General features: G+C 56.5%; 3 protein-coding genes across 3 annotated transcripts; all 3 read left to right on the top strand.

Annotated features, from left to right (window-relative positions):
• Positions 1-9288: 9288 nt before the first annotated feature.
• On the top strand, positions 9289-12304 carry DUSP2 (dual specificity phosphatase 2). Its single transcript, XM_052648334.1, has 4 exons — positions 9289-9676; positions 9790-9908; positions 11104-11323; positions 11454-12304. Exons 1-4 carry the CDS (start codon positions 9289-9291, stop codon positions 11666-11668), a joined length of 942 nt encoding a protein of 313 aa, XP_052504294.1. The 3' UTR covers positions 11669-12304.
• A 4628-nt stretch (positions 12305-16932) lies between these two features.
• ASTL (astacin like metalloendopeptidase) lies at positions 16933-41197 on the top strand. Its single transcript, XM_052648221.1, has 13 exons — positions 16933-16984; positions 17835-17960; positions 20030-20091; positions 21485-21575; positions 22542-22659; positions 23387-23568; positions 26174-26255; positions 26345-26499; positions 30685-30935; positions 31686-31743; positions 37645-37767; positions 39992-40109; positions 40909-41197. Exons 1-13 carry the CDS (start codon positions 16933-16935, stop codon positions 41195-41197), a joined length of 1707 nt encoding a protein of 568 aa, XP_052504181.1.
• On the top strand, positions 40979-44620 carry ADRA2B (adrenoceptor alpha 2B). Its single transcript, XM_052648328.1, has 2 exons — positions 40979-42721; positions 43698-44620. Coding segments are annotated over exons 1-2 (1341 nt in total). The 5' UTR covers positions 40979-41381; the 3' UTR covers positions 43699-44620.
• Positions 44621-60948: the final 16328 nt, after the last annotated feature.

Below are 60948 nucleotides of genomic sequence, written 5' to 3'. Positions count from 1 at the left end.
GACCAGACCCCAAAGGCTGCTGCACTCTGTCTTTCCTGCCATCTGCCCACCGCCGGGGAAAGTGTGAAAGTGTTGGTCGTCAGTTGTGTCCGACTCTCTGCAACGCCATGGTCTGTAGCCTGCCAGGCTCCTCTGTTCGTTTCCCAGGCAAGAATACTGGAATGGGTTGTCACTTCCTTCTCCAAGGGATCTTCCCAGAGATTAAACTCAGGTCTCCATCATTGCAGGCAGATTCTCCACCACCAAGGAAGACCTGCCACTCTTTTCTTTTTCTTTAACTTTGCATCCATACGAGATGATGGATAGTACCAACCTTTTTGTGGTCATCATTTCATGATGTACGTAAGTCAAGTCATAATGCTGTACATCAAAAACAGCAGCAACTCTGGAGGCTGCTAGCTTGTTCCACCCTAGGACCACTGTCCCTTCCCTCTCTCCCTACTCCCACTCGCTGACTTGGACTGATCTTCCTTGCCCCCTGCTCTGGCCAGCCCCTTCTCATCCCTGAAGTTATAGCTGCGAGGGCACTCTTCCCAGAGGCCTGCCCCAGCTCTCTCTCATTTCCCTCTGGGGTGTCATCCACAGAGCCTACCCTCGTATGACATCATCTCATTTTTTTCTTCCAGTGTTACAGTAAGGTAACTGACACGCAGCACTGTATACATTTACCGTACTCAGCATCATGATTTAACTTACATTCTTCATGAAACGATGATCACAACAAGTTTAGTGACCACCCATCATCTCATGTAGATACAAAGTTAAAGAAATAGAAAAAAGTGTTTTTCTTTGTGCTAAGAGCTTGGCATGTACTCTCTTAGCAACTTTGCACATATAACATGCAGCAGTGTTAATTATATTTATCATGTTGGACCTTGTAACCTTAGTACTTATTTATCTGTCTTATAACTGCAAGTTTGTACTTACAAAAAAAAAATTTTTTTTTTTCAAGCCACACAGCATGTGGGATCTCAGTTCCTTACCAGGAATTGAACCGCATTCTCTGCAGTGGAAGCACAGAGTTTTAACCACTGGGCCACCAGGGAAGTCCCAGGAAAGTTGTGCTTGTTGACTGCCTGCATCCAATCCCCTTCCAACTCCCCACGTTTGGTTAACCCCAAATCTGCTCTCCTCTCTGAGTCTGTTTATGTGTTTGTTTTGGAAATATAACTGACCTCCAGCACTGTGTTGGTTCCTGTTACACAACGTGGCTCTTCCTTATTTCCAGGCGTTTCGAAATGATCGCCGCAGACAGTGTGGCTGCGCCATGTCACCCGACACGGGTGTTACAGAAATCCTGACCGTGTTCCCCACACTGCACGTCTCACCCCCATGACCCAGCTATTCTGCAATGGAAAATGTGTGTCTCTTCGTCTCCCTCACCTGTATTTCTCTTCCCCATCCCCATCCCTGTTATCTCATTTTAAACTCATCCAGGTTTTGTTTCCCCGCTGGAAGGTTGGCCCTATGAAGGCAGGAAACTTGTCTGTCCTGTTTGTGGTCTGGCCCCAGCATCCAGAACGCAGCCTGGCTCTAGGTCCCCAGTGAGTGTTTGGATGCTAGCACCTGAGGAAAGCTGGGGGCCTGCTGTGAGCCCAGGGCCTCCCAGCTGTGCTGGCAGAGCTTGATTTTTTTTAGTGAAGAATGTCTCTTATTTATTTATTTTTTATTGAAGTTTAGTTGATTTTTTTTTGGGGGGGGCATGCTTTTTGGTATGTGGGATATTAGCTCCCCAACCAGGGACTGAACCCATGCCCCTCCAGTGGAAGTGTGGAGTCTTAACCCTGGACCACCAGGGAAATGCCTGAAGTAGAATGTCGCTTTAATTACTGCTATACTGCAAAGGGGCTCCGTCATACATATATGTGTACGTTCTTGTTTATATTCTTTTCCAGGACGGTTTGTCACGGGATGTTGAATCTGTGCTGTGCGCTAGGACCGTGTTGTTTATCCATCCTGCGTATGCCAGGCTGCACCCAATAGTCCCCAGCTCCAATGCAGTCCTCTCTTGACCCTGCTTCCTTCTCATGTGACGGAGCTCGTCCCTGAACCCAGGACATCTAGCTCCCCTCACGGGTTGCAGGGGGTTGGCCACTCCCACGCTGGCGTCTTTACGTCTAGACCCATCATCCTCTGCTCTGGGAACCTCAGGTCACCTCTTCTGCCCTGGAGCAGGGCAAGGGGGCGGGCGAGGGGTGCCGCAGGGCTCCATGCCAACGCTGACCTTTGTCCAGTGACAAGGGCTTTCACCTTCCTCTGCAGTCAGCTTCCTGCTTGAGGACTGGCTGGGGGTCACAGGGACAAGTCACCGCATCTGTGGAGATGCATCATGGGGCTCCCAGCGTGAGCTGTGCGTCATGCGTCCCCAAGGAGCTGAGCTGAGGAGACAGCGTCTATGGTCCTAAAAACAGCAAGGTCTCGCAAGAGCAGCCTGGGCGGCCTGAGCCTCGCACAGAGATAGGAGGCGGATGGGAAGAGTCTGAGCAGGTTGGGAGGACACAGAACCCAGAGGAAGGAGGGGCACATCCCCGCGAGTTCAGCCCCCGGCGCCACCACCTACTAACTGTGACAGTCTGGGTCAGCCAGTTACCTCTTGCTACCTTAGTGTCCCCACTTGTTGTGGGGGTGTCAGTCATTCCCCTCCCTTGGGGTATTTGCAGTTTAAGCGCAATAACTCCTGTCAAGGTCTCAGTATAAGGCCAGGCACAGGGCAAGCCTGTGTTTGCTGCGTGGTTGTCATGATTTAGGGAGATGAGAGCTGGCAGGAGGTGTGCCCTGGTGGGAGGGTGGAGGCAGACACAAGTGGGTTGGAGGCAGACACAAGTGGGTTGGAGGCAGACACAAGTGGGTTGGAGGCAGCGCGGTCTAGTGGTTGAAGCCCAGGTTCCGATCCCAGAGCTCCTGTTGACGGTTTGTGTGGCCTACGTTCAAGCCACATAACCCCTTTAGGCTCAGTTTTCCTGTCTGCAAAGTGAGGGAAATGATGCTGCCCCCAAGCCCTAAGCTTGAAAAGTGAAAGTGTTAGTTGCTCAGTTGTGTCTGATTCTTTGAGACCCCATGGACTGTAGCCCACCAGGCTGCTCTGTCCATGCAATTCTCCAGGCAAGAAGACTGGAGTGGATTACCATTTCCTTCTCCAGGGGACCTTCCCGACCCAGGAATCGAACCTGGGTCTCCCTCATTGAAGACAGATTCTTTACCATCTGCGCCACCAGCGAAGCGCAAGCTTTAAGCATAGACGCAGCAATGCTTAGAAGATGCCGAGCACGGTGCTGGGTGTCGCTGCTGTTTAAAGTGGGTGCAGCGAGGTTGCAAGCAGCCCAGCTGTGCTGGCGCCAAGGCTCCCCGATGGGTGCCCCTGCTGCCACTGTTCAACCACTGTTCCTGGTATTGCTGGTCTTCAAGGGAGAGGCCCAGCCTGGTGTTCGGTGGCAGTTGAGGTGTCAGGGGGAAAGGAAAAAGGAGTAGTCTCTGGGTCCTCTGGGCCTCAAAGGCCCTTTGCCACCCCTCAGCCCGCATCCACCCCTGGCTTCGGGGCAGCCCCGGGAGCTCTCTTGCCACAGGCCCTGTGACCGCAGTGTGGCCACATTTCTGAGAATCCCTCACCACTTGCCCAATAGTAACTACTAGTGACAGAGCTCTTCCCTAGCAACCTCCCATCCCCGCTTGGCGACCTGGGCCCAAGCCAGGAGCATCTCTGGCCAATAGGTGGGAACGGGACCCATTTAATCACTGGTGGCCATGGGTTGGGGGCCAAGAGTGTGTTGGGAGTGGGTGAGTGCCAGGGGAAGAGACAGGGGAAGACAGTCTCCTCTGACTCCAAGCCCAGGCACATCCCGGGCTGCAGCTAAACCCAGGTCCCCTTGATGAACACGCCCATGGAGCAAGAAGGGACCCTAAGCGATGGGGCCAGCTCTGACCTTGGCAGTGGGTTTGGCTTTTCCAGATTCTCTTCTTCAGGGCCTGGCCACCTCTTCCCTTCGTGCCTCAGGCTCCTCTGGACGGGAGACCCTGGCGGGGGGAGAAGCAGCCCCCACAGAAGTGCGCCATGCCAGAGCTGGAAGCGGCCACAAAGATGCTTTCCTTGGCAAAGACCCTGGCCCCTCCCCCCTGCATCACACTTTCTAACATCCTTGGGTACCATCTGTGTGCTTCCCAGGTGGTGCTAGTGGTAAAGAAGCTGCCTGCCAGTGCAGGAGACACGAGAGATGCAATTCTGATTCCTGGATTGGGAAGATCCCCGGGAGGAGGGCATGGCAACCCACTCTAGTATTCTTGCCTGGAGAATTCTATGGACAGAGGAGCCTGGCGGGCTACAGTTCATGGGGTCAAAAATGAGTTGGACACAGCTGAAGCAACTTAGCACGCATGGGTACCATCTGTACCATTCAACTCCATTTTTACAAACCTAAAATTTATTTTTAAAGGAAACCATATCATTACTCTATCATCATTATTCATGGAGTATAACCATGAATACAACATAGTCACAAAAATTAATGTTATTCAAACAATGAGGTCAGCTCCCTGGAGGCAGTGGTTTGTGACTTATTGCTATATCCCTAGCACCCAAAACAGTACCTGACGTGTAACAGGTACCCAACATATATTTTCTGAGTGAGGGACTGGTAAATGAATAAACATGGAAAAGAATGCGTGACCTGGACGTGGATGCTTAGAGAAGCTCTAGAGCCTTTGTTAAAATGAGAAAAGCAAATATTTGAGAGGCATAAGAGGCACACCAGCCCCAAATGGCAACTTTCTTCTTTTCTGAAAAGTTTTATTTTACTGAAGTACAGTGACTTCCCAGGTGACTCAGTGGTAAAGAATCCACTTGCCAATACAGGAGACTCGGGTTTAATCCCTGGGTCGGGAAGATCCCCTGGAGAAGGAAATGGCAACCCACTCCAGCACTCTTGCCTGGAGAATCCCATGGAGAGGGGAGCCTGGTGGACTACCGTCCTTGGGGCTGCAAAGAGTCAGACACGACTGAATAGACTTAGCACTTAGCACGGGTCTTAGTTTCAGCATGCAGGCTCTTTGAGAGGCATGTGGGACCTGGTTCCCTGACCAGGGATTGAACATGGTCCCCTGCACTGGGAGTGCGGCATCTTATCCGCTGGACCAGCGGGGAAGTCCCTCCATCACAGGTTATTACCAGATATCGAACATAGTTCCCTGTGCGGTACAGCTGGTGCTTCTGAACTGTGGTGCTGGAGAAGACTTGAGAGTCCCTTGGACTGCAAGGAAATCCAACCAGTCCATCCTAAAGGAGACCAGCCCTGAATATTCATTGAAAGGACTGATGCTGAAGCTGAAACTCCAGTACTTTGGGCACCTGATGTGAAAAACTGACCCATTGGAAAAGACCCTGATGCTGGGAAAGATTGAAGGCAGGAAGAGAAGAGGCCGACAGAGGATGAGATGGTTGGATGGCGTCACCGACTCAACGGACATGAGTTTGAGCAAGCTCAGGGAATCGGTGATGGTCAGGGAGGCCTGGCATGCTGCAGTCCATGGGGTCGCAGAGTCAGACACGACTGAGCAACTGAACTGACTGTGCTGTATAGGAGGACCTTGCGGTTTATCTATCCTATGTATACCAGTTTGCATGTGCTAGCCCCAAACTCCCCATCGATCCCTCCTCCCTCCCCGTCCCCCTTGGCAGCCACAAGCCTGTTCTCTAGGAGACTTTCTTCTTGATGCATCCATAGCATCCACTGCCAGGACACATGCAGGGGGCCAGACGCCAGCCCCCTCGGCCACCTGCTGGCCACTTCTGAGTCGGCCTTGCTGAGGGCTGGCTGCCCGCGGGCACTCTTTCCTCACCGGCCCCTCCTTGCCCTCCCCACTGCGCTAGACAGGGCCGTCTTCACAGAGCGGGGAGCCACGGTCCTCGCCAGGCAGGAGCCTGTGGGGGTGGCCCCCACGCCGCTCAGGCAGGGGCCTGGCACCGGAAGCCTGACGTCACCGTGACTCAGGCTCGCTCTGGCGTGCTGGGGGTGGCTGTCACTCGTCACTCTCACCTTCTTACCTGCCCTGGCCTAAGGGGTGTAGTCACACCATTCATTTCTTCCTCTCTCCCCAGGCGCACCTACTGGGGGTGTGGGTTTGGCAGGACGAAGGCAAACACCACCAGCACAAAACGCACAACACAATGCAGACACGGGGCTTTGTGCGCCTATGGAAGGGAACCTCTCTGCATAGGAGGGGTGGGGGCGGGGGAGCTAGGTCCATGTGCTGGCCTGGGCAGGGGAAGACGGGGAACCCCAAAGGCAGGAGGCTAGTGACACATAAAGAGCCGTCAAAATAGATGGTTACAAACAAGAATGACACAGGATCATCACTTGTTCCAGTTGGGGATTTTAGTCAAAGAGAAGCTGAGTCTCAAACCTCCTTGATAGTGTCTGCTCTGTAACAGCCAGGCCAGGAAAACAGCCCCCCCAAAACCTCTGGGTATGGCACCTCCCGTACCCCACATCCCTGGCCCCTGCTGTCCCCTTACCACCTAGTGGAGAGGGCCGGGGCCTTCCCTCCAGGACCTGTGGTCTGTGGGGGCCCAGTGTGGCCGAGACCCCTCTTCACACTGTTCTCCACCCACGCGTCCAGAGCCCCGCCTCCTCTCTGCCAGGCATGGTGGTCCTTGAGGGGGTGGCAGATGGGGGAGAGCCATCCGGGGGCCATGACTCACCCAGGGTGGGGGGATCTTGAGTCAGAGCAGAAGTGGGGGTGGGACGTGGGTTCCATCCTCTTCCTGATCTCTTCCCGCCCTGAGCTCGGGCTGTCACCCCTATTGGGGTGGGGGTTTCCCTAGTTTGGGACTAGAAGAAAGGGGCCGAGGCGAGCCCTTCCTTTGTGGCTAAGTCAGGCCTACTTGAATCTGTGTTCCAGAGCTGAAAAGGGGACAGCCCCAAAGACAGAGGCATTGGGGATGGGAACATGCGTGTAGTTACCTCGGGCAGAAGTCACTGGTTCTGACCAGAGGGCTGGGCAGGGCCCCGCAAAGCTTCACTAACAGGCTTCCACTCCCGAGCCCACGTGGGGCCTCCCAGCATGGCTGGCGCCCTGGCGGGGAGGATGCTCAGCCTGGCACAGGAGTCCTGGAGCCCCTGTGTGGCTGGCCTGAATCTCACTTCTGAGCCAGAAGCCCAGCTGGCCAGTCCCGTCAGCTTCTTCCCCTGGAGCTGGAAGTCTGTGGCTCCCAGCAGAGCAGGTGACGCCAGCCCACGGGTCAGCAAGATGGGGCCTGACTACCCTTCTATGTGCTCTGTAATTTGCCCCCAGAGTCAGCCATTAAGTCATTCGCCGGGCTGATGCCAAGGATAAGCGCCCATATCAGCTGCTGGGATCTGTGGCCCAGACTCCTTGGCTCTGTTGTGGGCTTTGCCACCTCAGCCTCTGGACTGGCCTGGGAGGGAGGGACGGAGCACTGAGGGTGTCCGGGCCATGGCACAGCCTCGGAGCCTTTGGACCAGTGTGGGTGAGCAGTCGGTCTATTATAAGCTCCCATTTTACAGGTGGGAACACTGAGGCCTGAGAAGGTGACCTGCCCCAGGAATCTTTGGAGTCCTTGAGGCTCCTCTCCGCTGCATCCCCCTGCCTCGCAGCACACAAGCTACCAGTTTTGTCTCCAGCATCGCAAAACACATGTGATGAACGCACAGGCACGTCAACACACCACTGGGAAGAGTTGAGTTAACCAGCCAAGTGGAGGGCTTGGGGGAACACAATGGGGCCAGGCAGCAGTCCTCCAAGACAGTTTAGACCTAGGGGTCTCCAGCAGGATTGGAAGGCTCTTACATAGGCCCTGAGTGGGAGCCTGGTGAGTGGGTTCAGAAATCCCATGCAGCTGGGTTGGGGGTAGGGGTAGCTCCCACTCCAGAGCACTGTCCCCACACACTTAAATGTCTCTTCTTCTGCGGAGTTCAGCTGCCAACATTGCTGGCCCCAGTCCAGGGGCCCAGACCCCCACGCACACCTGAGGCTCACCACATCCACCCAAGGGCTGGCAGATGAGGTGGGGGTGGGCAGGACGTGGACTACAGGGCTCCCCAGTCTTACTGCTCCCGGCCCTGCTCAAGTCCAGTGCTGGGTCCCTGCTGCCGGCCTCTGGAGGGCTCTGAGGGGGAGTGATGGGGCGGGGGAGGCAGATTCAGGTAGCTCTTCTCCCTCTTCCCCTTGGAGAGGCTCCTGAAATTCCCACAAGGCCCAGGGACAGCCCAGCAGCGTCAGCTGAGTTCCCCTTCAGGGCCTGCCTGCGACTTGGGGAAGTGCTTCACCCTGGGCCCTGGGGTTTCCCTGAGTTCCACGGGAGAAAACCTCACTCCACTAATAACTGGAAGGTCATCACAGGTCCCCTGCCTGCCCCATGCCAGAGCTCAGGGGTCCTCCTCAGGCCTGTGCACTGGGTCTTGGGCTCAGAGGATGACCTTCTGGCCTCGCTTGGCCTCTGAGCAGCAGCAGTGCTGGTCTCAGCCATGAAATGGGTGGGGGTATGGGGGTGGGGGTATAAAGCTCCTCCTGCAAAGGGTCTCTATGAAGAAGAGACAAGGTGCAACAAAGCATGGCTCCCCAGCCACCAATGTGGAAACCATCCTCGGTAACAGCGTGCTCAGTGCCTCAGCAGTGACCCCATGGACTGCAGCCCGCCAGGCTCCTCTGTCCATACCATTTTCCAGGCAAGAATACTAGAGTGGGTTGCCATTCCCTTCTCCAGGGGATCTTCCTGACCCAGGGACTGAACCCGTGTCTCTTGTGTCTCCTGCATTGCTTCTGTACCCGCTGAGCCATCACAGAAGTCAGTTTTTGAAGTAACAGATTCCTAGGAGTGGGGAGGCTCTGGGAAGGAAAGGGAACAGGGAGATGGGAGAGGAAGCCAGTCAAGGGGCATCAAGGCCCTGAGTGAGGTCCAGGGCTGGGAGCTCTCAGAAAGAGCCCTGGGGCGCCAAGGTGGGAGGGGGTATTTGGGCAAACGCCTTCCCTGCAGAGCTGGTCCCCGGCTTCCTCTACCAGCGCATCCCTCCCCCGAGCCTGCCCCAGTCCCGGGCCCGCCCCGCCTGCGCACCCCGTGAGACCGCGGGGGCGGCACCGGCGCCTTCCTGCTTTGCCCTTGTTTGGCGACCCGGGAGGCCGGCCCACGGCTATTTAAACCGCGGCGCTGGAGAGGGTGCCAGGAACAGACGGCTGGGGCAGTGCGGCCGCCGCGAGAGCCCGGGGAGCGCGCGCAGGGAGAGGGGGAAGGAGAGAAGAGGAGCGGGAAGAGGGGAAAGGAGGCTTGCAAGGGCCAACATGGGGCTGGAGGCGGCGCGAGAGCTGGACTGCGCGGCGCTGGGCGCGCTGCTGCGGGAGCCCCGGGAGGCTGAGCGCACGCTGGTGCTCGACTGCCGCCCCTTCCTGGCCTTCTGCCGCCGCCACGTGCGCGCCGCGCGCCCTGTCCCCTGGAACGCGCTGCTGCGCCGCCGCTCGCGGGGCCCGCCCGCCGCCGCCCTCGCCTGCCTGCTGCCAGACCGCGCGCTGCGGGCGCGCCTGGCCCGCGGGGAGCTGGCGCGGGCCGTGGTGCTGGACGAGGGCAGCGCGTCGGTGGCGGACCTCCCGCCTGACGGCCCGGCCCACGCGCTTCTCGCCGCGCTCCTGCACGAGACCCGCGCGGGACCCGCCGCCGTGTGCTTCCTGCCAGGTGAGCGCGGGCCTGGCGCCCGCATCCCCCGCTCGCGTCCCCTGCCCGCGGACGTCAGGCGTCCGGCCCCAGGCAGGCCTTCCCGGCTAACCGTGTCTTGGTCCTCCCTGCAGGAGGCTTCGATCGCTTTCAAGCCTGCTGCCCCGATCTGTGCTCTGAGTCCCCGGTCCCCGCGATGACGCCTGACAACGACAACAGCCGCTCCGACTCCAGGGCTCCCTCTTATGACCAGGTGAGTTAAGATAAGGGCCGGTTGCCAGTGTCCCCCCACCCCACGGTGCAGGGCAGTCTGCCATTTGTGGACGCAGGAGTGTGCCCATGTCCACAGTCACCTAGTCGCCAGTCCACACAGTCACCAGTCCACACACAGTCACCAGTGTGTGTGTGTCTTTGGCCTCAAATGTCCACATCCACAGTCCCGTAGGGTGTGTGTGTGTGTGTGTGTGTGTGTGTATGTATGTGTGTATGTGTGTGTGTCTTCGGCCTCAAATGTCCACGTCCACAGTCCCGTAGGGTGTGTGTGTGTGTGATTGTGTGTATGTATGTATATATGTGTGTATGTCTTTGGCCTCAAATGTCCATGTCCACAGTCCGGTGGGGGTGTGTGTGTGTGTGTGTGTGTGTCTTTGCTCTCAAATGTCCACGTCCACAGTCCCGTAGGTGGTGTGTGTGTGTGTGTGTGTGTGTGTGTGTATGTATGTATGTACGTGTGTGTGTCTTTGCTCTCAAATGTCCACGTCCACAGTCCCGTGGGGGTGTGTGTGTGTGTGTGTGTGTTTGTGTGTATGTATGTATGTACGTGTGTATGTCTTCGGCCTCAAATGTCCACGTCCACAGTCCTGTAGGGTGTGTGTGTGTGTGTTTGTGTGTGTGTATGTATGTATGTATGTATGTGTATGTCTTTGGCCTCAAATGTCGACATCTACAGTCCCGTAGGGGGTGTGTGTGTGTGTTTGTGTGTATGTATGTATGTGTGTGTGTGTTTGTCTTTGGCCTCAAATGTCCTTGTCCACAGTCCGTCGCGTAGGGGCTGTGTGTGTGTGTGTGTGTGTATGTATGTATGTGTGTGTGTGTGTCTTCGGCCTCAAATGTCCATGTCCACAGTCCGTCACGTAGGGGCTGTGTGTGTGTGTGTGTGTCTCCGCTCTCAAATGGTACCACGACTTTGGTGTGCCTGGGCGGGGGTTGCTGGTGTGCACTGCTGTGAGTCTGTGTATGTCCTGTGAGCAGTGTAATTGGGGGGTTTGGGGGGAAGAGTGTATCTGTGGGTGTGTGTCTCTGTGTTCTGAGTCTGACCCCTGACCAGTGATCCCTAGCTAAGAGCTCCTGTGGCCCAGGCCAGTCTGCCCTATCTCTGTCCATCCAGAAGGCTTGAAGCCCCGTGGGCCAGGGCTGAGACCTCACCACCGTCTCTCTTTCTTCCCCAGGGCGGCCCCGTGGAGATCTTGCCCTACCTATACCTGGGCAGCTGCAGCCACTCGTCAGACCTGCAGGGGCTGCGGGCTTGCGGCATCACCGCCGTGCTCAACGTCTCAGCCAGCTGCCCCAACCACTTTGAGGGCCTCCTGCGCTACAAGAGCATCCCCGTGGAGGACAATCAGATGGTGGAGATCAGCGCCTGGTTCCCGGAGGCCATTGGCTTCATTGGTAAGAGGCGGGCCACAGCCCCAGGGCTGTGGGGGCTCCAGGGGAGGAGGCAGGGCACCTGCCTCCTTCTCTGCCCACCTTCCCGTCATCGTCTGACCTTGCTTCTCCCCTCTCCCCATTTCCCTTGCAGACTCAGTGAAGAACAGTGGGGGTCGCGTGCTGGTGCACTGCCAGGCAGGCATCTCGCGCTCCGCCACCATCTGCCTGGCGTACCTGATACAGAGTCGCCGCGTGCGGCTGGATGAGGCCTTTGACTTTGTGAAGCAACGCCGGGGAGTCATTTCCCCCAACTTCAGTTTTATGGGGCAGCTGCTGCAGTTTGAGACTCAGGTGCTCTGTCACTGAGGCCGGGCCCCACCATGCTGACTCCACTAGGGCGGAGGTGCAGAAAGCTGTCTGATTCCTGGGGACAACTGGGGCCCCAGTTCCCCACTGAGCCTCCCACCTCAGGGACAGCTGCCCCTTTGGAGTTTGAGAAGCCTCCAGGTGGGGGCACTGGAAACACGGGGATGCTGGACTTTCTCACCTGGTGCTCTTCTGCTAGAGGGTTGAGGGCCAGCCCTCATCCTCATCCTGGAAGGAGATTGGAGGGCGTGTCTGCCTCCCTCCTCCCTCGTCCTCTGGCAGAAACTAACTGGACTCTACACCCTCGACTCCCACTGGTCCCACCACCCCGTTGGAGCTCTTGGCAGCCTGAGGGCTTTAAGGAACAAGCTGTGACAACCAGGGCCCCTTTCTAGGGGGTGGTCCACCCCGGGGCCTGGAGCCTGAGCCCTGTGCCGGGGCGCAGGGAAGTGACGCCGATGCTGTGTCTAAACTTCTTGCTTGCGTGTGTGCACAGGAGCGTTTCACGCCTGTGTTGACGCTGGAAAGTTATTTGTGTTCAACTGACATTTAACACTCCCTCCTCCACTTCCTCCCAGCCCTGTGGGCAGCGGGGAGGGTGTGGGGGGTTTGGAAACTTAGCACTTTATATTTATACGGAACATTGAGGATGCGTCAATAAAATATTGTTTTGTTTAAGAAACGACTTAAGCGTCTGGTCTCAAGTCAACAGCTGGGGAAGTGTTAAAAGCTGTTTATTAGGCAGACCTCACCTTCCGTTGTGTGGCTGAGTCTGGGAAATGGAAGGAGGAAGGTGCAGGGGTGACCTCACCTCCCGGCCCGGTCCTCGCCCTGTTGGTGCTCTTTTCCAGGCAGAGCTGAAAGCGGGGATTTCTGGAAGGCTGGCTCCAGCCTTATTCCAGTTATCAGCGTTGATCTTGGGAGAAGACTGTGTACCATTGAGAGCTGGACCCAGCTCTGCCCTGGTCAGACCCCACTTCCTTTTGGAAGCGTGTGTGTGTGCAGCCATGTGTGTGGTTCTCCCTATGGACGCGGCTGTCTGTTGGTGGCCTGCAGGCCTGGCGGCGTGTGTCTGTGTGTGCCTGTCGTGGGCCCCCTGGGCCATGTGCGACATGTGCCTGTACCGGGGCGGTGCTGCCCTCACTCCCTTCTTTTATTTTAGTTCATCAAATTGCATACTTCAGAAAATCATAACTTTATTTGACTGTGCAGGGTCCCAGCTGTGGCGCTTGGGACCACGGACCCCTACTGAGTTATGTGGGATCCCTAGTGCGGCATGCGTGCGTGCGTGCATCGTAAGTCGCCTCAGACCCCATGGGCTGTAGCCTGCCAGGCTCCTCTGTCCATGGGATTCTTCAGGCAAGAATGCTGGAGCGGGAGGCCATGCCCTCCTCCAGGGGATCTTCCCGACCCAGGGACAGAACCCACGTCTCTTGCGTCCCCTGCACTGGGAGGTGGTCCCTTTCACTACTAGGGCCACCTCGGGAGCTCCGGTTGTGACATGTGAGATCTTAAGTTGCAGCTTGTGAACTCACAGTTGTGGCATGATGGAACCTGGGCCCCCTGCATTGGGATCGCGGAGTCTTAGCCTCTGGGCCACCAGGGAAGTCCCTCAGCTCTTATTCCACATCCCTGGGCTGGGTTCCCCGGCCTCAGAATGCCTGTAGTGACCAGGGCTTGCTCCTGTCCCCGGAAAGCATGTGGCCTGATGTCTGGGGGGAGGACAGGTGGCCTGGGGTGGGCTTTGCTGCTCTCCACACCGGCCAACTAGCATGTCTTCACTGAGCGTGAGTTGTGTGCCCAGAGTGGACTGCGTGTCTGGGGAGACATGAGACCTGGGCCCAGCCAGCAGCAGAGGGTGCTGGAAAGGGGGTGCCGTGGTTTTCTAGAGAGCAGGGGTGCTGAGGCCCTGGGGGACAGCTCAGTGAGCAGCGGTCCTGTGTCAGCCTCCAAGCTGATCCTCCAAGGCCTCAGAGTGTCATCTGGCTAACTCTACTTTGTCCTTCCAAACTCAGCCCAGGGCCAGCTCTGCAGCATGCTGGGTCTTACTGCGGGCGTTCTGACTGTCCAGCAGGATACACCCGAGGAGGGCAGTGTAGTTTGACAGTTAGGGGCCCGATATGGCTTACCTCTCTGTAGTTTAGTTTCCTGGTCTGTAAAATGGGGTTTTGTCATTGGCCCCTGCTGAGTAGGGTGGTACTGAGAATTAGTGAGTCAATTCAAGTAAAGGCTTAGCTCAGCACCTGTACACAGTAGGTGCTCAGGAAATGTTAGCTTCTGAAGACCAGGGAAGGGAAGGTGTTCAGGTGTGTAGCTGTGCACCTCAGCCAGCCTGGATGCTCAGGAGGGCAGGGCCTGCGGTCTGCTCAGCCCTGTGCTCAGACCGAATGAACACTGCCCCCCAACCGCCCCCCTGCCGCCCCCCAACCCGCCGTGCCCCCCCACCCCGGGGGCCCCCCCCGGGGGCACTGTGCCCTCTGCTCTAGGGATGGGGGAGATGCTCCCCAGTGAGGACTGAGCAGAGCTGGGGGTTGTTCTCAGGGACTTTGCAGGCCCTGAGCGGGTCTGTTTGGTTCTGTCTACACAACCCCCACTCCCAGCTCGGGGTGGATGGGGGGCATCTGGGGCAGCAGGAGAGGGGGCTGAGGCCCCTGCTTACCCTGCTGTCACCCAGCTCCATCCCACCCTCTCTCCACCTCACCCCCCACCCCCCTCCACCCTCCTCTCCCGGTTCTTAAGTCTGCCTTTCAAGCAAACGGCATTTCTTTCCCTTCTTTTCTTTTATTTGAAGGGACTTTGCAGATAAGGATCTTTTAAAAAGTATTTATTGTGTTTGGCTGTGCCGAGTCTTCATTGCCGTGCAGGCTTCTCTTCCGCTGCAGCAAGCGGGGGTCTCCCCAGTTGCGGTGTGTGGGCTTCTCGTTGTGGTGGCTTCTCTTGCTGAGCAGCACAGGCTCAAGGGTGAGCGGGCTCCAGTAGCTGCGGCAGGTGGGCTCGGGCGTTGTGGCTCCCGGGCTCTCTCGACAGGTTTAGTTGCTCAGCAGCAGGTGGGATCTTCCCGGACCAGGGATCGAATGTGTGTCTCCTGCAGGCGGATTCTTTACCGCTGAGCCATTGGAGAAGCCTCTCCCTTCCTTCCTTTTCCTTCTTTTCTCCCTCCCTTCCTTCCTTTAATTTGTGAAAAAATGGTCAATCGTGGTAAAAATATGTAACAAAATGTACCATCTTTACTATTTTTAAGTGCGCACTTTAATTATGTTAAGAGTGTTCATTCACATTATTATGAAACAGATGTCCAGGACTTTTTCGTCTTGCAAGACTGAAGCGCTGTACCCATTAAACAATTCCCCGTTCCCTGCTCCTTCAGCTCCTGGCAACCACCGTCCCACCATCTGCCTCTGAGTCTGACTCCTCCAGAAACACCCTGTAAGGGGAACCATGCACCATTTGTCCTGTTGTGAGCGGCTTATTTCACTTAGCACAATGCCCTCAAGGCAAGCTGCATTTTCTTAAACTACGAATCTGTTTCTTTTACGGTTATGGTTATTTTACCAAGCACTCATCCGAAGCAGTCCGCTCCATTCCTGCGCTGTTAGCCACGGACAGAGGAGCCTGGCGGGCTGCAGTCCATAAGGTCGCACAGAGTCAGACATGACTGAAGCGACGTCCCATGGACGCACAATGGTAACACCCTGCCTGGGCAGTTGGGGTGCCTGTCTTCATCATGTTCTCCCCGTGACTTCTTTTTAAAGATTTTTTTGATGTGGACCACTTTTAAAGCCTTTCCTGAATTTGTTACAATACTGCTTCTGTTTCACGTTTTATTTCTTTGGACAGGAGGCATGTGAGATCTTAGTTCCTTGACCAGGGCTTGAACCCACAACCTCCGCATTGGAAGATGACGTCTTAACCACCGGACTGCCACAGAAGTCCCTCTGCCCATAATTCTGACTCCTATTTTCTGAGAAGCGCTGGATTCCAGGCAGGGCAGGATGCCGAGCCGCCTCGGCTCTGTCACTCGGTTTACTGGGCGTTGTGGGGAGGATGTCCCCAAACCCTTCACCTCCAGGATTTAAATCCAGGCTGTCCCTCAGTGAGCAAGCTCTGAGGATGAGGCTTCTGAGAGGCCAGGGGGGTATGGAGGAGGGGAATATGGGGAAGGAGCTTTAGTTCTTGAACCCACGAAATGGGGATAAATGCTGATGTGCGAGGCTATTGTGAGGGTGACAGGCAGCGTCCTTGTGAGGGCCTAGCTATCCAGAAGTTCCACTTCACAAATTAGGCTCCTCTGGGGGCGCTGTTGACCCCCGTGTTCAGTCTGTGAGTTTCATTTCTCCCTGCTTGTGTGCTTGTTTACTATTCTGCACGTCTATGGGATTTCCCAGGCAAGAATACTGGAGAGGGTTGCTGTTGCCTTCTCCAGGGAATTCTTCCCAACTCAGGGATCAAACCCAGGTCTCTTGAATTGGCAGGCGGATTCTTTACAGTCTGAGCCGCCATAAGAAAAGCTTATAGAAACATAGTGATTCTTCCTCCTTCCATAGTCAGACTGGGGTGCCTCAGGGTCTCAGGTAGTGCTCCCCATGTCTGAGCACAGGGCAGGGGCAGGAAAGGGGTCGGCCCAGACTGGAGGGTGAAGCTCCGCCCTGTGCTGGCTGCCCTCACCTTTCTGCAGTGTTTCTCTGCCCCCTGGTGGTGGGAGGGAACCTGAGACGAGGTACACCCCCAGTGGGACACCTGCAGGCTGCCTCGTGCCCGCTTCTTCCGGTGGTCCCCGGCCTTTCTGGCTCAGAGACCCATTTCGTGGAAGACAACTTTCCCATGGATGGGGGTGGGGGGGCAGTTTCGCGATGATTCAAGCACGTGACGTTCATTGTGCACTTTATTATTGTCCCATCAGCACCACCTCAGATCTTCGGGCTTCAGAACCCAGAGGCTGGGGACCCCTGCTAGCCCGTTTAGCCAGGCCAGGGTCCAGAAGGCGCGGGCCTGGGCTGGGAGGGGGAGTGCAAGTAGGAGAGGACAGGGCTGCAGCTGGGAGCTGTTGGGCGGGGCTCCAGGTGGAACTGGCTGGGGAGGGCCTGCAGGTGGGAGCTGTTGGGCGGGGCTCCAGGTGGAACTGGCTGGGGAGGGCCTGCAGGTGGGGGCTGGCGAAGATGCTATTTAAGGAAGGCGGTGGTCCTAAACCTGCGATCAGGCTGCTTCATCTTGCGGGAATCGGAGCCCTTGCCAGCTGAGGGGCCGGGGGGCCCACTGCAGGCAGCATGAGTATGGAAGGCCTCTGGCCATGGGCCCTGACTCTGGTCTGTCTGCCTGGTAAGTGGGTTGCCTCACTCTCCTGCCCCCTCACTTTGGCTCCAGCCTGTGGAGCCAGTGTGGGAAGTGGCCAGAGGGCGTAGCTGCAGCTTGCAGGGATGCAAGCTGACCAGCATGGCTCAGAGAATGGGCTTCCAGGGATGCTCCTAGAAGTCAGGTCCCAGGGGGACCTCCCGAAGATGCTGGGGGGCAGAGGCCCTGCCTGGCAGGAGACAGCAGGACTGACACTTCCCGAGGCCTGGGCTGAGGAGGCGGCTGGGGGCAGGGTCTGAAGCTAAGCCACACCATGGCCTCAGTGTTGGAGGCTGAGGCCCCTCCCTGCTCTCTCCTTATCCCTCCCTCCCCTGCCTCATACTTGCCCAGACACTCGGAGCCCAGGGCTGCCTTTCGAAGCCCAGTCTTGGTCCTCCTAGTGGGTCACCATTTCCTCCTCCAGGGGATCTTCCTGGCCCAGGGATGGAACTCAAGTCTCCCGCATTGCTGGATTCTTTACTGTCTGGGCTTCTCCAGTGGCTCAGGCAGTAAAGAATCTGCCCACAACGTAGGAGACCCAGGTTCGATCCCTGGGCCAGGAAGATCCTTTGGTGATGCCTGGAGAATCCCATGGACATGTAGCCTGGCAGGCTATACGACTAAGCATCTAACACTTGTCCCCCTAGGGAAGTTCCTTCTGCAAGGTTGTCCAGGCCTCAGGGCCAGGTGGGCTCCCAGGACTGACTCCTCCTGGAGGCCTGCCTCCCCCAGGCCTGCCTGAAGGGCCTGGGTCCTGAGGTCTGACAGCCCACTACCCTCACCCCACGTCCTGTTATCCTGCGTAACCATTGTGCATACGTACCTGTGTCTGGGCCAGGCTTCATCCTAGGAGCGCCCTCAGCCTCTCACTGCGTTGGAGCCCGTGGGACCAGATTCTCAGAAGACCTCACCCCTGAGGAGACCCAGACATCTTGGGACAAGGACATCCCTGCAATAAACCAGGGTGAGGACACTGTCTTCTCGTGGAGTGAGGGGTATGAAGTTGTCCATGTAGCCTATGAAAACCAAGCTGAACACTCAGATGCGTAGAAAAAGCTGCGAGGGGATGCCAGCTTGCTAAGTGGGCTGTGGGAAACTTCTTAAGTCTATTTTTCTGTGTCTTCTCTACTGGGGTGTTACCTTTATGAGAAGGGGGAAAAGCAGAGGTTTTAAAATATGACGAGCCCCTTCCCTGGTGGCTCAGATGGTAAAGAATCCGCCTGCAAGGCAGGAGACCCTGGTTCAATCCCTGGGTCAGGAAGATCCCCTGGAGAAGGGCAACCCACTCCAGTATTCTTGCCTGAATACCAAAGAGGCTGGCAGGCTACAGTCCCTGGAGTCGCAGAGAGTGGGGTGTGACTGAGCAATTGACTGCACACGCTTGGCTTTTATCAGGCCGAGTCTGGTGTGAGTGGAATTATTAGCGGCTGTTAGGAAACATGCCTTCCACCTGGTGTGGGATGATCTGCAGGTGTGAGACGCTGCGGGTCTCAGGAAGTGTGCGTCTCGGGCCTCCCCACCTGGGGATTTCTGCTGAAGAATGAGGACACACAGAAAACCTGGGGCAAAGTGCTTAGAAATAAAGACGGGGATTTCAGAGAACAGCGGGAGGGGGTCGGAGGGAGAGCTTGTCCTGGGAGCTGTGAACCTCCTGGATGTGGCTCGCCCCCTCCTGCTCTGTGAGAAGCTGGAGCAGGGTGGCTCACCACCTTGGGGTCACTAATTGGAGCTGGCCAACTCCAGAGCAGCCCGAGGCTGCGCTGGCACTGTTTCTCAGCGGCTGCAGAGGACACTGCTAGGGCTGCTGGTGGCCCGAGGACTCCCTGTGAGCCTAGCCTAGTGACAGTCGGGAGGCCCTTTACCGGGAGGCACACCCCATCCCCAGCTGCTGGGGATGCCCCTCAGACCTCGTTGTAGCCTGAGGCCCTCGTCCAGGGATGCGGGGAAAGTGCTTCCTCCCTCGCCTGGGGCGGCCCTCCCACAGGGACATCGACAGGCAGGTGTCCGGCCCCCTGCCTCAAGGCAGGATAAGCCTTGGGGTCCGAAGGTCCTGTGAGGTCAGCCTGGGTGGCCCTCCTGCTGAACCCAGCCCTCCCCCGGGTGCTCCAGCTTCAGTCACCTGCAGATGGCCCCCTGGTTCAGGCTCTGCTCTGGGGAGCCCAGCTTCTAGGATGCACAGGGGCCTGAGCAAACCCAGGGAGACAGTGAAGGACTTGGAAACCTGGCTGCTGCAGTCCGTGGGGCTGCAGTTGGACATGACTGAGCGACTGACCAAAACAGCCTAACCTTCAGGATGCAAGGCACTCTTCTAAGCCTCCTGTTGGGGCTGGTGTCCTAGAAGGGAGGCTGTGCAGGGAGGGGCTGCCCACTGTGCAGGGGCCTGGCGGGGTGGGGGGGTGGGCACTGTGGGAGGGGAGGGCGGAGCCGTAGCCCCCTTGCCGTGATGGCGAGGGCTGGACTTTTGTTGACTTGCCACCGTGAGGGTCTGGAGTGCCGCACGGATGGGTCGGGGGTGAGTGGAGCAGGAGGGCCAGGGCGTGTGCTGGAAGCATGGCTTGGGCTGGAGCGGAGGGTGGAGATAGCTGGAAGAGATGGCAACTTCTGGGAGCAGAGGGTGTCAGATGCAGGAGGCAGGAGCTGGGGCTGGGTTTTTTTTCTCTTGGCTGTGCTGCATGGCATTCAGGGTCTTAGTTTCCTAACCAGGGATTGAACCCGTGTCCCCTGCGGTGGAGGTGCGCGGTCCAGCCACTACACTGCCAGAGAATTCCCTGGGATTGGGTAGTGTGCATGTGTGGTCCCAGGAGAAACGCACTGTCTGAGCGGGAAGGGTGTGATCAGGCTGAGAAGTGCTGCTCGTGCTTGTAGATGGGGACTCAGAGGGGCTGTGTGACTTGCCTGGGGTCACACAGCCTCAGGGCCCAGGGAAGGGTGGGCCCTGGGGTTGCTTGGCTGGAGGTCTCTGCTGGGCATGTCCTAGAGTCTGTTGTGGGGGTGGGGGCATGGACCCACGCACGTGTGTCCCTTCCTTTTCAGGGCTGATTCCAAAGGAGTCCCCAGAGAGCAGCTTCCTCCTTGAGGGGGACATCCTCCGGCCGGTGAGTGTGAGCGTGTACACACACACACACACACACACACACAAGTACACACACACACATGTACAATAACCTCACAGCAGTGTCAGAGACCTGTGAGCCCATCCCTAGGCGTCATGGGGGTGTGACTTGTGAGCCATTCATCTTTCCTACTCATAGCTCTTATCAAAGTCAGCGCGAATGTTGTTAGGAATAAGCCAGCCTGGCGGAGGGTGTGACATCTGGAATGGTAGCAGTCAGTCTGGGAGGGCTTCCTGCAGGAGGGGTTTTGGAATGTCAAGCCCCAGCTTGCTACCCTTCCCCGGGGAGGTGCTCAGGGAGTACTGGGACGAAGGAAGAGGCGAGCTCAGGTTGGCAGAGTGGCTGGTGGGGATATGGGGAGGTGTCTGTGGTGAACTTTGGGGGCGGCAGTGGTGGTCTGAGGAAGACAGAATGAAGACTAACACGCAAACCATCCTGCCTAGGGATGAGGGGCGGGGTCAGAAAGGGAGAAGGCTGGATGGGATCAGGGCCTTCTTTCAGGAGGCTGGGGATGGCAGAAGGCTCTTGAATAGGACAGTGACTTGGCGAGAGCAAGACTATGGTGCTGGTCTGAGGTTGTCCACTGATGGCTCAGCTTGAGCTGGGCAGCAGAGCCGAAGGCCAGCCCAGGCCAGGGCAGGAACCCCTAGGGCAGGGCAGGGCCCCCGTTCCCAGTCACCTAGTGAATACACAGGGTAAAAGCAGGATCCAGTAAAACCTTTGGTAGCCTCTGCAGGAAATATTTTGTCTGGGTTTCTTTAAAAAAAAAAAAAAATTATTTTTAAATGAAACAAAGATGAAAATGATAAAAGGTACAACTCACAAAAAAGATAGACATCATAAACCATTAGATACCTTAACAAACAAAGAAACAAAGATATATAAAGCAAAAGTCAGAAGAAATATGAGGGAAAAAGAACAATATATGATCATAGTGAGACATATTAACATTTCTGAGAATATTTTATCAAGTGCAGAAAAAATTAGGATCTTGAATGATACCATTAATCATTTAAATATAATAGATTTATATTTAATTTTATTAATCATACCCTACACAAATTGTTTAAAATTTTGTATCTCATATGTTGTTGTCAGATGTCCACAGGATATTTAGAAAAACTGGCAAAAAGATAAACATTACTGCGTTTCATGGGTTTCTCTCCCTGATAGAGTAAGTGGCAACTTCTTTCTCTAGAACAAAGGGTTGTGCTGTGCGTCACACAGCTGGCCACCGACCTCCTGGTTTCTGTCCCTTCTCTGATGAGCAGCCACCCTCACTGCGCACATCTTGAGGGCTCCTGGGGCCTGAGGGGTGGCAGCCTCGGGGCGGGAAGCTTGGCCGGCCGCTCCCTAAGCCGCCCTCTCTCCTCAGAGTCCCTTCCGGCTGTTCTCGGCGACCAGCAGCAAGTGGCCCAAGAACGGCGGTGTCGTGGAGGTCCCCTTCCTGCTCTCCAGCAAGTACGGTGAGTCGGCCCAAGCCCTGGAGCCATGGGCCTTCTTCCCTGTGCAGTGCGGCTCCTCTTCATTTTGTTTTTTTAGTGACATACAGCGGACTTTATTTTTCACTTGTATTTATTTGTACTGGCTGTGCTGGGTCTTCACTGCTGCACGGGCTTTCTCTGACTGCAGTGAGCGGGGCTGCTCGTGCGCTGGGTGCCCAGGCTCCTCATTGCGGCGGCTTCTCCTGTTGCTGGAGCCGGCTCCAGCAGCTACACTTTGTGGGCTCCAGACCCCAGGCTCAGCAGCTGTGGCTCACGGGCTTGGTTGCTCTGCAGCACGTGGGGTCTTTCCAGAACAGGGATCGAAGCACGTCTCCTGCATTAGCAGGCAGATTCTTTACCGCTGCACCACCAGGGAAGTCCCCTCTATGGGTTTTAATTCCCCTTTGTGCTTCCTCCACCACCACCCAAAGAACCCTTCTATCAGAAGCCCTCTGTCTCATGGGCCCCTGAGCTGGGCTGCTAAAGTCCTGGAGGAGCTGATGCGGAAGCCACACCTAGGCACAGTCTGATCCATTTCAAGACCAGACAGCCCAGAAGGCAGTGACCAGCCCAAGGTCACACAGCCAGGGTACACCTGGAGCCCTGCTTTTTCCTCCCCACCCCATCATGCTGCCCTTTCTTCCTATCTATCTACATCCACCCATTCACCCACCCCTCCATCCATCCGTCCATCCTTACTTGTTTTTTGGCCGTGTTGTGAGGCATGTGGGATCCTGGTTCCCTGACTAGGGATGGAACCCATGCTCCCTGCACTTGGAACACGGAGTCTTAACCACTGGGCCACCAGGGAAGCCCCACGCTGACGTCTCTTGACGTTCCACACTGGAGAATGACCTAAAGCTCAGCTCCTTCCCCACGTGCAGACAGCTGGGGGAGAGCAGTGGAGGGAGCCTGGCTGGGGCTTTAGCGGACGAGTCTCTTCCCCAGATAAGCCCAGCCGCCGAGTCATCCTGGAGGCATTTGCTGAGTTTGAACGCTTCACGTGCATCAGGTTTGTTGCCTACGATGGCCAGAGGGACTTCATTTCCATCGTCCCCATGACTGGGTAAGTGCTTCTCGGTGTGTGTGCGAGTGTGCCTATGTGTGCATGGTGAGAGCCTCAGCTGTCTTGAGTTCAGCCTGAAATTAACAAAACTGTTGTCTAAAACCTGTGTCTGGGCCTGTCCTCCTGGGTCTAGAGTCCCCCTGCCCATCTGAGTGGTCTGCTCCGCATGAGCTAGACCTACAAATACTTGGGGCAAATGTTCAGGAGAGGTGGGCAAGGAGGTGCTCAATCTCCCGGGAGACTATGTGACCTGGGGAGTGAGTGCAGGCGTCATGGGGCAGACCTGGCCTCGGATCCAGGTTCCATGGTGCAGGAGCCAGGTGACTCTGGCAAATCCCGTAACTTCTGAGGCCCTTCTGTCTTCTCTCTGAATGCAGGTGATGGTAATACTGCCTTCCTAGCTTGGTAGGGCCCTAAGAGGATGTGCACGAGAGCTTTGACTCGGGGCTCCCCGTATGGAGACATTCACGTAATCAGCTGCTTCCGTCATCCATGTTAACATCAGTTCTCACCAACTCCTTACAGGGCAGGCTGGAAACAGGGTTCCAGCACACCCTGTTCACAGAGGGCCAGGCAGTGGGGGGGACTTGGGAACAGCAAGCTTGGGGCTACAGCCCAGGACGGGGACTCGCTCTGGGTGCTCTTATCCCAGGTCTTGGGAGAAGGGGCGAGGGGCCTGGGCGATTCTCCTGGCCGGTGCCCACCCAGCACTTTCGTGGCCCTGCAGGTGCTTCTCGAGCATTGGCCGCAGTGGAGGGATGCAGGTGGTGTCTCTAGGGCCCAGCTGTCTCCAGAGGGGCCCGGGCATCGTCCTGCACGAGCTTATGCACGTGCTGGGCTTCTGGCATGAGCACTCGCGGGCCGACCGGGACCGCTACATCCGCGTGAACTGGAATGAGATCCTCCCAGGTAAGCCAGGTCGTGCATGGTGGGGGAGGTGGAGGAGAGGTGGTCCTGTCCGGAGAAGGCGGCAGGCATGGCCTGCGCCCAAGGAATTGCCTGGCCATTTGGGAAAGGTTTTCCATCTTCCCCGCTACCTGCCTGTCTCCCATGGGGATGGCAGGATTCCTGCTTTCCTCCAAGACATGGAGAATGACCCCGATGCTGCTGCTCTGGGCCCTGAGGCTTCAGTGCCACCCACAGCTACCCTGAACTAGGGCATCAATTTGCCCTGTCTCGTCTCTCTTCACTGACGCTGGCAGTTACCTAAGGATGGAGTTGATGGTCTTATGACTCCTGCTCACTTATACTCAACCAGCAGCCCTGCATGCCTTAGACACTGCTCCTGAGGCTCAGGGCAGGGACTGTGCTCCAGTTGAGGAGCTGAGCCAAGACAGATATCTCAGAGGTAGTGGGCTATGCGCGTGTGCCAAGTGCCTGACGCAGGAGGTAGAGAGCAACCCTGTGGAGGCTGTGAGATGGCTGCTGACGGGCCTCTGGGATAAAGGGTAGGGAGACCAGGTCCTGAAAAATGGCAGTGGGAGAGCTGGTCCGGAGAGCGGGCCACTGCCCTGGATGCGAGGGAGCCGCAGCCATGTGCTGGGCAAGGCGCCAAGGATCTGACTCCAGCAACGGTGAGGCCCTGTCCTTTGGCAGCGGGGGAAAGCCTGATATAGGAGGTGAGAGGAGTCGAGACAATTGATTCAGGAGGGAGGAGAGCAGAGGAGGTGAGTGATTTGGGTTTGGGGGTATGGACGCAAATGAAAGCTTGAAAGGCTTCGTGTAAGAGGAGGGCATCTGGTATGAACGCCTTTGCTGCTGCTGAGGGGTTATGGTTAGGGGAGGAGGCCCAAGACAGCAGCCATCATACATTGACCCCCATGCGAGAATGGGATGGGAAAATGGGCAGCGCCTCTTAGTAGGATGGGGGCTAGAGATTGAGATCAGAGATTAGTCTAGAAGTGGGGAGGCCATAGTGACACCATGCTATAAAAATAGACTACAGATCTTTCAGTGCTTATGAAGGGACTTCCCAGGATGTCCGGTGGTTAGGATTTTGTGCTTCCATTCTAGGGAGCATGTCACTGTGCAGTGAAAACAAAAAAAAGCTCAAGTACCCATGGAATCCTTGTAAAGGCTTATGATAGCCACAAAAACTTCAAACTTGAAAAAGTAGAGTTAATACAAACATTTTGATCATGATGTAAAAGGTAGACGCTAGTAACAAAGCGAAAAATGTTACCCAGTTGTAAATTACAATTTAGAAAACAATAAACCGTTTTTTAAGCTACGGAGTTAAAAAGAAATTGTGGGAATTCTTAGAGCATGAAAATTAGAACCAAGGGTTCATAGCTAAAGCAATACACAGGGAAGCCTGAAATACTTAGATCAACAAAAATAGAGGACAAATTTGGCATTTCAATTCAAGAAAAAAGGGAATTAGTGAAGGGAAAAGCAGAAATTAATGAGTTAGAAAACAGAACAGCACCAATAAATGAAAAAGCTGTTTTTTCTTTTAACAATAAAATTAAACATCAGCTACCCTAATGGAAAAAATTGCTAAAGAATGAAGAAAAATGAGAATGTTTGTACTTGGTTAATATGTAAAGAACAAACTGCTAAAATATACAAACTAGTAACATCAATTAACTGTGGAGGTGGGAACTCAAGGGGGATGGAGTGGGAAGCATTCTGTGTCTTCATATTTTCTGAGTTTTGAGTCAGATGAATATGTTGCCTACTCAAAATTATGTTTAATAACTTAAAGGGTTTTAAAAGGAAAAAGTAAGCACTCTATTGGGTAGGTATTTCCAGGCAGGGATGGGATATAAAGGTGTTAGATTACCATTTTAGTGGTGAGGAGGCTGCTGGTAACCATGGGTGAGTGTAAAGGCAGCTGGCCTGGGTCTTTAGGGGAGCAAAGATGGGGGGTAAAACCATTCTTTCAGAGGCTCACTGAAGGGCAGGAGAAGAGTTGAGGGAGGGAAACTTGTTGCTCCCAGGCCTGGAGGGGCCAAGGGACAGGAAGAAGCAAGTGCTCTGGCCAATGGGAAAAGGCTGAACTCCACACCTGGGGTTGGGGGTGGGGCAGGTGCTGTTGGCTGGAGGCAGGGAGGTCAGGTGGCTTTGCTTCTGGGGGTGGAGTGTACCCCTGGTAGATGGTGGGCTCACAGGTCTCCAAGCCTGGGGTGGGGAGTAGGCACTTGATCTCGCTGGTAGTGGGCATCCAAGGCTCTGAGCAGCGTGGGACTTCTTAAAAGCTGTAGACTGTATTAGCATAAAGAGAGTTTCACACAGGGCGAGCCTGAGAGAAGAGATGGGGGAGAGAAGTCTTAGGAGGCGATGGCGGGCCAGCCACCAAGTCCCTGTGCTTGTATTAATACATCAGCTGGCGCAGATCTGGAACCCTCCCGGGGCACCGAGGAGACGGGGATCAGAAGCGGGGGTGGGGTGAAGAGATGCACTCTGCGTGTGGTTTTGGGCCCCCTCAGGTGGACTGGACACTCCCAGGAGGCCCCTGCCACCTTCCCCTCCTCCCCTGGCCCTCTTCCCCACCGCCGAGTACTTTCTTCAGGGTTTGAAATGAACTTCATCAAATCTCGGAGCAGCAACATGCTGGTGCCCTATGACTATTCTTCGGTGATGCACTATGGGAGGTGAGCACCCCCTTTCTGGCTTTCTTCCCTCCTCACTGTCCTGCCAGCCCAGCCAGTCTGGACTCAGGCCCTTGCCTCCTGGGTTTCAGGCTTGCCTTCAGCCGGCGCGGGCTGCCCACCATCACTCCACTCTGGGCCCCCAGCGTCCCCATTGGCCAGCGATGGAACCTAAGCAACTCGGACATTGCACGGGTCCGCAGGTTTTATGACTGCAGCCCAGGTGGCCGCGAGCCCAGTGGGAGAGGTGAGTGACAGGGAGTAGAGTGATTTGAGGAGCTGCAAGAAGGGCGAGGTGGTATTAGTGAGGGTCGAGTGCTAGGAGGGGCGTCTGTAGAGGTGAGCAGGGGCAGACCAGGGGCTCACCATTCAGATGCGGAAAAAGCACTCGAAGAAAATTAACACTCAGCTATGATTAAAAACTGCTAGCAGATAGGAACAGACGTCACTTTCTTACCCTTAAGTGAAAGTGAAAGTGAAGTCGCTTAGTCGTGTCCGACTCTTTGCGACCCCATGGACTGTAGCCTACCAGGCTCCTCTGTCCATGGGATTCTCTAGGCAAGAATACTGGAGTGGGTTACCATTTCCTTCTCCAGGGGATCTTTCCGACCCAGGGATCGAACCTGGGTCTCCCGCGTCGGAGGCAGACGCTTTAACCTCTGAGCCACCAGGGAAGCCCCTCTTAACCTTAACATACCTACAAAAAAACCAGACCAAAAATCATTTTAAATGTCAAAACAGTAAGACTAAGATAAGTTTTTCCATTCTTGTCTCATCTATTCAACAATGTAGTAAGTCTTAGCCCTTGTGGTACAACAAAAAATGAAGTCTTGAGGTTTGAGAAGGAAGAAAAAAGTCACTATTCATAGATGACAATCTGCACTGAAAGGAATCTACAAAAAAATTACTAGAACTAATAAGAATTTTTAAAGGTGAATATAATCAATACACAAAAGTCAGTTGTATTGTAATGCAGCATCAATTTATTAAAATACATTTTAAGCCTTTAAAAAGATGCAGCTGGTCCAGGCAGGGGTGAGAGTGCAGAACCAGGCAGTGGCTGTGCAAGGGAGAAGCAGGAGGCGTGATGAGGATCAACAGGAAAGAGAATCGAGACGGCTCCGTGTACCGTGTTGCCTGTATTTCCCTGTGCTGTGTGCCAGGCCCGCTGATTTTCAGCTGAGCACATGGCTGGCTGGGATAAAGTCTACATTTGTCCGTCCCCCTTGCATTTGGGCATGACCAGGTGACTGCCTTCTAGCCTGTGAGATAGCCGCCAGTTGGCAACTGTTATTTCATCTTGTAAAGAAACATTTTTCTGAAGTTGGTTGCCCTGGTGACCTTGTCTCGTCACCATTACCTCATTAGTAATTGGGGAAATGCAAATAAAGACCACGGCACCCTTTTTTATCCCTTATAAGTTGGCAGACATTTAGAAGTCGGATACTGCCAGATACAAATGGGACGACGAAGCAGTGATGACATGCATACTCTGCCGATAGGAGTATAAATGCTGCACCATTTTGGAAAACAATTCGGTAGCTTGCAAAGCTGAAGTGTGTGTACCCCATGACTCAGAATCTACTCCTTAGTATCTTTGCGCAAGTGTACTCCCCATCCATCGTAGGCAGCCTCTTCTCTACATTCTGTCTCTCTAGGTTTGCCTGCTCCGGGCAAGTCATATAAACAGAACCATACAAGATGGTCTTTTGTGACTGGCTTCTTTCACATAGCATTATGCTTTCAAGGTCCGTCCATGGTATAGCATATCAGTACCGCTGATCCTTGAACAAAACAGTCTGAGGATTAGTGGCGCTGACCCTCTGTGCAACAGAGCCTCTGACTGCCTACAACTCCAGTCAGTCCTCCACATCCAAGGATTCAGCTGACTGGTACTGTAGAGCATTTGCTGAGAGAAGTCACGTATAAGTGTACTCATGCAGTTCAAACCTGTGTTGTTCAAGGGTCAACTGTACTTCATTTTTACTGTTGAATGAGATGCCACGTTTTGTTTATCCATTATCAAAGGCTCTTTGGGCCATTTCTAGTCTAGTGAGACAATAAACATTCGTGTGCAAGATTTTATGTGGACATGTATTTTCTTTTTGGATATATACTTAGGAGTGAAATTTCTGGGTTCTTTGGTAACTCCATACTTTACTGCTAAATTGTTTTCCAAACTGGGCGCACTCTTCATTCTGAAACTTCGTATACATGCTGGTAGCAGCCCTTGTCACCACTTCTGGTTATAACTGTGCCCAAGTGGGTGTGAAGTGGTATTTTGTTGTAGCTTTGATTTGCATTTCCTGAATGCCTGTGAATGCCTCTTTATGTGCTTATAGGTCTTTTGTATATGTTTGGAAAAATGTTCAAATCTTTTGCCTGTTTTTTTTTTGTTGGTTTGTCTTTTACTGGTAAACTGTGGGAGTTCTTTATATATTCTGAATACATGTCCCTTATAGGACGTATCATTTAGAAATATTTTCTCACATTTTATGGGTTGTTTAACTTTCTAGATGGTGTTCTTTGATTATAAACATTTAAAATTTTGATGCAAAGTCCAAATTGTATTTTCTTTTATCACTGTGCTTTTGGTGTCATATCTAAGAAGGATTTGCCTAACTCAAGGTCATGTAGATTTAATCCAATGTATTCTGCATGTACACCAGAGCTTCCCTGGTGACTCAGATGGTAAAGAATCTGCCTGTGATATGGGAGACCTGGGTTCAATTGCTGGTTTGGAAAGATCTCCTGGAGAAGGACATGGCAAGCCACTCTAGTATACTTGCTGGAAAATTCCATGGACAGATGAGCCTGGTGGGCTACAGTCCATGGCGTTTCAAAGAGCTGGACATGTGCTGCGCTTAATAGTTCAGTCGTTTTGCATGTAATTATGCAGCTCCAGCACCATTTTGCAGACTTATTTCCTATGACATCAAATATTAGAAAGATTAAAAAAAATAAGAGACAATGGCAAGAGTTTTGTGGGTAACTATTTGAGAGGTTTGGGTAGCTTTAAGAACAGAATTGAGAGGTGGCTAGAGGTGGTCATGAGTCAATGGAAAGTGCATCAAGATAGTGGATATACAAGCAAGTTTGGGTATGGAAATAATGACCCCATGGAGAAGGGGGAAAGGATTCATGGGGCAGAAGAATATCTAGAATATTCGAGAAGGAGCTGTTCTCCTTGGGAGCTGAGGCACTTTCTTGGACCCCGTGGCAAGGAAGAAGATGGAAGCAGATTCCAGGTGGTGTGTGGTCTTGATGTGCTATGAGGGGCTTCAGTCCCAGGCTTTGATGGCAAAGCAGTGAGGTGAGAGGCTGGGAGAAGAGGATGTGTGGGGAGGGAGAGACGTGGAGTGGCTGACTGGGGAGCCGCAGGAGAGGAAACCTCTGAGAGACACTCTGTGGGGTCGCGGTGGTGCTGGGCCGCTGACGGGGGTGGCCTAGGTAAGTCACTTCGTCCTCTAGGACTGGGGTGCTGTGGGCAGTTCTGCCAGAGTCAGGGGGCCTGGGGATGTCTCAGGGAGTGACTGCAGTGAGGTTTAGGGGACCCATGCCAGGTGTGGAGGGTGTTTCGGAAGTGAGGAGGCTATGGAGCAAGAGGATGGGCTTTGGGGGCTCAGCGGGGCTGGAGGGTCATGGCACTGAGGCAAGTGGGCTGGAAGCAGAGGAGGCAGAGCCCAGAGGGTGGGCTGCTGGGGCCCAGGACTTCAGGGGGCGTGGTTCCTGCAGGTCCAGGCAGGGAGCGGCCTGGGAAGTCACTGGTTGAAGCGTGTCAGCTCAGATGGGCCAGTGTTCATAATGGAAGATATGGCCTCATTAGGAAGCAGCTGGAGGGCGGGCAAGGATCAAAGCAGTGCTTAGAGGGTGTGGCTGGCCAGCCAGATAACTTGGGCCCAAAATGAGTCTTAAGAAGTAGCCGGTGGCAGCCAGCTGTGGTCTGGGAGTGGCGGTGAAGGGCCAACAGGACCCACCCTACTGAGCTCTTGGGCCTGACAGTCACGTGTGTCCTGCTGACACTCTGGGTTAGGACGTAGCTACAAGTGTAGAAGTTCTGGAAAAGGCTTTGGATACAGGCAAGAGATGACATGTTGCTGTGTAGAGTGGCCCTGGGGGGTTTGTGCTGAGGGTTGCAGTGCTTGGGCAGGGGGTTGGCCATCAGCGAAGCCAGGGTATGGTGGGAGGTCACTGAGGGTCCCAGTGGCTGACCGTCTGACGGTGACCTCCGGGGCCACGTGGGGAGGGGATGGCATGGCTCCGAGCTTCTTGTCTCTCGGGGGAGCTGGGAATCAGGGTTTCAAAGGTGTTGGGCAGTGGCGTGGCAGGAACATGGTGGGTTCTAGGTCTCTGTGCACAAGGCTGAAGGGCGCTCTGGCTCTGGCACTCTCCTTCTGTGACTCCGGGACATAACCTGCCTTTCCTGCTCTAGGGCTCCAGACCCCTGGGAGTGGTAGGAGCCCCACCCCGGGCTCTAGGTCACTGCTGCAGCAGCTTCTGAAGGCGTTGTTGGAGGAATCCAGCAGATCTGACCCCAGAGGCTTTGGGGCGGAAGACCAACATGCCGCTGCCAGGTCTGAAGAGAGCCTTCGTGCATGGAAGCCCCCGACCCTGAGGAATTCTGAAGTGAAGGCCTCTGCCGACCCTGCCCCGTCAGCCCCCAGCTTCCTCCCTGAGGCCAAGGCCTGGGGCAGTCTTTCCTAACATTGCCCTGGTGCCATCCCAGCATCACCAAGTACCCCATCTCTAGAAGAAGACCAATCCGCATCCGTCTAGGCTCTTCTGGGGAACCCTGCTCTGCCAGGGGCCCATGCACCCAGAAATTGCTTTATGAGGACACTCAGAGGTCAAGCCTGTGGCTTCCGGCCCCTTTGTCCCTCTGGGCAGCACCCCTGCCTCCCAGCTTCTCTGGACCTCCATCTGAGGCTTGGGCCCCTCTCTCTGCTCCTTTCTTCCCAGTCACATTTCCCCAAGGGCTCCTAGGACAGAGAGACCCTCTAGGTCATCAGGGGCAGTGCCAGCTCTGCTGGCTCTCATCTCCTACCTCAGCCCCCAGGGAGGATGGGAGGTGACTTCTCGTGGCTCCAGGGACAGGGACCTGGAGGGCTGGGCCTCCCTGAAGGCCCCGGGAGCCCCTCTGAGGTTGAGGCGGAGCCCCCCGCATGGACTAACGGTACATTCACCGCTCCCTCAGGCTGCCCCATGCTCGGGACCCTGGGTGCAGCCCCTCTCCTGGCTGTCTGAGCCCTGGGAACCTGGGAATGCAGCCCTGCGCTCCAGGAGGCTTCCAGAACCCCACTTCCTCCCTTGCCTCCCGGGGAGAGGAAAAGTGGGGGCCTAGGTGTAGGGAAATTTGCTGCGGGAAACTCAGCAAGAACACGAAGACCTGAAGTCAGGACTCAAAGCTGCCGTCACCCGCACTGCTCTCCCCAGGAACTTGGCCTCTACTCAGACCCCGCCCCCCAGACCTGGCCCGAGGAGGCCCTGGAAGGTGGGAAGGGGCTGTGGGGCCACCCTGATTGTCTTCCTTCAGCCGATCCCCACTCCTATCCTTCCACTGCTGGCCTCCCTGGTGAGGGCTGTTCAGGGTCAAGAAAGTCTCTAGGGATGGCAGTGAGTGGGCTGGACCCCCGCACCCCCACCCCGTGCAGGTCTAGGGGCCTTCTTTGGGTGGGAGGCCAGCAGGAGCCCCTGCCTGTCCCAGTGGGGCCAGGTCCCCCTGATGTCTCGGGAAAAGTAGAAATAAAGTTGGGCACTTGCTCCAGGAGTCTGGTGCTGGGCTGTGCTGACTACCTCATACCCGGCGCCTTGACCTCTCCTGACGGCCCTGGGAGGGGCCCTCTAGGCGCTGAGACCCACATTTCTGAGGCAGGAACACACTCGGGGAAGCAAACTGGTGTGCCCAAGGAAATAGGGCTGAGCAGCAGGGCTGAGATGTGCCCTCTGCCCTCCTCTTCACTGTGTCAGGGGACCTGGAGCCTCTGCCCTCGGTCTATCTGGGGTTTCTGTCCTGAGTCAAGGATTTTCTGAGACTGCGCAAGGGCCTGAGCTCAGGTGTGAATGTCAGGGAAGGACTGTGGTGTGGGGATGCTGTCCCTAGTCTTGCTCCCAGGCCTGGGAGGTGGGTGCCACAGCTTACAGCAGAGAAGTAGGGCTCTGGCCATGCTCCTAGCAGGGTGACTGCTCCCCTGGAAGATTCCCAAGACTTTGGGCCACCCCTAGGCTAGAGATGGTACGTGAGCCTGTTTATCAGCATGGCTGCCTCGTGACCTGTGGGTCTCTGAGTAGCGAGCCAGGCCGCTGACACCAGGCTGGGGTTTCCTGACGGCCACTGTGGGTCAGAGGAGGTGATGTGCTCTGCACTGCAAGGCCCGCCCAGCTCGCAGAGGCTGCTGTCATGAGCCTCCGTTAACAGGCGGCTTTTGATCTTGGATGCTGGGTTCTCTGCACAGGGTGGTGGGGCTGGTTGATCCTGGTGCCTCACAGGGAAGACTGCTTACTCTCTGTTGGCAGTGACCAGGGACAAGGCTGTCCTTGTCCTGTCCTCCCCAAGAAGACGCCTGTTAGTGGAGTCCGGGCCCCAGGCCGGCTCTGGGCCCAGGCCTGTCCCCTGAGCCCCACACTGTCCTGATGATCCAGTCACGGTCTGGTCCCCGGAGCCCCAGCATGGAGGGTGTGCATGTGTGGGACGACCCTGGGGCGTCAACCAGAGCCCAGGGGGCTAGCTGCCACCTCTCACGGCCTGCGACTTGTTTGCCAATCCCCGACCACACAGCTCTGTGGGCTCATTCATCAGTTTATTCATTCACCTGACACGCATCTGTTGTATTTGGGGGCCAGGCAGGCTCCGTTATAGGCCCTGGGAATAACACAGGGAACAAGGCAGGCTTTCTATTCGTATGGAGTTTATTCGGGATGGGAAGAGGAATGGACAGTTAACAGGCCAATAAAGCATCCGGGATTGACAAGTGATGGAAGAGGGGAGCGTGTGTTGATGGCATTTCACCTGAATGGCAGGACGCTGCTATCCTGGGGCCATCTGGGGAAAGAACAGCCAGCACAAAGGCCCTGAGGCAGGAAGAAGCAAGGTGTGTCAGGCCAGCGTGTGTGGAGAGAGGGGTGTGTGCGGGCGGTAAGGAGGAGGCAGGCAAGGGCCTGGTCAGTCATGGACGGATGGTTTATTCCGAGAGCAGCAGGAGCCCCTGCTGAGAGTTTCTAAGGAGAGGTGTGACAAGACCCGATCTAAAATTTTAAAAAGTCATTCAGGGGCTTCTCTGGTGTCTCAGTGGTAAAGAATCCACCGGCCAACACAGGAGACACAGTTCGATCCCTGGTCCTGGAAGATCCCACAAGCCGCGGAGCAACTATGCATGTGCGCCACGACTGAGCCGTGCTCTGCAGCGAGAGAAGCCACTGCAGGGAGAAGCCAGAGAAAGGCCACACGCGACAGCGAAGACTCAGAGCAGCCAAGAGTAAGCATGGTCATATTAAAGTCATTCCAGTCAGAAGGGCTGCGATCCAACGTCTACAAGCAATAAATGCTGGAGAGGGTGTGGAGAAAAGGGAACCCTCTTACACTGCTGGAGGGAATGCAAACTAGTACAGCCACTATGGAGAACAGTGTGGAGATTCCTTAAAAAACTGGAAACAGAACTGCCTTATGACCCAGCAATCTCACTGCAGGGCATACACACCAAGGAAACTAGAATTGAAAGAGACACATGTACCCCCATGTTCATCGCAGGACTGTTTATAATAGCCAGGACATGGAAGCAACCTAGATGTTCATCAGCAGACGAATAAATAAGAAAGCTGCGGTACATATACACAATGGAGTATTACTCAGCCATCAAAAAGAATACATTTGAATCAGTTCTAATGAGGTGGATGAAACTGCAGCCAATTATACAGAGTGAAGTAAGCCAGAAAGAAAAACACCAATAACCTCAGATATGCTGATGACACCACCCTTATGGCACAAAGTGAAGAGGAGCTAAAAAGCCTCTTGAAGAAAGTGAAAGAGGAGAGTGAAAAAGTTGGCTTAAAGCTCAACATTCAGAAAACGAAGATCATGGCATCTGGTCCCATCACTTCATGGGAAATAGATGGGGAAACAGTGGAAACAGTGGCTGACTTTATTTTGGGGGGCTCCAAAATCACTGCAGATGGTGACTGCAGCCATGAAATTAAAAGATGCTTACTCCTTGGAAGGAAAGTTATGACCAACCTAGATAGCATATTCAAAAGCAGAGACATTACTTTGCCAACAAAGGTCTGTCTAGTCAAGGCTATGGTTTTTCCAGTGGTCATGTATGGATGTGAGAGTTGGACTGTGAAGAAAGCTGAGTGCTGAAGAATTGATGCTTTTGAACTGTGGTGTTGGAGAAGACTCTTGAGAGTCCCTTGGACTGCAAGGAGATCAACCCTGGGATTTCTTTGGAAGGAATGATGCTCAAGCTGAAACTCCAGTACTTTGGCCACCTCATGTGAAGAGTTGACTCATTGGGAAAGACTCTGATGCTGGGAGGGATTGGGGGCAGAAGGAGAAGGGGACGACCGAAGATGAGATGGCTGGATGGCATCACGGACTCGATGGACATGAGTCTGAGTGAACTCCGGGAGTTGGTGATGGACAGGGAGGCTTGGCGTGTTGCGATTCATGGGGTCGCAAAGAGTCGGACACGACTGAGCGACTGAACTGAACTGAATGCATATATATGGAATTTAGAAAGATGGTAACAATAACCCTGTATGCGAGACAGCAAAAGAGACACAGATGTATAGAACAGTCTTTTGGACTCTGGGAGAGGGAGAGGGTGGGATGATTTGGGAGAATGGCATTGAAACATGTATAATATCGTATAAGAAACGAATCACCAGTCTAGGTTCAATGAAGGATACAGGATGCTTAGGGCTGGTGCACTGGGATGACCCAGAGAGATGGTATGGGGAGGGAGGTGGGAGGGGGGGTTCAGGATTGGGAACACGTGTACACCCGTGGCGGATTCATGTTGATGTATGGCAAAACCAGTACAATATTGTAAAGTAAAAAAAATAATAATAAAACATGAAAAAAAATAAAGTTATTTGGATGTGCCTTGAAAAGCGAGTTGGAATCGGGCAGAACAGCTGGTAGCCCCTGCAGTTGTGTGAGCGAGAGTGGCGGGATGATGGGAAAGGGCGAAAGTGGGTGCTCTGGGAGTGTGTTTTGGAGGTTGAAATGAGCACGCCTGCGGTCGGATGAGCAGGGGATGAAGGCATCTCAGCCTTGAGAACCGAGGGGAGAGGGTTCAGGCGAAATCGGTGTTGCAAGTCGGGGGCTGTGCTGGGCTTAGTCATTCAGTCGTGTCTTTGCAACCCTGTGGACTGTGGCCCGCCAGGCTCCTCCGTCCATGAAATTCTCCAGGCAAGAAATACTGGAATGGGTTGCCATGCCCTCCTCCTGGGGATCTTCCCAACCCAGGGATCGAACCCTGGTCTCCCACATTGCAGGTGGATTCTTTACCAGCTGAGCCACCAGGTAAGTTGGTGGCTACTGGATGTCAAATGGGTGGGTCAAGAAGTGTGTGGTTTGTGAGTCTGAAGTTCAGGGCACGGGACGTACTTTGGAGAGTGATTAGCATGCAGGTGGGTACCAGGGGCTGGATGAAATTCCCCAAGAAGAGTTCAGGTGCAGAAGGAAAGGATCCCAGGACTGAACCAGGGCTGAATCACCCCCTGCAGTTTCTCAGTCTTGGCCCTAGCAGCATTTTCTGACTGATGAGTCTTTGCTGGGGAGAGGGGGCTGTGCTGGACCTTGTAAGGTGTTTTGATAGCATCTTTGGCCACTACCCACGGGATGCCAGTAGCAACCTCCTGCCTCCTGTGGTGAGAGTCAAAAATGCCTCCAGACATTGCCCAACGTCCCTGGGAAGGGGCAAAAACCAGTCTCAGTGGGAATCTCTGATTTGGGGTTTGGGAGAGGGAAAGGAAGCTGGGGAGGAGTGGCCTGTTAGGAGGGAGCAGGGCCTGTGGAGTGGCTCCAGGGAAGGGTCCATCATTTTATGTGGCTGAGAAACTGCGTGGGAGCAGGACACAGACGCGAGCCTGGCCCTTGGTGATGCGGAGGGATGAATGACGCCCAGGAGTGGACTCAGTGGAGGGCGAAGGGGAACGTGGGGGCTAGAGACAGTGACCAGGCAGACAAGAAGGTGGAGGCTGCAGGGGCATCCCAGGTGATCCTGTGGTGAAGAACCTGCCTGCCACTGCAGGAGAGGTAAGGGATGCGAGTTCAATCCCTGGGTCAGGAAGATTCCCTGGAGGAGGGCATGGCAACCCACTCCAGTATTCTTGCTTGGAGAATCCATCCCACGGACAGAGGGGCCTGGTGGGCTACAGTCCATGGGGTCGCAAAAGAGTTGGACATGACCAAAGTGACTTAGCACACACACGCATGCACGCAGAGGGTGTGGAGGGCTTCCTAAGAAGGGGGCTGGCCCTTAGGGTGGAGGGAGTGACAGCCGGTGAAGGGACAATCAACAGAGCAGAGCCCCGGGCTACACGAGAGAACTCGAGGTCCAAGGTGTCTGCAGACGACCTGCCCCAGGAGGCGAGATGGGGCTCGGAGGCAGGTGTGTGGGGAATGCATGCCTGCAAGGTGGCTTCCCTTTTCTCTTAAGTAGAAGGCAAAGCCACAGCTTGCAAGGAGGGCTCAGGCAGGAACAGGAGCAGGAGACGGATGCTGATTCTGAGGCGTGGGGAAGTGAGCACACTGGGAACGTCTGGAGATCTGTGGTCGCGAATTTAAAGCGAAGCCAGCTGATGAAGTGAGCGTTTTGCTCTGGAAAAAGCAGCCACTTTTTCCAAGGCAGGGTGGATGATTTAGGTTTGACCAGGGTTGGGGTTTCGTCGGGTGAGGTAAGATGGGGGGAGAGAGGATGACCGACTGACACCACAGAGGGCATGGCTCAGGGGTCTGGGGAGGTGGGGAGGCTGGGTGGTACAGGGTGGTCTGGGGGTAAGGTCCCTGGGGATTTGAGAGGCTGGGGCTTCTGGGGAAAGCTGGGGGTGGGTGCAGCCTGGTTGGGGAGCGTCCCCATGGGCTCTCGGGGCAGGAAGTGCAGCAGTGGAGACAGTGGGGCCAGTCTTGCCTTTCGGACCTGGAGAAGTGGTTCCAGGGCTTTCAGCTAACACGGTGCATCTCCTGCCGTGCTCTCACGGACAGGATAGGACAACTGTCTCCCCTTTCTTGGAAAAGATGCTACTAGGTCACCTTTCTACCATGGCCCCTCTTTTCAAGGACATCCCTGGGGGTTCCTTCGTTTGGGCACCACCTGTCTGAAAAAAGCTTATGTGTATTTCATCTGCTGACGTCTACTGCCATTACCCTTCACTTTTCAGCAATCTCGGCCAGGTACTGCGGACGGAGCAGGGATGTCGGCTCTGATGAAAGAGGTGGAACAACAGGCCAGCAGACCCCACTGTGGGATAGCCCCTGGGTGTGAAGGTGGCACCAAGGGAGGAGAGGTGGTGATGGGTGAGCGGTCCTTGAGAAGAGAGTAGGGCTCCACGAAGCACAGGAAGAGGGTGGGGAGGGTGTTTCTGGCAGAGCAAACAGTCCCTGCAAAGGACTGGAGATGTGGGCGCTCAGGGCACATCCAGAGACCAGCATGTAGACTGGTGCGGGATGGAGGGTGGGCCAGAGCCTGTCACTGCCTCCGCCTCCCCTCACATGTGGCTGGGAGTAACGGCAGCAGCTGCTGCTGGCTGGCTGCAGGTCTGGGACAGCTCTGCCAGCCCTGCTGGAGCAGGATGATACTGGTAGGTCAGAGCTAGCTTGGGAAGGGCTGGAGGAAGCCCTACTGCGGCCTGAGGCTCTGATTCACAAAGGGCTCGGCAGAGCAGGCAGCTGGGGAAGGGGTGTGTTGGGGGGAGAAGGAGATGGCAGAGAGCAGTGGGGAGCTGAGTTATGTAACAGCCCCCACTGCCCCGAGAGCCAGCCACTGGTCTTGGGGCTGGGTGGGCTGAGGGATGGCAGTGGGTGACACAGAGCCTGGGTGTTGGCTGAACCTCGTGGGTTCCTGTGGGTTCTTTCTGGCTGTCCTCACCCAAGGGTGGTACCCAGCAGGGCCCAGGGACAGGTGGATGTGAGCTGCCTGTACAGGGAAGGCCCGGCTGAGAATCAGCACGGGGAGGGTGGGGGCAGGGTGGGATTGAGGAGCTCTGGCCTCAGCTCTGCAGAGCCCTGGAGGCCTGGCCTTTCAAGGAAAACAGGCCAGCAGACAAAAGGCTGCTGTGAGTTGCAGTGTCTGGGGAGATACCTGCTGGCCCCCCAGCCTGACAGTGGTTGGAGAGAATGAGAAGTAGTCCTTCCCGAAGCCTATTTGGGCCACCAGAGTGCCCAGATTCCCTGCCGTGGGACAGAGAGCATGGGGCAGGGTACCACGGGGACAGGCAAGAATGTGCTCAAGTGGCTGATTCCCAGGCTCCAATGGCCACCTGCCTGCCCATCCTCAGCGAAGGGTCTGATGACTCCTCCCCATCCCTGGCGACCCTGGCGTGGAAGCCCAGCAAGTGGAAGAATGCATTCACGACACCTGACTTTGGAGGGGACCAGGGAGGCTGGCTGCCTCTCTAACTGAGCCTAGGCAGCACCTTCCCCACCAGGCTGTGGGCACTCGCATCTAACAGAGGGGCTGGCAGGAGGCAGGGAGAGCCCAGGATCAAGGGAAAGCCCCCTCAGTCTTGCCCTGTGTTGGAGGCTAGGGGTGGGTACCACCTTTTCTGAGCCTGGCTGGGGGTGAGACACTGTGGGCACCTTGAGGCCACACTCCCTGCTCCCATCAAGATGGAGCAGGCATGCTGGATCAAGGCCATGTCCGTCGGAGGAGCCCTACTTTCAGAAGCAGATTGATGCTTATTTATAGGGAGGATGCCGTGTACAGCTATGGGCTAGAAATATGAGGGCTGGGTCTAGGCTGGGGTTATAGCATTAAAGGCTCTGGAAACAGTGAAAAAATGCCCTTGAAGCTCCCCAGGCTGGCACTGCAGTGGCCACAGGGAGTGTGGGTAGGAGGAGGGTGCATGGGGAGCCCTTGTCCTCTGAAGCACTTTGAGGCCAGAAGGCAGTCAGGGTGGGGTATGCGCTTAATTGGGCTTCCCTGGTGGCTCAGATGGTGAAGAATCTGCCTGCAATGCAGGAAACCTGTGTTCGATCCCTGGGTCGGGAAGATCCTCTGGAGAAGGGAATGGCAATCCATTCCAGTCTTGCCTGGGAAATCCCATGGACAGAGGAGCCTGGCAGGCTACAGCCCATGGGGTCACAGAGTCAGACAGGACTGAGTGTGTGGTTAACTGGAAGTTTCTTCTTACCTCAGCTGTACTTTCCAGGGCCACTTCAAGAGGGGTGTGCAGCATGCATGGGGCGGGCGCCATCAGCAAGACTGGAGCAGGGAGAGGGTCACTGCACAGCTCTTTCCTTGCAAGCTGCCCCTGAAACCTACATTTTCTCTGAAATGAAAGTTACTTGCTCAGTCATGTCTGACTCTTTGCAACCTCATGGACTGTAGCCCACCAATTCCTCTGTCCATAGAATTCTCCAGGCAAGAACACTGGAGTGGGTTGCCATGCCCTCCTCCAGGGGATCTTCCTGACCCGGAGATGGAATCTTGGGTCTTCTGCATTGCAGGCAGATTCTCTACTGTCTGAGAAATTGTGTCAAAAGACCCCGCCTTTGACTAGATCTTCTCACTCTGCACCAGGCGACATCCTCTTCCTGCTGGTCAGGAGGTCGGAGTTTGCAACTGCCCGAAACCGCCTGCCCCTCTCAACCCCCTTCCCCCGCCTGAGTCTCAGGTGTTGCCGAGACTTGATTTCAAGGCCGGTTTTTTCTTACCTCTTTGCCCTTAATAGGGGAAACTGAGGCATGTGCAGGAGAAACAGGAAAGCTGAAGTCGGCAATCCCAGGCTCTGAGCACTTGCTTGACCCTCGGCTTGGGAGCCTGCTCAGCGACCCCGAGACGCGGTGAGGGTTCGGGTCCTCGGTGGCCGAGGACAAGCTCGCAGGCGGGCGGCGGCAGGGGGCGCTCGCTACCTTGTCACGCGCGCCTCCTCGGGGTCCGCAGGCCCGACGGAGTCCAGTCGCGGCGGGAAAGCATTTGGGGAAGGGTCTGCCCGCTCGCCTCATGCCCTCCGCTCGGCTTCTGGCCCCCCGGGCTCCGGGGAGCGCGTGTGGTTTATGATGCGCCAGAGCCCCGACACACCCACCCACCCTCTCCTTGGGGCTCTTGGGCGGCGGGGAGGAGAGATCTGCTTGCGGCCATCCCCCAGACCCGAGGGCTCCGCCCTAGCCGCGCAATCCGCAGGAGACACATCCCGCCTGGTGCCCGCGGATCCTCCAGCGCCGCGTCCCGGCTCCTTTGGTGCACCGACCCTTCCACTTCTGCCAGCATCCTTCCCTCGGTCCGGAAGATCCCAGACGCCGGGCCTCTCTGACCTGCCGCAGAGTGGAGGCTAGGAGGAAAAGGGTAGGGGCGCCACAGCGGAGGCCGGGGGCGCGGGGAGGCTGCGGCCCGCGCGCCCCCCAGCGAGGCGCACCTTCCACCCACCCTGGGTCCCACCGCCCGCCCCGCCTCCCTGCCTCCTCCCGCTCCCGCCTCCAGTCTCCTCCCTCCTCCAGCCGCGCTTGCTCTCCTCCCTACTCCGGCCGCGGCGTGCTGCCTGCAGGCGCCGCTCCGGGTTACGGGAGCTCCGGGAGCGGGTCTGCCTCCGCGCCTCCTCCAAACCGGCTGCGCACCCCCTGCCCGGCCGGCCGGGCCCCGCGCCCCAGCGTGAGTCCAGCAGCCTCCCCGCGTCAGGGTGCAACTTTCCCCTGGTTCCCGGCGGGGCGGGGACCTCAGAGGGACAACTTGGTAAACTTCTCTGGGGCGGACGGCAGGGGCGACGGGCGCAGGTACACCAGGATGTAGGAGGGCCGTGGCCGGCCCCGGGGCGTCCCCCGACCCCTTTCGGCCTGGCCATGGGGCTCCAGCGCCTTTAGCACCGCCAGGGGGGCGACCCCCTCGTCCAGCCGACCTGGGTGGGACAGCGCCGTCGCCGGCTGTGCGCGCGCTGGGGCGAGCAGCGCCCGCTCTGGCCGCGTCCGGCCCCGCCATGGACCACCAGGAGCCCTACTCGGTGCAGGCCACTGCGGCCATCGCGGCGGTCATCACTTTCCTCATCCTCTTCACCATCTTCGGCAACGCGCTGGTCATCTTGGCTGTGCTGACCAGCCGCTCGCTGCGCGCCCCGCAGAACCTGTTCCTAGTGTCGCTGGCCGCCGCCGACATCCTGGTAGCCACGCTCATCATCCCTTTCTCGCTGGCCAACGAGCTGCTGGGCTACTGGTACTTCTGGCGCACCTGGTGCGAGGTGTACCTGGCGCTCGACGTGCTCTTCTGCACTTCCTCCATCGTGCACCTGTGTGCCATCAGCCTGGACCGCTACTGGGCGGTGAGCCGGGCCCTGGAGTACAACTCCAAGCGCACCCCGCGCCGCATCAAGTTCATCATCCTCATCGTGTGGCTCATCGCAGCGGTCATCTCGCTGCCACCCCTCATCTACAAGGGCGACCAGGGTCCCCAGCCCCTGGCCCGCCCTCAGTGCAAGCTCAACCAGGAGGCCTGGTACATTCTGGCCTCCAGCATCGGATCTTTCTTTGCGCCCTGCCTCATCATGATCCTGGTCTACCTGCGCATCTACCTGATCGCCAAGCGCAGCCACTGCAGAGGCCCCAGGGCCAAAGGGGGGCCTGGGGGGAGGGAGTCTAAGCAGCCACACCCTGTCCCTGGGGAAGTTTCAGACTCAGCCAAACTGCCAACCTTGGCCTCTCAACTGGCCGCCCCTGGAGAGGCCAACGGATGCTCCCAACCTCACCCGGCGGAGAAGGGGGAGGGGCAGACCCCTGAAGCCCCTGGCGCTCCTGCCTTGCCACCCAGCTGGCCTGCCGTCCCGAAGTCAGGGCAGGGTCAGAAGGAAGGGGTTTGCGGTTCATCTCCGGAGGAGGAGGCAGAAGAGGAGGGAGCAGAGGGCTGTGAGCCGCAGGCCTTGCCAGCGTCTCCTGCCTCAGCTTGCAGCCCGCCCCTGCAGCAGCCGCAGGGTTTGCGGGTGCTGGCAACCCTGCGTGGCCAGGTGCTCCTGGGCAGGGGCACAGGCGCTGCGGGGGCGCAGTGGTGGCGGCGGCGGACGCAGCTGAGCCGGGAGAAGAGGTTCACCTTCGTGCTGGCCGTGGTCATCGGCGTCTTCGTGCTCTGCTGGTTCCCGTTCTTCTTCAGCTACAGCCTGGGTGCCATCTGCCCGCTGCACTGCAAGGTGCCCCACGGCCTCTTCCAGTTCTTCTTTTGGATCGGCTACTGCAATAGCTCGCTGAACCCCGTCATCTACACCATCTTCAACCAGGACTTTCGCCGTGCCTTCCGGAGGATCCTGTGCCGCCACTGGACCCAGACGGCCTGGTGAGCCCGCCAGCCTGCTGCCCGTGTGGGGTGGTGCCAGGTGGTGCCAGGGTCACCCTGCTTCACCCTGTTTTAGGTGGCCACCTCCCTGGGCTTTCTGGTCCCTTCCTGGTCCTGAAGCCTCATCCTGGGGACTCCCTGGGAGGGCCAGGGGGTCTATTTGAAGGCTCCCCTTGCGGGCTACAGTCCATGGGGTCACAAAGAGTTGGACACGACTGAGCAACTAACCCATACACACACACACACACACATACACACACTTGCTGGCTTGGCTGTGGGGGGCCATCTTCTCCACCCACTGACTATGCAAGGGCAGATGGACGAGGCTTGGCCCATCTTGAACGTAGCTGAATGTTCTGGGCTCCCCTCCCAGAACCACAGACCCCTGCCAACCACTGGTGGGCTTCCCTCCGCTGAGAATCCCGTGTCTTCTGGTTGACCACTTGCAGTGTTTTCTTTCTTTCTCTTCTTCCCCTGGAAAACAGCAGGAAGCCAGCCTTCCACTTTTTCCAGGAGGCCTGCTGCTGAGGAAGAAGCAGAAGTGATGACAGGCATTCATGTTGGGTGCCCAGGTCCCAGTGAGGCACTGGGTGGGGGTTTCTGGGCTGGCACTGTCTCTGGGCCCTTTTTTGCCTTCGTCCTGCTTTTGGGTTTGTAACTCCTTTAAAGACCAGAGTCTCGTATTGTTTTCCTCACTCGGCGCCCCTCTGGAAGGCGGGTGGGTGTGTGGATGCCTCAGTGGGGTGGTCTGGAGGCCTGGCCTCCTCCTCGACGGGAGAGCCCTGATCACTAGCGTTCACCCCCTGCAAAAACTGGGGTGACAATAGCTTGCCGCCTACTTGCCGTTGGGAGATGAAGGGCATGTCTGAAAGTGTTGAGCTCCATGGGGTAACGCACTAGAGAACCAGAAAATGTGATTATTCGGTGATATAAAAATCCCCCCTTTCTGTGTTTACCACTGCCTGTCTTCCTGTAGACTTTCGTTCTGCGCCTGGGGTGTGAATTCCTACCCCAAGCTGGAAGTGGGGAGTGGCAGACAGAACCACAGTTTCAGTTCAAGGATTTCTTTGAGAATGTGTTCCTATGCCTGCGAAGATTTGAGTTATTAGGCTGCGTGATAACTTCTCAACATTTCACCTGCAACACCAGGAGGGTTTTCATTGGATTGGACCCCCCTCCCCCACAATGGGGGAGCAATCTTTTGTCGTCAAGCTGGTGAACGTTTCCCCAAGATCTCTAAAGATACCCACTGCAAGGGAATGGGGTGAGATGAGAGTGTGCTGGGGCTGGAGCAGGTGGGTAGGGGCCCTGTGGACTCCTGGGGGGCTCCAAGCCCTAAGTGGGCCCCTGTGATGCATAGCTGACCCTGCCCCTGGTGGGTGCCGTCTGCCCATCTCAGACCCAGCCGTGTTGCTCCACCCCACTGAGGGGGCTCCAGGGGCCTCTCCCTCTTGGTTCCCTCTCCCATCCCTCCTGGAACAACTGGGAGCACTGGGAGGATGTTTCCCAGCCTTCGCCGTGGGTATGCCTGGCTCCACCATTAAGCCAGTGAGGGTCTTATCTTGGGGGCTGGGCTGAGCAGCACAGGCACTGATGGGCCTGGCTGGATTTGGAGGGATGCGGGGGAATCTTCTGGGGTGGAGAGAACGGAGGGGACCAGAGTTGCTCCTGGGGCAGAAGGCCATCCAGCTCATTCCCTGGTCTCAGTGTGAGGCTGGGCCTGGCCTGGGGGCAGAGCCAGGGAGGCTGGGCCCGGGGACGGGCTGACTTGCCTCATCTGCTGGCTAGTCTCACGTGTGCCCCTGCGGGACCCCTGCTGTTGTTGCCGGTGTCCCCTTGTGATATGCAGGTTTTTATTTTTATTTTTTAAAGTCTGAGCTATTTTATCAATAAAGGATATTTTGTAATAAGCAAGCTGTGTCTTCATTGCCCAAAGACGACCGATAGTAGCTCTTTCTCAGCTACTTGTGTAGCAGATTCCGGCACAGGAGCCCTCCCAGGGCCAGTTGCGTTTTCCTCCTCTGGGTGTGGCTGGCTGGTCCCCACCCACCTGCCGGAGTTTGTCCACTCAGCTTCCCTTATTCATCATTACAAGTCAGTGGGGGTGAGAGTTGCCAGGGGAGTTTGAGACTGGCTGCCTGGGAAGGAAGGGAGGGAAAGCTTCCAGAGGAGGTAACCTTGGGGCAGGGCCTTGGGTGAAGAGCAGGAGGACACCAAGAAGGAAGACAGGAAGGTGTTTTGGGCAGGAGACCAGCACAGGGGGGCCGACAGAGGTGGATAGGCACCACCCACACAGAATGGGAGGAACACGGGGAGGGAGGGAGGGAAAGAAGGTCACTCAAAGGAATGTTTTAAGCTGCTGCCTTCACCCTATGCCTAAGGAAAGACTGAAGGCAAAAGGAGAAGAGGGCGGCAGAGGATGAGATTGGATGGCGTCACCGACTCAACGGACATGAATTTAAGCAAACTGGGAGACAGTGAAAGATGGAAGCCTGGCGTGCTACAGTCCACGGGGTCACAAAGAGCTGGACATGACAGAGACTGAACAAGAAGAACAATGACTTCAGGGAGGGGCAGGAGATTGGGACAGACCTTACAGACTTTATGTCAGGCTCTCCGGCATGAAGATTCAGAGCTGGAAGGCCTGCAGATGGCTCCTGTCCATCTCCCCACTTTCCAGGTGAAGCTTCTGAGGCCCCAAGTTACTCCATGAGTTGGGTCAGGAGTTGAGTCCAGCAGGCTTCCTGTCACCTCAGAGAAGGCAGTCTCTGGGACCTGAACTAGGTTGGCCAGGTTCTGTTGGCAGGGGAGGCCAGGAAGCAGGCTGGTTGTATTAATAGTAGCAGTTGGCAGAGGGCAGGGGTACCAATGGCAGACCCCAGGGAAGGATGAGGCCTGGGAGGGGAGGACACAGATCCGGTGGGGGGAGGCTTTCACACTTCAGTGGGACCATGGCTTCTGCCGGCGGAGGAGGGGCAACAACCTAAGACTCTACTGCGTCCATCATCACTGGTGGACATCAGTGGGGCTTCAAGGGAGACTTTACAAGGAAGCCACGCCCTGCCTTGAAGAGCTCCCATCACCTCACACCAGCCTGTATACCCACCCCTAAAAGCCTCAGCCAGATGAGGGCAGATCAAGGTAGCTCATGTTTGCGTGCATGCTAAGTTGCTTTAATTGTGTCCGACTCTGTGTGACCCTATGGACTGTAGCCCACCAGGCTCCTCTGTCCACGGAATTCTCCAGGCAAGAATACTGAAGTGGGTTGCCAGGCCCTCCTCCAGGGGATCTTCCCAACCCAGGGATCAAAGCTGCGTCTCTTATGTCTCCTGGATTGGAAGGCAGGCTCTTTATCCTGAGAGCCATCAGGCAGCTCACCTCTTCCCGTTTACTGAGCTCCTGGCCTTTCTGGTGTCTTTGTCTGATCGACTCGTTTCACCCTTATGCTCATCCTATAAGATAGGTATCAGCCCATCTTATTCTGGGGAAACTGAGTCTTAGAAAGGTAAGATGGCTGGCCTGAGGTCATCCAGGCCCACGCTCTTTCTTCTGGACCACACTGTTCCTTGCTGTTCTGGAAGAAGATCTGGTCTAGTCTCTGGAAACGATAGCAGAAAAAGACCGCTGCTAGAGCCCGACTGCTGGCAGTCCAATATGGATATATTATCTTGTTTAATCCTCATAACGTAGCTGGGTGTGGCCATTTTACAGAAGAGGAAACTGGGAGTCAAGGTCACCCAGCTGCTGCTGGATGTCAGGGGATGCTGAGGCTGCATCTGGCTCGATTCAGTTAGTGGTGGCGCTGTGACCCACTGCTCATGTCTGTCACTGCCAGGGAATGAATGAGTGATAGCGTGCCTCACAGCTTTTCCGTTCCTGACAGCTCAGTCCAATCCCGAAGAGATGGAAGCCCAGAGAGAGATGACTGGGTTGGAGCCTTCGCCCTCATCCCCCAGCACCATAGTCACACAGTGGGAGAGCCAGGCGTTGAACCCAGGCGGTCTGACTCTGTGCCCACCACACCACAGCTTCACACTGAAGGGATTGCGTCCACACACAGGAATAAAAGGCCCACATTCAGGACACGTCTGCTGACAGTCCTCTGTCTGACAGGTCCTGTGCTAGGTTTGTGCAGCTGGAGCTGGATCCCAGGACCCCTGGCTCCCACCCTGGCCCTCTCCTCCTCTCACACCCTGTTCCTGCTGTTCTGTGTGAGCAGCACCTACTTTTGATTTCACCCTGAGCCCTCAGATTTCATCTGAGGGTTAGTGGCTCAATGAGCTGAGCTCAGACCAGCAGAGATATGGAGGTGGGGTGCAGCCCTTCTCCTCCCAGGAGCACTCTTGGTGAATGGCCTGGAGGTGAGGGAGGGGACAGCAGGCAAGCGGGTGAGCCATCTTGGCCGGGCACTTCCACCTTCTGGAAGCCCCTTTCCTTAGGATGTCCCCGGGACTCCTCCCTTCGTGGTCCAGTGGCTAAGACTCTGCACTCCCAATGCAGGGGTCCAGGTTCCAGCCCTGGACAGGGACCCACATGCTGCAACTCAGAGTTTGCATGCTGCAACCAAAGACCCTGCATGCCTCAACAAAGATCAAAGATCCCGCTGCAGCTAAGACTTAGTGCAGCCAAATGAATAAATTAAAAAGAAATTTCTCTGACCAAAAGGAGACACTGACAGAGAAGATGGTGAAGGCACAGTAGGGGGAGGGCTTAGGAAGACCCCTCCCCTCATCTGCATCCACTCTGTGGGAATCTGGGTCCTGAGGTCACAAGGAATAACCCTGAAACAGAGTTTAGACACAGCCCCTGCCTTAGGCCAGCTACTGAGAAAGCCAGGGTGCTGGGAATTCCTCGCTGGAGCATTGTTGCAGGAAGCACTTCAGATCCACCAGCTTAGAAGGTACCCATGGCAGGAGGGCACTGCTGCCCTGCCAGCAAGACTGTAGGTGGAGGGAGGCTCATGGGTCCATCAGGCCCTTGCCCCTCCCTGTCCTCCGCCTGATCTCCGCGTGTGTTTTGGTGGAGGGGGTGGGTCTTCCGGGAAGGGGACATGCGACCTGCTAATGAGGTTGCTTCCACCTCAGGAGGCATCTGCCCAGCTGGGGTTGACACCAGGCCCTTTCATGTCCCCTGCGCAGGCTGGGAGTTCTGCACAGAGGCCCTGGTTGCTGTGGGGGGCAGGACTGTTGTGGGATTTCCATGCCAGTGAAAATCCCAGGGAGGAGGTGGTACAGAGGACAGGGTCATACCCTCCTTCTGCTGTCATCTCTCCATCTGTTCCTGGGCAGGGCTGGGTCCCTCTCAGGGCCCTGATGAACCTGTTTGCCCATGAGGGATCACCCCTAGCTTGAGGATTCACCTCTGCCCCACTCCCACCCCAGCTCCCACGAAAGTCCAGACATAGAGATTCCTGGAGTTAATCAGATGTTCTTAGAACCGACATCCTGGGCAGATTAGGACAGTTTTCCTCATCTTTGTACCTCAGTGCAGATGCAGACCGGCTCTGGAATCAGTTTACGGCCCTCTGAGTTGGGCAGTGGGGAGAGGAGTAGTGATTGCTGTGAGTCATTAGGGCCAGTGCCTGGCGTGTCATCTGAGATTGGAGAGATTGACGTACCCATTTTATAGCCGAGGAAACTGAGGCCGAAGAAGCTTGAGGACCTTCTCTGAGATCACCCAGAGCAGGACACAAATCCACCCAATCTAACCTCAACTGCGGCGCTCACTGGCCTAGTGCCCACCTCCTCAAGCCTGGGGAGCAGACCGTGTGGCCCCCAGCCCAGCAAAGCCCCTGCCTTGTGTAAGTTGGAGGGTCTCACCCGCAGAGACCCCATGGCTTTGGGGGGAGCCTCCCTGCTGCTGGCACTGGGCAGGGAGTGGGAGGTCCCCACCCTTCCAGGCTCTGCTGGCTGTTGGCAGGGGAGCAGGGAGCACTCAGCTAAAATTAGATTCTTCGAGCTCTTGCATCCGTATCCGCTCCTTCTTCCGTCCGGCAGTGGCGTGTGGGGATGGTGGCTGTCAGAAGGCCAGGGCTTGAGGAGTCTTGAATGTCAGCTTGCACCCTCCCCAGGGCTCACTGCCTCTGATCTTCTCACACCCTCGCCTGGCCTTTGGCCAAAGGCTCTTGCCTTTGGCTTGACCTTGTGACCGTTTACTGATAACAGAGATCTCAAAGGGTGAGGCACTCCCCTGGCGATACCCACCCTCTACCCCTGGGGATCTGCCCTGCTCCTTCCTCTCTCTCCCCTCTTTCCCCTTTTCTGGCTCTTCCCACTTCTAGGCCCTCGGGGGTTTTCTCCATCCTCTCTCGGTCTCCCCTCTGTCTGACGCTGACCCTCTGACTCCTGCCTTGCCTTTGCGGACGGGCCTGGCTCTTCCTGGGGCTCGCAGGCTCCATGGACCATCGTGATGGCAAGGGGACCAGATGCGTTGGGGACCAAAAACAGAGCCTCCCTCCCTGGCGAGTTGGAGCTATTTCTGGGTATTTCTGCAGCCCTCTGGGGCCCCTGGGCTCCCCCGCAGGCAGGGGAGGCGCTGGGCTCCAACCAAGTGTGCAAAGGTCCTGACCTCTTGAGTTCCCTGGGGAGGGGGCATGCCCCTTCTGGAGTCGGGCGGGGTGGGGGAGTGGGGGGCGGTGCGTGGGGAACTCTCCGATCTTAGTGCAGCCAGGGCTCGGATGCAACGCCAGTACCTCCAAACGGCAGGGGCCCTGGGCTGCTTCAAGAGGGAAAGGGCTGGGCCACACAGGCTGTGGGGAGCCCGGCTGTCCCTGAGTCGTCCCTGTTCCCACCCCAGCCCAGCTGCAGCTGGGAGGGAGGGAGCGTGGGAGGCTGGCTGATCCTGTCACTTGGAGTCCCTGGACACTTGGGCCAGCGAGGGTTAAAGCTGGTCCTCCCTGTCCCAGGGCAGGAGGAGGGTGGGCGGGGTGGTCACAGACAGCAGGCTCCCTGGGCGCCCCTTGTCCTCAGCTGCTCATGGGACAAGGCTGTCTGAGCCGCAAATCCCAGCTGTGGCCTCTCCACCCCCTGCTGGAGTTAAGGTGGGCACAGGGCTGGCAGCCCTCAGAAGGATTTCCTCGGCTGGTTCGGAGGCACCGGCCAGGTCCAGAGGCTTGCCCCAACCAGGCTGCCAAATGGCTATGTGACATTGGGCAAATCCCTTCACCTCTCTGGGCTTCAAATGCTTCATCATCTGGTGGAGTCAGACTAGAGCATGGTTCAGATGACGCCCTGGGGCACGGGGCACAGAGAGGAGAGGGGACTGAGTCAGCGGGCTCCCATCCCCACTTCACCCCTGTCTATCGTTCAGGAAGCAGACCCCTGCCCCCTCATCAGGCTTCCTCCTCTGCTGGCATTTAGGGCCACCATCTCCTCCCCAGCCGAGGCTCAGGTAATGACCCTCAGTCACTTCCCCTGGCCTGCTTGTGACACCAGCGTTCCAGGGAAATCTAGGTGGCATAAACCTCAGAAGGGCCATCTTGAAGGACGCTCCCTCAAGGCAGGCTGGGGGCTGGTGGGACAAGGGAGGGGGTGGGCATGTGCCTGGGGGTGGCAGCAGCAAGCCTGCGGCTGACACCATGTCTAAAGTAAGGCTGGAAGGGGGCTTGAGTTGGGGGTTGGGGGTCACAGAGGAGGAAGTGAGCCCAGGTCCTCCAGCAGGGGTAGGCAAAGGATGGGGCTCCCAGGGAAAACAGGCTCTCACGGGGTCATGGCCCAGAATGATACAAGGACAAGATACCGTTCTTAAGTAAGCCCTGCTGTGGGCACACGTGCCTGCAGGCCTCCTGGGCGAGGGCAGGGACTCACCTTCCTTGATGCCCAACCCTCGCCTAACAGCACAGTGCGGCATGGAGACGGCACACAGAAACATTTGTTTTCCCAGTAATTTGGGACAGCCTTGGCCTTGGTCACCTAAGGTTGAGAACCCTGTGCTCCGGGAATGCATCTCTGATTGGATGTTTAATTTTTCTGCTTTGATTTGTTATGTTTTTCCCATAGTTTCCTAGAGAAATTCTCTTGGAAGATTCCATCCTGGGCTTGGCTGAGTTACAGGCAGAGAACTGTCCTGTGGAGCTGGGGAAGCACTGGGGCATCCTGGGAGGTGGTGGCAGGGCCCTGTCCCAGAGTGGGGACAAGCTAACGTGGCAGGGCAGAGGGGGCACAGGCAGGGAGAGGGCCTGCCTGGGTGACCCCAGGGGAGGCAGGGCAGAGGGGTACAGGCAGGGAGGGGGCCTGCCTGGGTGACCCCAGGGGCAGCAGGGCAGAGGGGGCACAGGCAGGGAGGGGGCCTGCCCGGGTGACCCCAGGGGCAGCAAGGCAGAGGGGCACAGGCAGGGAGAGGGCCTGCCCGGGTGACCCCAGGGGCAGCAAGGCAGAGGGGTACAGGCAGGGAGAGGGCCTGCCCGGGTGACCTCAGGGGCAGCAGGGCAGAGGGGTACAGGCAGGGAGAGGGCCTGCCTGGGTGACCCCAGGGGCAGCAGGGCAGAGGGGGTACAGGCAAGCAGAGGGCCTGCCCGGGTGACCCCAGGGGCAGCAGGGCAGAGGGGGTACAGGCAAGCAGAGGGCCTGCCCGGGTGACCCCAGGGGAGGCAGGGCAGAGGGGTACAGGCAGGGAGGGGGCCTGCCTAGGTGACCCCAGGGCAGCACAAAAGCAGCTCTTGGATTTGCAGTCAAACCTGGCTCCATCCTCTGCTGGTTATGTGGCCTCAGACAAAGTGTAAAACCTCTCTGAGCATCAGTTGCCTCATTTTTTAAATGGGATAATGTTAACTTCCTTAAGATGGGAAGGTGTGTTGAGATGAAGAAATGATACATAAAATGTCCTGATAGAGAGCAGGAGGGCAGAGTGGGCACTGTGAATGGCAGAGTCATTATGATGACCCCTCTGGAAGCCTGGGTCTTCTCCAAGGTGAGCTGGCTGAAGCTGCTGTCCCCCAAGTGTGCCCTGATTCACTGCTCAGTGGCCTGATAGAAGGAGGGTGGACTCTGCCCTGGAAAATGGCCTTATCCTGCTCACGGAATCTCCTCTACCCACCTTCCCTCACCCCATGCTTCCATGAGCTTCTGCCAGGCTTTCTCTAGTGTGTAGCTAAGAGGGAAATGTTCTCAGGCAAATGTCAAACACAGCACGCCACACCTGTGCCTACAGCCTTACTACTATGCCCATGACAGACATTAGTAACAGAGACCAGCACTCTATGAGCTGAGGCTAAAGGGGGTGCCAGGAAGGCATAATCAAACGATTGCAGCTAATGTACAAGAGAAAACCTATTTGTCTCTCAGGTTTAAGGGGAGCCCTGACCTTGTCCTCTGCAGGCGTGGGAAAAGGGCTGCCAGCGTGATGCAAGGGGAGCTACTGGGATGAGAAAGGGAGCCATCTTTGGAGACGTCTAGGGTCCTGCCACTGCTGCTGCAATCGGGGCACCCAGAGATCAGATGTCAGATCCCAGGAGGACCCCAGAGATTCTGAGAAAACTGCATATGGAAACACAGTTTCCAGCAGAGGGGGGCGTCTGGGAACAGATTTCCAGGATTGAGGCTAAACATCATGGCGGGAATTGGGTGAGAATGGGACTTTTCCTGGGCTTTCACACTTTTCTTTTTTGCTGTCCCATGTGGCTTGTGGGATAGAAGTTCCCCCACCAGGGATTGAATGGGGTCCCTCAGCAATGAAAGCTCAGAGCCCTAAGCACTGGACTTCCAGGGGATTCTCTGGGCTTCACACTGTGACCTGGGCTGGAGCAGAGCGGTAGGAGTGGGAAAGGGATGCTGGGGCGCCTTGGAGGCCTTATTCTCTCAGAAGCGTGCAAAGCGAGGTAAGGATGGTTCAAGAGCCACCCAGTCCCCGCAGCTGAATGGCCTGTTATGCTGCTTGTGAGTCTGAGCACCTGGTCTGAGCAGACTAGTTGCTCCCTCTGCTCCAGGAGAGGAAGTTGAGTTTCATGTCCCTTCACTTGTACAGTGCTCCACAGCAGCGGGGCCAGCCCAGCAGTCCCCATCCATCCCTGACCGTTGTTACTCACTGCACCTACCCCGCCTCTTCCCCAGCCACGCACTTACCTCCCTTCCCTGCTGCGAGTTTCTCCTCAGCACGTATCTCCAGCTATCATACTGGCGATTCAACCTGCCTATCTGCTCCTTACCATCGTCCTCTCCTGGACTGTAAGCTCTGAGAGGGCCGGGATATTCATCTGCTTTGCTCACGGTGCAGCCCAGGGCTGACAGTGCCTGGCAAAGAGTGAAAACATAAGGGATTGCAGTCAGCTGCCCCGACGCCAGTCCTGAGGGCACTAATGTGTCCCTGGGGGTGTGGTGAGGCGGAGGAAGTCACAGCTATTTGAACTCCTCCCAGGGAGGGAGGAAGAGTAGGCAGATGTGGGCTGTTGGCTGAATCATCTTTGGGGAGCCCAGAGGGCGGGCTGTGAGTCCCCCCGACTGCACAGCTTTAGCTTGGCAGAGTGGGGCATGGACGTTTCGGGTGGAAGGGAATTGCTGGGATGATGGAGGTGGGCAGTGGTGGCCCCCAGTGATGTCTGCTGCCCCCACGCCCATCTTGGCTGCCGTATTGGGATGGCTGGCTGGTCCGGGATAAGCAGTTTGGAGGGCCCTGTGCTGAACCTGCCTGGACATCTGGGTCCCCTCCTGTCTTGCCCTTTCAGTGTGCCAAGCTCTGTGACCCGTTCACAGGGCTACAGAGAGAGCCAACACTGACGAGGTAGTCCGAGCGCAGGTTGGAAAGGAATTTCCAGACCCAGAGCATTTCAGGGGAGAAGGCAATGGCACCCCACTCCAGGACTCTTGCCTGGGAAATCCCATGGATGGAGGAGCCTGGTGGGCTACAGTCCATGGGGTCGCTAAGAGTCGGACACAACTGAGCGACTTCACTTTCATTTTTCACTTTCATGCATTGGAGGAGGGAACGGCTACCCACTCCAGTATTCTGGTCTGGAGAATTCCATGGTCTATACAGTCCATGGGGTCGCAAAGGGTCGGACACGACTGAGCGACTTTCGCTTCACCAGTGTTTTTGCCTGGAGAATCCCAGGGACAGAGGAGCCTGGTGGGCTTCTGTCTATGGGGTCGCACAGAGTCGGACACGACTGACAAGACTTAGCAGAGCATTTCAGAAGGGAGTGAGTTTATTAAAAACAAAAAGCAGAGATATTGTGGGTGCTGCGAACACAGTTTGCTGACCTGACAGATCAGGGAAAGCAGATGAGACGCTGTTAGAACAGCGGGCCGGCTCCAGGGAGAGCCTGTTTTTCGTGGGCTAGTAACCGATCTCTATAGCCTCAAGGCAAAGAAAATGCCTACGGAATGGTAGCATTAAGCAATTGGCTGGGACGCTATAGGATGAGTACCAGGGTGGGCATTTTTGCCTAATTGGGGGTGAGGAAGTTAGCTAGTGACAATCGGGGGGCTTTTAGCAATGATTACAAAGGGGCTCAGACAACTTCAGAGGTGACCTTGACTCTGAGCTCCCGTCTGCGGCCTTGGGCTAGGATTCCACAAGCACCAGCCTGAACCCTGGTGCTGAGTTGTGCCGCGGTGGAGGAGAGGCTTCCAGCACAAAGTCCCAGAGCACTGAGGGACGGGGCGCAGCAGGGCTGGGGCTGGCTGGGGGCAGGAAGCTGGGGCAGGCCTGCTGGAGGCCGCAGGCAGCAGAGGACGGGTGGCTGGAGTCTCAGGCAGGAGAGGGCGGAGGGAAGGGCTGTGAGCCTTACTGTGGCTCGGGTGTGCTCTCCCCCACGTTCTGAGATGCCTTCTGGCCCCAGGCTGCCTCTCCCTAGGGGCAGGGGGCAGGGCAGGGTGAGGTCTGGGGCCAGGAGCCCTGCTCCAGAGGCAGCAGACTAAAAATAAATCGGGATGTCAGGGTCTCCTGGCTCCAGGAAGTGGGGAAGAGATGAGTGTCAGGAGGAGAAGGGGGAGGGAGGAGGAAAGGGGCCGAGTCGCAGCCGCAGCTGGAGGCCTCCCATGAACTGGTTTGTTTATTTTCTTCTCTGGTCTAGAGTCTCTCAGGCCACAGCTCCCTCCCAGGGTCTGGGTGAGGGGCGCTGGTCTCTGTGGACCTGTGGGTGTCCCCGGACCCCTGGCTACCAGCCCAGCATCTCATTTCCCATGCATTCCTTTGAGACCCTGTCACTGGAGACTCTAGTTGTAAAGAACCTACCTGCCAATGCAGGAGATGAATGAGACTGGGGGTTCGATCCCTGAGTTGGAAAGATCCCCTGGAGGAGGGCATGGCAACCCACTCCAGTGTTCTTGCCTGGAGAATCCCATGGACAGAGGAGCCTGCTGGGCCACAGTCCATAGGGTCACAAAGAGTCAGACACGACTCAAGTGACTTGGCATGCAAGCATGCAGTGGAGAACAGGGGTTGGGACCATGTAGTTGGAGGAGAAGGGGACCAGGTTACCAAGCCCCTGTTTGGAAGAAGAGCATGATCCCGGGAGCATTAGTCTCCTCTCTGCCCTCCATCCCAGGTGCAGAAACTGGGCCCTGCGGTTTCAGGACTTGTCCCACAGCTGGTGGTGCCTGGATCTGCGGTCAGAGCCCGGTCTCCCGAACTCACATCACGGCTCTCTGTGGGGCTGAGGGGCTTCAGCTCAGACCTGGCCCAGCCATGACCCAGATGCCCTTAGAGGAAGGGCAGGCAGTGGGGAGGGGCCAGTGGGGTGTGTGGAATTGTGAGAGGAGGCGGGCACCAGCCACGCCACAAGTCATCAGGGTTCACGTGACACCCCACCCATCAGGCTTCCATACCCTCAAGGGCTTGGCTTGCCAGTGACACCTACTCCCCCGTGCCCTGCACTCTGGAGGTTGGGGGCAGCTTTGCAGATGCCTAGGGGTCACCTGGTGAGCCCGGCGCCTTCCGCTCCTCGGCCCAGGGGTGAGGCCAGTGCAGAGCCCACCGTTCATCATGGATGCAGAGCTCATCTGAGCCACATGGATGCAGCCCCTCATGTCCTGACCTCTGGCCTGGGGCAGGGGCTCAGAAGACACAGCCCCCACCTCCGGCTCTTCCCAGAGCTCCTGGCCTCTCCCTTAGTGCGCCCGCTCCCCTAGTCTTCCCTGTGACTGGTGCACCCCTCCCACCCTTCTATCTCATCCCCACTCGGAAGCGCCTCCACTGGCCTGAAACCTGGCGATGCAGAGATCACATGCCCGGGCAGCTCCACGCTGGGCCATTCTTGTTCTTCTGGGGGCCTTTGGCTGTTCACCTATCCCCCACCCCACCTCATCACTGTGTGAGGGGGCTGTGAGCCCCTCGGGAGGGCTGGTTCAGGCCCTGTGCCACTGGCAGCCGCAGGGGCCAGCCTTCATGGAGAGGAGGCGCTGAGGGGAGGCCCAAACTGACAGGCGGCTTCCAGGAGGGGCCCCGTGCAGGGACATCAGCCCCTTGATTCTATCTCCTCTTCCTCTTCTTTCCCTTTGTTTTGTCAAGTCAGTTGATAAATTCTCTAGAAAGTCTTAAAATCTTTAGCCCCGCCCCACCAACTGTAGTCCATTCCATTAGTGAGCTCTCTTGCACACACACACACACGCAAATACATGCGTGCACACAAGCACACACCACACATGCAAATACACGCACACACATGTGCCACACACGTGTGCGCACATGTACGCACACACATGCACACCCACACATGCAAATACATGCACACACGCACATGCACACGTGTGCAGACACAGACACACACACACATGATCCTCCCATCCCTCCGCTAGCTCCACACCCCAGTGATAAGCGCTTTGGGAGCCCCCAGCCCCTTAGCTTTCTCCCCTTCCAGCTGGATCAGGTCTCGGCCCTGGTGAGCCTTTCCGGGTTCTGTGGCAGTTTCAGGGAGATGCTGGAGTCCTGGAACTGCCCTCAGAGTGGGCCAGGACAGTGCTAAGAGGGCCCTACTCTCACCCTGGCGCCAGGCAGGCTGAGCTCTGAAGGCCTGTGAAAGGCCAGAACCTCATCCTCCCAGAGACTGGGATTACTAACAAACGTGCCCTCCCGCAGAGGCCAAGCATGCACTTCCTGGCTGCCCGCTCGCTCAGGCACGCCACATGGCCCAGCACCCCTCGGCCTGGTGGCCTTGGAGTGGAGGTCGGCCTGCAGGCTCTATGGGTGTGAGGCCAACGGCCCGGTGGATGGAAACAGAGAGCAGCTGTGGACACTCAGGCCTTGTAACGGGGGCTGCCCACGATGGCGGGGAATCAGATGGGAGCCTTGGCCTCTGAATTCCCCAAGCCCCTAGACTCGGGCTTCCTGGTGGCTCAGAGGTTAAAGCGTCTGCCTGGAATACGGGAGACCCGGGTTCGATCCCTGGGTCGGGAAGATCCCCTGGAGAAGGAAATGGCAACCCACTCCAGTACTCTTGCTTGGAGAATCCCATGGAGGGAGATGCCTGGTAGGCTACAGTCTATGGGGTCGCAAAGAGTAGGACACAACTGAGCGACTTTACTTACTTACTTACTTACCTAGACTCGGGACCCCCAGAAAACAGAGCCCAGGCCCTGCCATCACCCTGCAGAAGCCCCTAAATTCCTGAAATCCTGTGGAGTCCAGAGAGCTGCTTTGCCACTTGCTCCCTGATAGCTCAGTTGATAAAGAATTCGCCTGCAGTGCAGGAGACCCCGGTTCGATTCCTGGGTCAGGAAGATCTCCTGGAGAAGGGGTAGGCTACCCACTCCAGTATTCTTGGGCTTCCCTTGTGGCTTAGCTGGTAAAGAATCCGGCTGCAATGAGGGAGACCTGGGTTTGATCCCTGGGTTGGGAAGATGCCCTGGAGAAGGGAAAGGCTACCCACTCCAGTATTCCGGCCTGGAGAGTTCCATGGGCTGTATAGTCCATGGGGTTGCAAAGAGTCAGACACGACTGAGCGACTTTCACTTTCAAACCAGGCCTGGAAGCAGCCCAGGAGTGGGGCGTCATCACGGGCTGGGGCTGGCATCTGCTCCTGGCCAAGTGGGGTCCTTGGGGAAGCCACTTCTCTCAGCCTGTTTTCTCTAAAATAGAATTATTCTGAGACGAAATGGGATGGTGTCTGTAGAGAACCAGTGCATTCAATATCTTGTCCCTAGCTTTCTTCTCATCCACAAATGCTGTCTCGGACTTTTTCCAGCGGGGGCTGGAGGGTGACATGTTCACCGATGGTCCATCTCTAGGCCTGCCCAGGTCCTGGGAATCATCCCAGAGTGGCCTTCAGACACCAGCTTATTTGCTGTGTGACCCCAGAAAAGTTACTCAACTTCTCTGACTCTTGTACTGCCATCTCTAAAATGAAGCCCGCGCTGTGCCTTGCTCAGAGGGTTGTGGAGAGTTAAGTTGCGTTGATGCTGCCGCAGAAACTGTGCCTGAGTTTGCTGTCAGGCCAGGAGGGATGGAGAGGAGGCAGGGCCTGGGGAGGGGGATGTGGTTCGGAATTTTGCCCTGGGAAGACTCTTGGACTTTAAAGATCCCAGCTCAGCTGAGGCTGGGACGAGGGTCTGGGATGGGATAGGGGCTGATGGGGACCTGGGGCTGCCTCCAAGACCCCTCTTCCCTGGGCTGCAGCACCAGCCCGGGCTGTTCCCGCTTCCGTCTGCTATTCACCACTAATTGCCCTAAACGCTACGTCTGTCGTCGTGACAACGTATCCATCTCTAGGTAAAGCCTGTCTGCAGGGGAGTCAGGCTGCCTCCAGCCCCGCCTCAGAGTCCCCCAGCTGGCCCTCTCCCTCTCAGCGCCCTCCTTCTATTTGGGCCTTTTGCAGCGGTCACTCCTGGTTTCCACATTTGCAGGATTCCTCTGTGCCTCTGTCTTCTCTGTCTCATGCTGGGTCTCCTCTTCCCTTCCCTCGTTCTTTCTCATCTCTCCTCCTTTCTCCCCTTCTCTTCGCTTTTCCCTGGATCCCGAGTCTCTTAATTCCCCTCTGTCTCTGTCTCCCTCCTCCTCTCCCACCCTTGGGTGCAGCAGGGTAGCATGAAGGTGGCTGGAATGGGTCTGCTGTGCGGGGGCCTCAGGTAGCCCGTGGGGGCTCCCTGGTCTGCAGGGAGGTGAGCCCAGGGTATGCAGACCCGCAGAGCCTCCAGTCCGTTTAGTGTGTGGTCAGGAAGACCTCCAATGGCTCCTGCAGAACCGTGGGCCAAGGGGCTGTCTTTTCTCCTTCACCCCCACCCCCTGCCTTGGGCCTGTTCCTCTCTGATTTCTCTCCCAGGGGCCTCGCACACTTACTGAATGTTCACTACGTGCTCAGCACCATCCTTAGGGCATCTACCCAAGAAGCCTTGCAAGAGTTCCAGGAGGTAAGTGGTTTTCTTCCCTTTCACAGGCCAGGAAGTGAAAGGTCAGAGGTTAAGCAACTCGTTTGATGCCACACAACTGGTCAGTAGAGGAGACAGGAGCTGAAGTTCCATTCCAGAGCTGATGTTCTTAACCACAGCGCTCTGAGAGGGGTCCTTGTCGCTGAGCGCTCACTAGATGTTGGACACTATGCATTGAGCAGCGTTTGGAACTCCTTTAGCTCTTGCAACCCTACAAGTTGGGAAAACGAGCATCTATTTTATCAATGAGAAGCTTGGGACACAGAGAGGTCGAGCACCTTTCTTAAGGTCACAGCTGTCAGGGGTGGGGAGCAGAATTTGAACACCGGCCTTTCTGCCTCCAGACCCTAGGCTCTTATCTCTGAGAGCTCTTGTTGCCCTCTTCCTCTCCTGTGGGGAGGGGGCCACAGCAGAGAGAGGGCAGCATCTGAGGGGCAAGGGCACAGCTGCGCATGCACCAGCTCCCTCTCTCTCCTCCCTGACCCCCAGGACAGCCCCACCCCAGGCCCACCCAGGGGTGTTTTTTGGGAATCAGAGCAGGAAGCTGTATGGTGGCCAACGACCACGGTGTCTTCTTCTTTGTGGGGTTCCATGTAAGTGAGGAGAAAGTTCCAGGTCACCAGGAGAGGCCCCTGATCCTGTAGCTCCTTGTGGGCCTCCAGGGCGGCTAGAGCTCAGCACGAGCAGCCCAAGCCTCTGGGGCCCCAACCCCCAGGATCTTCGGGGGCAGGAGGGCCGACTTAGGGCTGAGGGAGGCTGAGCTGTCCCAGCCTGTGGGGCCCCGGGGCCCCAACCCCAGGATCTTCAGGGGCAGGAGGGCCGACTTAGGACTGAGGGAGACTGAACTGTCACAGCCTGTGGGGCCCCAGCCTCAGAACACACGCTCCTGGCCCAGGCCGGCCAGGAACATCCACGCCCTTCTTGCCCTGCTACTCTGGTCCCTAGAGAGCAACTTAGGCTTGGAACACACTGTCCCCGAGCAGCGCGGCTGTCGGGATGATGGAGAGGTGGGTTATTTTTAACAGCTGAGACTCATGGGTGGACAGGGCCTCTTCCAGGCCAGGGGAAGAGGCTTCGAGGGAAGGCGGGGACCAGAGCTCCAGGTCCCCCCTTCCCGTTCCCGCCCTCCTGCTCCGTCCTCCTGGCTCGTAGGCCTAAGAGCCCACAGTGTTTTCAGCAGGCCCAGGGCTTGGTGGGATGGTTGGGTAGAGAGTGGCTGCCACCTGGCTGTCAACCCCAGGGAGGGCCTGGCAAGGCGGGAGCCCCGGAAGTGGCTTTCCCTCCCCTGCCCCTCTCCCCTGCCTTGTCTTTCCTTCCCCACCCCCCACCCCCCACCGAAGATTTATTTACTTCCTTACTCTTTGGCTGCACTGCGTTGTTGTTGCTGCGAGCGGGCTTTCTCTAGTTGTGGCGAGTGGGGGCTGCTCTTCTTGGTGCTGGGCGAGCTTCTCATTGCGGTAACTGTTCTTGTTGCCGAGCACGGGCTCGAGCGTGCGGGCTCAGGAGCAGTGGCTCCCAGGCTCAGCTGCTCCTCAGCACGTGGGATCTTCCTGGACCAGGGATGGAACTCACGTCCCCTGCATTGGCGGGGGGATTCTCAACCACTGGACCACTGAGGAAGCCCTCCTGCCCGCCTTTTCTGCGCCTCTGAGGAAGGATGCTCATTCTTCAGAATCCAAAGGCTCTTCTCAGCTCCGGCTAGAACACACAGTGTGATGAAGCGTGGGCCCTGTCTGTTCCCAATTTCCTTAGACGCCTCAGGGCTTGCTCCGCTGGCCCTGACATGCTGTTTACAGGCCCCACAACGAGCCAGGTCCATGCTGAGCACTGGCCTGCCTGCCTTCCTCTCAAGGAGGATGGAGAAGCTTTACCAACCCCCAGGTGGATGCCAGATTCTTCAGGTCTTGGAATGACCCTCCCAGCCCTCACGTG

This window comes from Budorcas taxicolor, chromosome 11, assembly GCF_023091745.1.
Source record: "Budorcas taxicolor isolate Tak-1 chromosome 11, Takin1.1, whole genome shotgun sequence".
NCBI classification, from domain to species: domain Eukaryota; kingdom Metazoa; phylum Chordata; class Mammalia; order Artiodactyla; family Bovidae; genus Budorcas; species Budorcas taxicolor.
The sequence above is the reverse complement of the archived record's forward strand: the minus strand, read 5'-3'. Positions and strand labels throughout refer to the sequence as shown.

Bases quoted from the DNA above. Each gene is read 5' to 3' on its own strand.
- DUSP2 (XM_052648334.1), top strand. From the start codon at position 9,289: ATGGGGCTGGAGGCGGCGCGAGAGCTGGACTGCGCGGCGCTGGGCGCG. The intron at 9,909-11,103 runs GTGAGTTAAGAT...TTTCTTCCCCAG, and splicing joins GGGCTCCCTCTTATGACCAG to GGCGGCCCCGTGGAGATCTT. The intron at 11,324-11,453 runs GTAAGAGGCGGG...TTTCCCTTGCAG, and splicing joins GGAGGCCATTGGCTTCATTG to ACTCAGTGAAGAACAGTGGG.
- ASTL (XM_052648221.1), top strand. From the start codon at position 16,933: ATGAGTATGGAAGGCCTCTGGCCATGGGCCCTGACTCTGGTCTGTCTG. The intron at 20,092-21,484 runs GTGAGTGTGAGC...CTCTCTCCTCAG, and splicing joins AGGGGGACATCCTCCGGCCG to AGTCCCTTCCGGCTGTTCTC. The intron at 22,660-23,386 runs GTAAGTGCTTCT...GTGGCCCTGCAG, and splicing joins TCCATCGTCCCCATGACTGG to GTGCTTCTCGAGCATTGGCC.
- ADRA2B (XM_052648328.1), top strand. From the start codon at position 41,382: ATGGACCACCAGGAGCCCTACTCGGTGCAGGCCACTGCGGCCATCGCG.